Raw genomic sequence first — 72,089 nt, 5'->3', positions numbered from 1 at the left:
ATTTCTTAGGAGATGCCCACATCACGGACTACCCATATGGATGCAGGTACAAACTTTTTATAATGGCTCTAGTGCAAATCTTCGTTCTATGATTGATGCAGCTGCGGGGGGACTTTAAATAATAAAACACCAGAAGAAGCCTACAATTTATTAGAAGAGATGTCATCCAATAGTTATCAAGTGGCCTGCGAGAGATTACCAATGCGAAAAGTTAGCGGAGTTCATGAAGTGGATGCTTTTGCTGCAATTGCTGCACAATTTGAAACACTCAACAAAAAGCTTGATAATATGAGTGTTTCAGCCATGAAAATTCACAATTTGACATGTGATTTTTGTGGTGGAGGACATGTTAGCACAGAGTGTCGGGTAGGTAATATTTTAAACAATCTCATGAAAATTCTAACTTTGTTGGGAATTTTAACAGGTCACTGAGAATAATCCCTACTCCAACACATACAATCCGGGATGGCGCAATCATCCAAATTTTTCATGGAATAATCAGAATGTGACAAGACCATCTAGATTCAAACAATCATAAGAGACAAAGTCAAATTTGGAAGACATAGTCACCAAACTTGCTAGTACGACTCATGACTTCATCAAAAGCATGGATGTGAGATTTCAAAATCAAGAGGCTTCAATCAGAAATCTGGAGATGCAAGTGGGTCGGTTAGCAAGCATGATGTCGGGGAAGGCAACGGGGTTCTTTGCCGAGCAACATAGAGAAAAATCCAATTGAAAACATAAAGGCTATTACCCTGAGAAGTGGTAAACAAGTAGGAGAAGAAGAGATTTCCAGAGACAAAGAAGAGGTGATCAATAAACAATCAAAGGAGACAAGCAAGAGTAAACTTTTTCCAGATAATCCCAAGCCATATGTACCGCCAATTCCATTCCCTCAGCGACTCCAGCAGCACAAAATAGATAAGCAATTTTCTAAATTTCTTGATGTATTTAAAAAATTGCACATTAACATTCCTTTTGCAGATGCTTTAGCGCAAATGCCTAGTTATGCAAAATTTTTGAAGGAGATTTTGGCAAACAAAAGGAAACTGGAGGATTATGAGACTGTGAAGTTAAACGAGGAGTGTTCAGCCATCCTACAAAACAAATTGCCTCCGAAATTAAAAGATCCAGGGAGTTTTACTATTCCTTGCACTATTGGGGATTCTTACTTTGAAAAAGCATTGTGTGATTTAGGTGCAAGTATTAATTTGATGCCTTATTCAATTTTCAAGAAATTAGGATTGGGTGAGGTAAAAGCAACCACAGTGTCACTTCAACTGGCTGATCGATCAATTAAATATCCGAGAGGTATTGTGGAAGATATTTTGGTAAAAGTTGACAAATTTATCTTTCCTGCAGATTTCATAGTTCTTGACATGGAGGAAGATTTTGAGGTACCACTTATCTTAGGTCGACCTTTTCTAGCAACAGGAAGAGCTCTTATTGATGTACAACGGGAAGTTGATCCTTAGAGTTCAAGATGATCTTGTTTCATTTAATGTTTTTAAAGCAATGAAATATCCATCTGATGATAATTCTTGTTTTAGAGTTGAGACAGTTGACAAGTTGGTGAATAAGGTTTTTCAGGAAAATATTTTTGAAGATCCACTTGAAGCATGTCTGATTCAACTAAGGGACAAAGATATTCAGAACGATGAGATAAAGGAGTATGCAAATTTCATGGAGGCAATTCCATCATATTCAAGGCAAAAGGCAATTAAATTCGAAGAGTTGGGGCAACACATTACAAAGCCTAAACCATCAATTGAAGAGCCTCCAATTCTTGAACTCAAACCCTTACCTTCTCATTTGAAATATGCTTATTTAGATGGAGCTTCTTCTTTACCGGTAATTATATCTTCTTCTTTGACAGATTTGATGGAGGAGAAATTGCTCGAGTATTAAGAGAGCATAAAGGTGCAATTGGATGGAAAATAGCTGATATCAAGGGAATTAGTCCTTCAATTTGCATGCACAAAATTTTGATGGATGAGCAATATAAACCCACTATCCAACCTCAGAGGTGTTTGAACCCGAAGATGCAAGAAGTAGTGAAAATTGTCACTTTATGGTGCATGAAGGAATAGTGCTCAAGCATAAAATTTCTCAAAGCGGAATAGAAGTTGATTGAGCCAAAGTGGAAGTCATTGCAAAATTACCTCCGCCAACATCTGTGAAACTTGTCAGAGGATTTTTGGGGCATGCAGGATTTTACAGGAGATTTATAAAAGATTTTTCAAAAATTGCTAAACCTCTTTCTAATCTTTTGGAAAAAGATGCTCCTTTTAATTTTTTAGTTGAATGCATGCAGGCTTTTAACACTTTAAAGGAGAAGTTAATATCAGCACCAATTATGGCAACACCAAATTGGGATTTACCTTTGAGCTGATGTGTGATGCTAGCGATTCTGCGGTAGGAGCTGTTTTGGGACAAAGGAAGAATAAAATTTTTCAAACCATATATTATGCCGTCGAACCTTGTCGGGTGCACAATTGAATTATTCAACAACAGAAAATGAACTTTTGGCGGTAGTATTTGCTTTTGATAAATTTCGTTCTTATTTAATTGGCTCAAAAGTTATAGTTTATTCGACCACTCTGCTCTTAAGTATCCGCTTGAAAAGAAAGAATCAAAACCCGGGTTGATCGAGTGGATTCTATTGCTGCAAGAATTTGATTTGGAAATCAAAGATAAGAAGGGGACTGAAAATCTAATTGCAGATCACTTATCAAGAATTCCAAATTCAAAGGAAGAGGTAAGACCAATTTTGGAAGAGTTCCCTGATGAGAAAATTTTTTCCATCATGTCCACAAAAATTCCTTGGTACGCCGACTTTGTAAATTATTTGGTAAGTAATGTTCTTCCTCCTGAATTATCATATTAACAGAAGAAAAAATTCTTTTCTGATGTTAAAAATTATTTTTGGGAAGAACATTTCTTGTTTAAAGTATGTGCAGATCGGATCATAAGGAGATGTGTTCCGGATGAAGAGAAGGCAAACATTCTTCATCATTGTCATGATGGAGAGACAGGTGGCCATTTTGGTGCCACAAAAACTGCAGCTAAGATTTTACAATTTGGATTTTATTGGCCTACACTTTTTAAAGATGCATACTCCTATGTAGTTTCATGTGATAGGTGTCAAAGAACTGGAAATATTTCAAGAAAAAATAAGATGCCTTTAAACAACATTATTGTGTGTGAATTATTTGATGTTTGTGGTATTGATTTCATGGGACCCTTTACACCTTCTTATGGAAATTTATACATTTTAGTGGCTATGGAGTATGTGTCTAAGTGGGTAGAAGCTGTAGCATTACCAACAAATAATGCTAAAGTTGTGGTGAAATTTTTGAAGAAAAATATTTTTACCCGATTTGGCACTCCTAAGGCAATCATAAGTGATAGGGGAACACATTTTTACAACAAGCAATTTGAAGCACTTTTGAGTAAGTATGGAGTCACACATAAGGTTGCAACCCCTTATCATCCTCAGACTAGTGGTCAAGTAGAGATTTCAAATAGAGAAATCAAGAGAATTTTAGAAAAAACAGTGAATGCCTCTAGGAAAGATTGGTCAATAAAACTTGATGATGCACTTTGGGCCTATAGGACAGCGTTCAAAACTCCAATTGGGATGTCTCCTTTTAGGCTAGTGTTTGGAAAGGCTTGTCACTTACCAGTGGAATTAGAGCATAAAGCATATTGGGCATTGAAATTTCTAAATTTTGATATGCAGTCTGCAGGTGAAGAAAGATTATTGCAACTGAATGAATTGGAGGAATTTCGCAATGAGGCCTATGAAAATTCTAAGTTGTACAAGGAGCGTACAAAAGATGGCATGACAAGCACATATTTAGAAGAGAGTTTAAAATTGGTCAAAAAGTCTTACTTTATAACTCTCGTCTTAAACTTTTCCCAGGAAAGTTGCGATCTAGATGGTTTGGTCCTTTTATAGTTACACAGGTGTTCCCATATGGAACAATTGAAGTTGTGCATGACACTGAGGGCACATTCAAAGTGAACGGTCAACGTTTGAAGCCCTACTTTGAAGGTGGTTACAATAAGCAGAAGACCACCATTGAACTTCATCCTTTAGAATAGCGACATTTGAGATAGTTTGGCTGAAAACTATAAAGCAAATGCTTCTTGGGAGGCAACCCAAGCATTTTAATTATGTTTTTTATTTTTATTTTTAAGTTTATGTTTTGTTAAAAAAAAAAAAGATTAACTTTTCTCTGTTTTATCCGGGTTAATTTTTAGGGAGCACCTTTCAAGAGTTTAATCATCAAGATCATCTATGGACTTATCCTACAACTAGGGAAGTTTTCTTCTTCCTATTCTATTTTTCGCATTGAGGACACTGCTTCATTCAAGTTTGGGGGGAAGACAAATTTTTGGATAATTTTTTTATCATGATTGCTTTCCTGGTTGTGAATTTTTGTGATTCTTAGGAAAATTTAAATTTTATTTAAACTTGTAGTTGAGGTGTGAGTTAATCTTAATTCTGATTATGTTGATCCACTTACTGAGCACTAAAAGTCATTACTTTTTGAATTATGTGTAAATCTAGAGAACATTCATGTGAAATATGTGATTTTCTTAAATTTCACCCAAATCTTAGAATTTGTTTGATTTTCTCTTGAGGCGAAATCCTAAGCTAAATCTAGTTGAGAAAATGATATAGGCAGTTTTTGGATCGATTGAGCCTTTCAAGCCAACCTTATTTATTTATCCCTAGTCACCTCGTTGAGCCTTAATTATTACCCAATTTTTCATTGGCACCCATATATTTTTAGCCTAGCCATGATCAAATTATATCATTATCCCATGCCCTATGAACACGTTGATTTTCTTTTGGGATAAAAAAAAAATTATTTGAGCTTGATAGAAATTTGGGAGGAATGATGGAGTAAAAAGAAGAAAAAAGAAGTGATTACAATGGTTGTTTGGGGTGTATTGTCAAAAAAAAAAAATTGCTTTTATGATTCCCTATCCAACTTTCAATTGAGTGAGCCTTTTGGATACTCAATGGGTTGGAAATTTTTATGTTATATTTGGAGGGACTTTGGGAGAAACTCCACCATAAAGCAATTCAAAAAAAAAAAAAAAAAGAGAGAGAGAAAAATGAAAGAAAAAAAAAAGAATGATGATATATGGCGGCAAAAAAATTATCTTGAAGGAGTGAAATTGGACAGTGACATTGGCTCTAATTAGATCCTAGAAATCAACGTGTTGATGGGTGATTTGAGCTTAAAATTGTCATTATCTCACCTTTAGCCCAGCCTTACATTACAACCCGAGAAAAGTCCTATTGATTTTTGGTTGGATAATTAGCTTACATTAGTGGAGAGAGGAATGAAAAGCAAACCTATGAGATTTGGTCATAATTATTGAGAATTTTTGAGAGGTTGCATGTTAATATGAATTTATGTGGATTGCATATAATTTGAAAAAGATGAGGACTCTCACACACACACTTGGATCATATAGTTAGAATTGGTCTTAACTTATAAATCGATTTCAATGTTTGGATGAAATTTGTGTTTTTCTTTGAATTGTGAATTTGAGCAATTATGGAAAGATGTCATGGAGAAGGTTGTTAGGTTGAGTATGTGTTATGTCTTACTTTTGCTCGAGGACTAGCAAAATGTTAAGTTTGGGGGTTTGATAACTCTATAAAAATAGGGTTATTTTACCTATTTTAGGCAGTAATTAATGCATTATCTGTGAGAAAATATTTGGATTTCCTTCTGATTATTTAAATTTTCCTTGTTTATGCAGAATAATGAGATATGAAGAGGATAAGGAAAATAATAGTAATTATCAGGAATTCAAATAAAAGCAGCAGTGGAAGATGGATATCAAATCAGGAAATTCTTGATTTTGTTCCCTAATGTTATCTGCAAACATTGAGAGATAGATATTTTAGATTTCTTATAAATAGGAAGAGAGAGCAGCTAGGGTTTTTTAGAGAGAGAGAGGGGGGAGAGTTAGATCGTTTTCCATTGTTCTGAGAGTTTTTCAAGTATTTTGAAGAGAAGACAAAAGTGGTGATAGAATTTTTGTTCTTTGATTCAAGATGCTGGGTTTGATTTATATTTATATTTTTTATTCTACTATATTCTAATTTTCTTTTGTTAGGGCTACGATGTAACCTAACTATGATGATGTGAATTTCATGATTTTTATGTTCTACAATTGATTTCATTCATGTGAGTTATATATTATTGCGTTTAATGCTTTTGAGTGACTGGCCACCACTTGAATGATTTGATATGCATGTTTGAGACTGAGAGGTGATAATATGCAATTACTCATTATAATATATAACCATGAATTAAACGTGGATAGAAATATACTGCGTTATTTGTGTAGTTTTCGCTGATAAGGTGATCCAAAAGACTCATTGTAAACCGGGAATATTCATAGTTTTTAATGCACTCATGTTTATTTTAATTCACATAGAGATATAGTGGATTAATAAGCTGAGTAGGTTTGCTATACCTAGAGATAGGATAGTAAATAGGTTAGGAAATTCCCCTATCACATGTTTGATATCGTTCTTGTATTCACAACAATCTGAAATTCATATCTAGTGGTTATGGTGAAATCGGATGCTCTAACATATTTATCTGATTGATTTTACTGCATTTAGTCTTCAAAGTCTTCAAGTTTCGTTTTTAATTTATTCTTAATTATATTTTGATATGTTAGATAAATTTTAGAATTAATCTATTTTAGTATTTAATTAGTTTATTAATCATCGATCTCCGTGGGACGATACTTTATCTCATCATTATATTACTTGTTCGATACATGCACTTGCGTTTAGAATTTTACGAACAAGCATAGATCACGATGAGCCAAAAGCCTTTTATCCTTGGCTGGTGGAATCTTTAGGCCTTGGTGGTGAGCTTCTCCTATTCCAAAGTCCTTTATCCTTGGTTGGTGGAAGCTTTAGGCCTTGGTGGTGAACTTCGTAGATCTTGATCCTCATCCTCAGTTGGTGGCATGGCCTTTATACCTTGGAAGGAGATTGTTCTATCTTTTCTTATTCATTTTCGTTTCTTCCCCGAATACATTACTCCATACGCTTAACCAGAAAAATCGCCTCTGAAAAAATTTCCGTTCTGAATCACTCACCCCATCATGCATCAACTAGTCTTCATTCATCGATGATGCCTAAGGTCAGTGGTCATTCTTCTAATTTCTTTTTCTGACCAGCATGGTTGTTCCTATTTCACTTTCAAATGACAAGCTCTAAATCACTAAGTCACTTATGGTATCTCAAAGTGTCGTTAAGGAGCACAACATTTGACTTGCACGTGTTAAGCGTATAGCCAAGTCCTCTTTCTAAGTTAGGATCAAACTCTTCTTTTGACTAGGGGTGGAGGAAGTGCTATTTATTAGACTCATTATTTTAATAAAGCCTAAACTAAGCCCGTGTAATCAAGGTTAATTCTAGCTCAAAACTTATTAATAAATGTTGTATTTTATTAGTACGTCCATGATGGGGTGCGATTAGAATGCACCGTTTCATCTTGATAAGTTATGATGGAAAGACACCATTTGAAAAGATATGAGGGAGTCATATAAAAATCTTCTGAAGAAAACTGTTGGTACTGTTGGCAGAACGTATGCTTAAAAAGAAATTGTTCTCATTTTGTTATCCCATTTCCATCAAAGAAAAAGAAAGCGTTCTATTTCTCATTTACAAAAACAATTGGCATTTACGTTGTGGAAATTGAATATTTTCCTCGTGACTGCGTTCATAGAATTTTCTTGTTTACTATTTGATATTGAGATCAAGATAATGAAATTTACACCGTCTGGATGTTTATTGCTCGGAATTAAAATCTAAATCGTCGAAAACGAACTGAAATGTATAATGAGTTTGGGGTCGCGTACACCCGTACTGTTTTGGCCATTTTTCTGAATATTTTTCGAGCCAAAAATAAATCTTCAAATATACAGAGTGAAAGTAGTCATCGAGACGAGTCCAACGGTGGGTCGAGCATCACCGGAGGATAACGGATGCGCCCACACGCAAGGTCAGAAGCCACGGCGCGTGGGTGACGCGTCAAATGCACTGAGCATGCCCAGTGCATGAGCGTAATGCACATGTCAGCAAATCAACGAGTGCTATTGTCAATCCAATGGTTAGTAACCGCCGAATGACTTCATTGACGACGTCACTGCTGGCGACAGTTGGTCGGCCAGGCAACTAGTCGATGATCCATCCCAAATCGACCTGACTTGTTGATCGGTCAACTGGTCTAGCGATCAAACCGGTCGAATTGGTCGCCAATTGGACAAATCGGATCGGCCAGGAGCCTTTTGGCTCGCTGGCACGTACACCACATGTGCCGCACACTTAGGTAGCACGTGTGGCCACGTGCGGTGTTCGATTGAAGCGTGGTCGATGGCATTCGGTTTGTATGGATGTTCTCTATACTCTAATATAATTATTACATGCTTGTGTTTTTCAAAGGTATAAAAATGTGTACAGAACCCTAAGTACGTCTATTTTTGGAGTGTAAATGTATTGTTTATTCCTATTTAGCCTGTATTTTCTCATGTTTTTGGAAATACAGTAGCTAACTTATATGAAAATGGTATTATATATGTTGTGTGGAGCTTGGTTCAATGATAACATGTATATAGTTTAATATACTTGCAATTTTCTAGTTTTAAGAGAATTCGAATAATGGTAGGAAATCCTTGATTTTTCATTACATGTTGAATTACGGTTATATATTTGTTGCATGATTATTTTTTGTACGTTGGTTCACATCATGCTATACCTTTTGTGTTAATAGAAAAATGTAGAAAGTACATAAGGTCATGTAATCATTTTTTCTAGTGGGAGTTCATAGGTCGGTACAATTCAAATGAGTTCTCACCTAAAACTTAAAATTTGCGCAAATTAAACTAATTAATGATAATAGAACAATCGAACATATGAGGTAATTATTTACCGAAAAAAAAAACAAAACATAGGAGCTAATTGGGAACATAGTGACCTTTCGTTTCTATGTCATTTGTTGAATTATCATTGATATAGTTTATCTTTGCTGCAAATTAAATATATGTGTTACTCTGAAAGTATGCTAGTATTTATTCTGCATTTACTATGTTAGTGTATTATTGCAATTGATTATGGCTTTGGAATCCAAGACCATTGTGGCTGACCTTAATAAGGGTGTAAAGCTAAACGGTGACAATTATGATATTTAGTATCGAAAGGTTCAATACATTCTTGAGAAGCAAGAGGTTTTGGAAACTCTCAACCACATCATGGATGAACCTGAGCATGGAATTTCAGCTCAACACATGAGAGATCTAGAAGCTTATCAAGCTTGGAAGAAGAAAAATAGCATTGCTCACATTACGTTGCTGAGTTATATACAAGATAATCTCATGTGTAAGTTTGAAAGTTATGATAAAGCTCAAGTAATGTGGATTGCCGTGAAAGATAAGTTTGGGAGTACATTTGCCACTAAGTTGAGGAGATTCACCATCAAGTTTGATACATATTGAAAGCACCCAAATGTAACAATGAGGCAGCATTTTCGGGAGATGTCAAACATGATTCGTGAGCTGAAGTCGACAAATCACTCCCTTACTGATGAACGGTAAGTTCAAGTTGTTATAAGGTTTATTCCTAACAATTTGGAGTATACGAAAATCAACATGACACAATGAGAATATCGTCACTTTTGATGATATAACGCGTCATTTGGAATTCAAGGATGAGTGTCTAGAGGCTGCGAAATTCTCTACTCGTGCTTATGTTACTAAATCGAGTTCGCACAAAGCTTCAGGCTTCAAGTACAAAAGGAATCATCAATTCAACAATAAAGGGAAAAAGCATCAAGCACATAATAGGGCACCTTCCGACGCAAGAAGTGTGGTGGGAATAAGGACAAGGCCAAGATGAAGTGCTACAATTGTGACAAGATGAGTCATTTTGCTTGTGAATACATTGACTCAAAAGAGATACCCTATTACTCATTTACTTTAAATAATGCTTTTGTTTCTAGCGTTGTATGCAATTTTTTAAATATAAATTTGACAATAATACTAAAAAAAATTGAATACATATATATGAGTATCTATCTGAGCAATTAAAGCCATTTGTGATGAAAATGGAATTGTACGACAATTGACTATTCCCGGTACTCCACAACAAAATAGGGTAGCTGAAAGAAGGAATAGAACTCTTTTGGAAATGGTTAGGTCTATGATGGCGCAAGCAAATTTACCTATCTCCTTAACCGAATGCCCTCAAAATTAATCACTTCCAACCCTTATGAATTGTGGACTAATAGGAAACCAGACTTAGATAATCTACATTCATGGGGATGTGCAACTTATGTTCATGATTCTTCTCATAAATATGGCAAATTAGGTTCTAGAGAGAAGACATGTATCTTTATAAGATATTATGAACACTTCAAAGGGTATGTGTTCATAGGTGAACAAGCTAATGGAAGTATGACCGAAATGGAGTTACGAGATGTCACGTTTTTGGAGAACGATTTTCCTAATAGAGATGAGATTAATAAGAACTTCCAATTATATGAGATGGAAGATCTCAATAACACACCCACTAATAGTGTAGAGAGAAATGAAGATTTACCTCAACATACAAGACCTAGTAAAAGTGTTGTATCGTCCGGCAAACTGAATTCAAGAGAAATTCAGTTATGTAAAAGTAATCGTAAAAGCATTCATCGCCATCATTTTGAGATTGAAGGGGAAGCATTTATGATTGCTCAGAAAGACGATGTCGAGCCTAGGGGCTTGTTTGGTAACAACTCTGTTCCTAGGAACAGATTTTGACCAGAAATGATTATTTTTTATTTTGTTATCATGAACAATTTCTAAGCATTTTAAGCCGTTTGGTAACTATCCAAAATTTATGATTCTGGAATAGAATTGTGTTTGGTACTATGCTGATTGATTGTATTCCAAATTCAATTTATTTTAATTTTTAAATAATTTTTTCCTTTTTTTCTTTTCTTTTTCCTTTCTCTCTCATGTTCTTCTTCTTCCAGTGGCCGATGACCTCATTGGAGCATCGCTGGCCCTCGTTAGCCGAACTTCGCTAGCAGCTAGGCAAGGCTCACCCTTGCTAGGGCTAGGCGAGGCTTGCCCAGCCTTGCCAAGGCTCGACTTTGCACGCCGGTGGCCAGGACGGCCTCACCGGGGCTTGGCAAGGCTTGCCTAGCCACCGTTGAGGTTGGGCAAGCCTTGCCGGGGCTAGGCAAGGCCCGCCTGGCCACTAGAGAGAGCCTCGCCAATCACGAGGCTTGCCCAGCCTCGGCGAGGCCGAGCCTCGTCGGTGGCCAAGCAAGGGTGGGCGAGCCTCGCCGAGGCTAAGCGGGCTTGCGGGTGGCCAGGCGGGCCTCCGACGAGCTTGCAAGTGGCTCGGCAGGCTTTCGGCGAGCTAGGCTTACCTCCGGCGAGCTCGCTGGTGGCTGGGCTTGCTTTCGAGAAGTTTGTCGAACCGGTTGCCAGTGACTGGCGGTGGATGGCGGTGATCAGCAGTGGACGGCAGCGACGGACGACAACCACGGGATGGCGATCGATGAAGAAGAAGAAAATAGAAGAAGAAGAAGAAGAATTGGTTTTAATTATTAGATTTGTTCTTGAATAAGAATCAACTTTTTTTTTATTCTTAATTTTGTTCCAAATCTACTTCCGTAAACAAAAAAAAAATATATATATAAATTTGTTTCCAAGAACAAAAATTTTACTAAACGTGATTTTGTTCCCAAACCGATCCCAGGAATAAAAAATCAGAATTAGGCACCGTTTGGATGGTTACCAAACGGTTCCCGAGACTGTTCAAGATACTCTCATCCTCTGATAAGGAAGAATTAAGAAAAGTTTTGGAACATGTAATAGAGTCAATGAGGACAAATCATGTCTGTGATTTAGTTGATCTACCCCCAATTACAAGGCTATGGGAAACAAATGGTTTTTAAAATTAAGCGAAGGGCGGATGGATCCATTAAAAAGTATAAGACTCGTCTTGTGGTGAAAGCTTATACTCAACAAGAGGGTATATATTATGAGGAAACATTTTCATTAGTTGTAAGGTTTGCCTCAATATGCCTTATCCTAGTCATCATTGCACATTTGGACCTTAAATTACATCAAATGGATGTAAAGACGACATTTATCAATGGATAACTAAATGAGGAAATCTATATAAAACAGTCAATAGGTTTCATACGTAAAAGTCAAGAGAATAAAGTTTGCAAGCTTCATTATTCTATATATGGCCTTAAGCAATCATCTAGATAGTGATACCTTCGTTTTTATTGAGTCATAAAGACTTTTGATTTCACGATGATCGAAGAAGATCACTGTGTATATGTTAAGCAGTGCAAATATAAATTTGTGATTTTATCATTTTATGTGGACGATATTTTATTGGCTGGAAATAACAAGGTTTTTGTTATCACCATAAAGAATGGTTGTCATCTAATTTTGAAATGAATGACATGGGAGAAGTTGTTTATATATTAGGAGTTAAGATCAAAAGAGATTGATCAATGAAACTCCTTGCTTTATCACAAGAATTTTATACAATGAAAATTCTTGAACGTATCAATATTCAGCACTGTAATTCTATTGATACTCCTATCATGTAAGGTGAAGGCCTAAGTACTAAGATGTGTCCTAAGACTTCAGAAGAAAATAAAGTAATGAAAACAGTTTCTTACGCTAGTGCGGTTGAAAGTTTGATATATGCTATGATGTGTACTCGACCCAACATATGTTATGCTGAGGGATTGGTGAGTCAATATTAATCAAATCATGGTCAAGCACACTGAAAAATAGTGAAAAGGATCCTAAAATACTTAAAAGATACCATGCACTATCAACTTTGTTATCAAGGGAATGATTTACGCCTATTAAGTTATTCAGATGCTGATTGGGGTAAAGACTTAGATAGATGTAAATCGACTTCTGGATATGTGTTATTGCTCAATGGAGGTGCAATTTCTTAGAATAGCAAAAAATAGACATGCACGGCCTTTTCTATAATGGAGGAAGAATTTATTGCATGCTCTGTCACAGTGCAAGAAGCGGTATGGCTAAAACGTTTCTTGGAAAATTTAGCCATTGTCACTGAGGTTCCAAGATTGGTGATAGTTCATTGCAATAGTCAAGCAATCATTGCCTGTGTGAAAGATCCCAAGTATCATGGAAGGACAAAGCATATTGACATAAAGAACAACTTTATCGAAGATATAATAGCGCAGAAAGAAGTGATCCTACAATACATTTCAACTAATAGAATGGCTGTTGATCCATTTACGAAAGCTATTCTTAGAGACATATTCTTGACCCATAGGATGTCATTAGGATTATGTAGAGTGTGATATGTGTTATTGTAAAAAATCATTGGTTTATGTATATGTGGATATATGTATTGTACTTGTTTATTCATTAGTGACTTGATGTTTTATCAATAAGTACAAATTTATTATGAGACTAGCACAAACACACATATATTATTGAAAAGTATGTCAGCAAGTAATGATTGGCTCACTCACACGAGCAATCATCTCAAGTGTTATAGTTAGTGCGTTGAGATGAGACTTTATCTACAAATAAATGCTAAAGAGCAAGTATAGTACATAAAATAATGTGTTGCCTTGATTGGAGTCAAGATAAAATCCGTGATTTGTTTTTAATAAGATCGTACATTATAATCCAACAATCATGTATACCTGAAAGATACTGGATGCAAATACTTAATTAGGTACTATAGAAAGCGAGTTAATATAGCACTTGAGCTAAACTTAAGTACGTGAGAAGCACGTGACTATGTTTAAGGAAAGATTCGTATAGTGGATATATTTAGTAAATGACATACGCTCTTATAGAAAGAAAAGTCCACTATATCATGTAATTCATATTACATGTGCATTGTACGATAGACAATGGAAGGTGGGTGAAATTATCTCTATTTACTCATCGTGTGAGCCATTGAGGTAATTCATAATTTACTTCATTTTGTGTCATATGTTACTTCTGACTATATTCTCAAAGTGAAAGATTAATGTTGCTATTTTAGCATGTTACCGGAGGTCATAAATAGATATGATTTTATGGGATGTATCTAGGAAAGCAATTGTTCTAAAATGGAGAGGGACATGAGTGCAAAGGAAGACTATTGTTGTTTTATATCCGTCACATGTATTTACTGGTCGACCAATTATATCACTTTCTGTGGTTTTGAATATAATTGTAAATACACGATGTTATAAAAATGGTCAAGTATAGCCTTTAAGAGATATTTATACTTGGATTAATGTAACAAAATATGTCTGAGGCACTGTGAAACATCGATTGTTTGTTTCTTTTTAGAATTGTAGCCATTATGTCATCCCTAACATGTGTATAATTTGAGCTCTAAAGTGCAGATGTACTCACTGATTGTAGGGCTTTGTTGTCAATATTAATTGTTTCTAAAGTTGATGAATGTTGAATGCCTTATATTTTTGATAGAGCACTATCAAGCCCATCATGTCCGAGTGGGAGATGTTGTACTTTATTAGTATGTCCATGATGGGGTGCAATTAGAACGCATTGTTTCATCTTGATAAGTTATGATGAAAAGACACAATTTGAAAGAGTATGAGGGAGTTGTATAAAAATATTCTGAAGATAACGACAGTACAGCCCAAGTGCCATAACTTGGCACCGAGGACACTTAAGTGCCATAACTTTAAAATGGTACACTTGAGTGCCAGTTTTGAAGTTAAATGGGACACTTAAGTGCCACTCCGTGAAGATCCGGCCAAATGGCTTACGTGGCGACTTTCCGGCGAGCTTGGTCCAAAACGGCGTCGTTTTGCACGCTGACGTGGCGGAGAAAATGCAAAAACGACGCCATTTCGTGTAAATAATAATATAAAAATTAATTAAAATTAAAATATTCAAAAAAATTTTAAAAATAAGAAAAATTAAAAAAATTAAAAAATTAAGAAAAAAAAAAAAAGGGGGGGGAGGTCGAACGGAGCGGCTCCCTCGCCGCCGCCGCCTCCCGCCGTCGTCGGGAAGGGCCGGCAACGGAGGGGGAGGGTTGGCCGGGGTCGCCGGCCCCGCCGACCGACGGCGAGGGGCCGTGAGCCCTCGCCGGATCGCGGCGAGGCCGCGACCCTCGCCCCAGGATCTGGGCGAGGCTCGTGGGCCACGGCCGGGGGCCGACGAGGCCAGCCGACCGGCGGCGAGGGCCGTGAGCCCTCGCCGTCGGTCGGCCGGGGGCGGCGACCCCGCCGACCCTCCCCCTCCGTCGCCGGCCTTCCCGGCGACGGTGGGGAGGCGGCGGCAGCGAGGGAGCCGCCCCGTTCGACCTCCCCCCCCTTTTAAATTTTAAATTTTAAATTTTTCTTAATTTTTAAATTTTTTTAAATTTTTCTTAATTTTTTAATTTTTTAAAATTTTAAAATTTTTCTTAATTTTTTAAATTTTCTTAATTTTTTTTTTAAATTTTTGAATATTTTAAATCTAATTTAATTAATTTATATGTTATTATTTACACGTAGATACGAAACGGCGTCGTTTTTGCGTTTTCTCCGCCACGTCAGCGTGCAAAACGACTCCGTTTTAGACCAAACTCACCGAAAAATTGCCACGTCAGCCATTTGGCCGGATTTTCGCCGGAGTGGCACTTAAGTGTATCATTTTAAAGTTATGGCACTTAAGTGTCCCTTCATGCCAAGTTATGACACTCCAGATGTCCCAACCTCGAAGATAACCATTTGTACAATTAGTAGAATGTACGCTTAGAAAGAAATTATTCTCATTTTCTTGTCCCATTTCCATCAAAGAAAAAAGACGTTTTATTTCTCCTTTACGAAAACAATTGGCATTTATGCTGTGGAAATTAGATGTTTTCCTTATGATTGCATTCAAACCAATGTGAAGTAATATTGTTTGTTATTCATCCACAATTCAATGATCGTTCTTGAGTAAATTGTTCATTGCGCATCAAAAAGAGGTAAGTCGTCTTCCGCCGACTTTCTTCCTACAATAAACAATACGCCTCGTTACTCAAGAGGTTGCCAATTAGAAGTTTAAGAGCACACAGAGAGAAAACATGGAAGAGAAAGAAAGAGAGAAGAAGGACGTCTAGTAAAGATGTAAACCGTAGTGATTGGAATCGTGAGGGAAATTTATGGAGTGAGATGAGGACAACATAAATTAGAGGATAGAAAGATGAAAGGTGGAATCTCCAAATCAATGGTGTCGTCTCAATCTCCAAACTGGACAAAGCTATTTCATATTGTTTGAGTGTAGTGAATTTCAACTTAAGTGTTCAAGCTTAGAAGTAAAAAATGATGCATCGATGTTGAGGATGTCCAGTATCAAATGAGGGTTAATTTTCCCAATAGTCTCAGAAGTTGTCACTGCTTTTGGAAGACATGCTCGGGTGCTCGACAGAGATGTTGGCCCTACTTGCAATTAGAATAGTAACTATTTGTACTCAGGTAGTGCTAGTGGGTTAGTCGCATTTGTGAAACTCTCTCTCCCTCGATTCATACACAATATGACCTTTTCCTGCAAATTTAAGGTTCTTTCATCTTTAATTCCAGTAAATATATAAGTATACATAGAGTAATTGATTGTATATAAAAAGTTCAGAGAAACCATTTGCAGAAAATGTTAAGGTAGAGGACTTAAAGCGGAGATAATACCAAAACAACCATTCGAATTTCAAAATAATAATGATAATAATAATCTAAGGATTCAGAACAAGGAGTAGTCGAGGAAGTCAACAAAGTTAAGAAACACTTGCCCCACAAAATAAAGCAAAGAACGATATCATTGATCTATACCCGATAAAGTGGAGTCCTGAAACTCTGAATGAAGGTCCCACATGTGGCAATTCAAATTATACAACTTCAATTGATTCCCATTTATACCGGGATCATCTTAAAACCAGCAGATATCGGCATTCCTAGAAATCCGATGATTATACTAAGAAGCCACTGAGAGAAGGTGAGAGGCGACGTGCTTGCAAATGTGCCCAAGAACTCGATGATAATGACTTGGAAGATTGCAGTGCAGCTCAAAACAGCCACAAACACATAATTATCTAATATTCCTTTGAAAACATCTATTTCTTCCATGTCCCTCGAGCTTATTTCATTGAAGATCTGCAAAACAAAACCAGACAGCTTTTCTTGTAAGCTAGATAGATATCTTTTTACTGGCGTAAAGATGAGGAAACTTCTTTATGACGCATTTAATCAGATGAAGCATCAATCGGGCAGGATTTTATCTTTTTGAAGAAAAACTATACTCATTGAAAACTATGAAGCCGAAAAAGGAAGCAACTCACCTGACAGAAAACAAATGAGTTGAATATGAGTGTATTCAGAATAAGGTCTGCATCTGGGCCATCGAGACCAAACATAGCTTTCCCTTTTGCCTGGAGATTCCAAATAACCAGGAACTGATATAGAGATTGTCCTAAAATGTTCCTCCACATGACATTGCTTATGAAATTCCCCTTTCTTCCAACTGGTCGACGTTTCATTAATTCATTGTTAGGTGGCTCCGTCGCGAGCGCAAGTGCCCCTAATGTATCCATAATCATGTTCACCCAGAGAAGCTGAACAGCAGTGAGTGGAGCACTCCCTGAACAAAAATGAGATGTCAACCATCAAAAGGTAGAGAGAAGAGAAACATAATCTCTTTCTTAAAGAAAAGTACGTAAGCGTTCTCACCCATCAAGCAAGCCGAAGAAAAGTTGACAACTAGAGCAACCACATTAACTGTCAATTGGAACTGCACGAACTTTTGAATGTTGATATATACAGAACGCCCCCATTTAGCTACTGTCACTATTGTGGAAAAATTGTCATCCAGGATTACAACGTCAGCACTTTCTTTAGCGACCTGAAATCAGAAAATGGTAATATGTCATTCCCATTAATATAACAGAATGAAGATGCCACCTACTATGTCGAATATGTAGATACCGAAGCCCTGTAACAACAAACGGAGAAAACGAAAGTCATTCGTTGTCAACATCTCTATATACCATTCATTTCTCACCCTTCTGACAAAGACTCATTCTTAGAAAATTAAAGCCCTTTGCTTTCTTTTTTTTTTTTTTTATTTTTAACTTCACAGGATTTTTTTTTTTTAACAAAACCAATGCTATGTAGGGGTGATTGGGTCATGAGTGGGTTGGTTCCTGGCTTAGAACGTGGAACCAAACTTGTGATTTCCTGTTCCAATTGAAACTGAAAACCAGACTAGGCAGTTCTCGAACCAGCTCTCGATCCTGGTCTAGTACTTGGGGACTAGGCAAAATACAAGTATTGGCAACTATATTTTCTCTTCTATTTTATATAGTTTGTTAATTCAATTAAAAAATTGAAAACAGAGGTATGTCATTTCTTTTATGAGTTTTCGTGGAACCGAAGAAACATTTCCTTAGACAAGTGTGAAGAGATGGAACTAACGCTATTAGGGATTTTTTTTTTTTTGGTGTCTTCCTTTTCCTTTTTATTAAAACACCCACACTTCTCTCTCTACTTTCTCTCTCCTCTCTCTTATTTCTGTCAAGCACCTAATGGTTCCTTCATTGACGAACCTCTATCATCTCTCTCTTTTACCCTTAATTTCCACATGATGAGCTTTACTTTCATCTAGCTTCACAATGATGGTCACATTACTTTCGTCTAGCTTTGTTGTGATGGTGACCATGGCAGTGGCTGCGCGATAGAGGGAGGTGAGAACATCAAGCGCAAGAAAGGGAGTTGAGAAGCTGAGGTCTAAATGAGAGGGAAAGGGCTCTAATCTTAATATAGAGTTACCTTGGGCTAGTTTTGTTGATTTGATTTGCCGGGGTCCGGTTTCACACAAGGAATTAGGAACCAAACAGTTATTCTCAATTCCACATTTTTTGAACCAGAATTGGATTGGACCAATACACACCCCTAATATATGTGTACAAGGATTTTGTGCAGATGTAAGATTGTGCATAAGAGATGTTGCCTAAATGTAGTGAGAATCAACGAACCTCAGTTCCTGCTATGCCCATTGCAAGTCCAATATCTGCCTCATGTAGAGCTGGGGCATCATTCGTTCCATCACCAGTTACCGCTACGACTTCTTCAAATGTGGTCCGCAAGTGCTTTACTAGAGTGTGCTTGTCTAGCGGGGAAGATCGAGCCATCACCTAGAGGAAAAAGAAAGGTCAACGGTGCATTCATTAGTGATATTGCAACTACATGGTAAATCAGATATGTACTTGGATCTTAGGTATTAGTTCGAGTAATTCCTCCTGACTCTTCTCTCGAAAATCTGGACCTTCTATTGCTAGACCATCCTCAGTAAGTATACCGCATTCCCTTGCAATTGCCTTGGCAGTGTTAATGTTGTCTCCGGTGACCATTCTCACCGTGATACCAGCAGCACGACAGATTGCGACAGACTCTTTTACACCCGGGCGAACAGGATCTTTAATGCCAACAATTCCAATGCAAGTATACCCTGAAGTTGGAATTGGATCTTCACCTGAGAACCCACTATCTAATTCCATAAAGGTAAGACATAAAGTACGCAGCGCTTCACTGGCAAATTGGTTAATCGTAACATTGAGATGGTTAATTGATTCTTCATCAAGAGGAACGACTTCGCCTTTCGTATTAAGGAATTTGTCGCAAGCAGCCAATACGATTTCCGAGGCGCCTTTCGTATGTGCTCGTAGACCTCCCTCAGGGAGCTGGAGCACCACTCCCATTCTTTTCTTGGTGGAGTTGAAGGGCTCCACCTTGATGAGCTTCGTGGCTTCTCGCTCCGCTAGGAAGTCTCCACCCAAAGATAAGCCGAACTCCAACAATGCAGTATCGGTGGGAGTTCCGAGTATCTCGGTTTTACCATCTTTGTTCACTACTACTTCTCCTCCTGTATTATTGAATATGGACTGCAACAGAAGCTTCAAGACGTTGTCTGGAATCTCAGAGCGCAGGCTGGATGCTTTATTTGGCTTAGTTATCTCTTTTACATTTGTGCATATGCACGACTTCACGACCGTCATGTGGTTAGTGGTGAGCGTACCAGTTTTATCACTGCAAATGCTCGTGGCGGAGCCCATGGTCTCGCAAGCTGCCAAGTGGCGAACGAGCGCTTTGTCATTCATCATCTTCTTCATGGCAAAAGCCAGGCTCAATGTCACGGCCAATGGCAATCCCTCAGGAACGGCAACCACCACGATTGTCACAGCAACAGCAAAATATTCTAGCATTCCCAATGCATCATCCCCAGACCACCACAAATAAGTCCCCGCCTGCCACTTTCGACTCAACAATCCCTGCATCAAAACTGCAAAAGTCACCACGGCAAAGAAGAGTCCAATTTTCCCGATAATTGTCGCGACTCCATTCAGCTTTACTTGTAATGGAGTTTCATCATCTCCTCCTTCAGTAAGAGTCTCCATTAGCTTGCCCCACTGCGTTCTCATTCCAGTGGTGGTCACTAGCATCTTGCAGGTGCCATCTCTAATCTTTGTTCCAGAAAGCATAAAAGGATTCTCTGCACTCACCATAACAGGCTCACTTTCACCGGTCAAACTTGATTCATCAATTAATACAGAAAAACCGGAAACGAAAAGCCCGTCAGTCGGAACTTGATCTCCTATGGAGAGGTGCACAATATCACCAGTGAGTAGATCATAAATAGACATTTTCTGCCTATACCCATTCCGAGTGACTTGGATAGTTATTTTCTTTTTCTCATTGTCCAAATCCCTAAACTGCAAGGATTGACGATAATCGCTCGTAGCGGTGACGAAAACAACCAATAAAATGCTTGCCACAATTCCCAGTCCATCATGCGCTCCATGTGGCCACCCCTCCATTGCAAGACCAACTATCAAAGATACAAACGCACAGACTCCTAATATCATTAGAGTCATGTCTTGTAGAGCTTCCCAAACAAAAACCCAGAAACTCTTAGGTTCGCTCTCAGCAAACACGTTGATTCCGAAGATTTCTTGTCTTCGGTTGAGCAACTCACTATCAGTTGTAAGTCCATTGGTGGTCGAAGTTGAGATCTTTTCAACAATACCATCTACTCCGCCGTGGAATTTCAACTTCTTTATATCATGACCCTCCACTATTGATCCTAACTCATCGGCACAAATCTGAAAGCCGGCACCTTTCACTTCCCCAGGGACAACGTAGTCACTCGGCGAAACACCTATGGATGAATCACGCACCATCATTGTAGCGTTACATCATTCACAAAAATAAAAATACACCAAAATATTGAATGCTTATTCACCTTGTATGAATTGAATTGCGGCCTTTGAGACTAGCACTGCGATCCTCAGTTTCTCCTGCAAAATTCAGTTAGTGGAAAGGAAAAGTTAGCTTGGGACTTGCCAGAATTCTAAATACAACTGCCATCATGTTGAACAAGTACCATACAAGAAAATGAAGCTAGATCTAGAAGTGGGATCTACCCTTTGTAGTCCCTCATAAAAGTTCCTGAATGATACATTGCACTCTGGATTGTTATGCTTTCCTGAAGCTTGAGAGCTATTACAACGCTTAATTAAGAGTTGCCGAAAACGAAGCTCTCTTTTTTATGCGAGTTAACTTCTTGTTGGGGAATAATTATTGTCAATAATGGAATCACAGGCTAAAGTGGCTAGAGCTTTTCTTTGTTCGTTTTTGGGGCTCGAGCTGAGATCGTTTCAACTTTGTTTAGAAAATGCAAATCAGCATTCTTAGACGAAACTAATTTTTGTTTGCTTTTTCTCGCATGTCCATTTCGTTCAAATATTGAGTTAATAGCCCATATTTATCTTTAAGTAAACGATAAACAATGTTCCTCTTAGCTTTTCTCATCGGTGATTAAAACTAGCCCTCGTGGTATTATTAAAAAAAAAAAAAAAAAAAAACAGATGCTCCTTCATTTTAATGAGAAAAAGAACAATGACATGCCATGTTCAAATTATAAGTTGACTAATAGACGTCTATAGACATAAGACACCATCCAATAGCCTACTTTTGAATAGACCGAAGATTTAGTGCGTAAAAGCTGGCTTGGATCATAATACTACATGATCGTTATATCCGAACATATAAGAGAAAATGTAAGTAAAAGAAAAAAAGTGTAGCAATTCTGTGACCTGATTGGTGCGACGCATCGCAGCAGCCTCGTAGCGCTTTGATAGATTTGCAGTGAACCGGAATCGGCGCTTTGGGTTCTTCACTACACCGCACAGTTTCCGCCATCTCTCCAACACCTCCTCCGACGAATGCTTTGGCTTCACCTCAAAGTTCTCATTCAAATAGCTCTCCATTTTCCCTCCTTTTACTCTTCTTTCTTCATAAATATATTTTGTATATATAGGTTTTCAGATTCTAAGAGCCTAAATATCGAATCTCATACACTAACAATTTCTGGGGACGTTCGGGGGCACTATGTTTGAAGAAACCATTGATTAATCTGAACTGAAAGCGGAAGAGGATGAATTTGAGGAGGCAAGAAAAACGGAGGAAGATGAGAAATTATGTGGAAAGAACGAGAGAGATGAGAAATTGTCTCTGGCAGATCCGAAAATGTGTGCATGAGTTGTATGCAAACTAGTGGTGTTCTTTTCTTCCTCCCCTGATATGTAGGCAAAAGAGTTGACCCTTAGAGAGTCGAAGTCTCTTGGGGCGCCTCACGCTATATAAGAAAAGATGAAATTTTCTTTTCTTTTGCTTTTTTTTCTTTTTTGGAAATTATAAGTTTGCATGAGTACATTATATTTATCGTGACAATATCTTCCATGATTTTTTAATCTGCCAGCCATCAAAGATTTGGATTTCATAATTATTTAACCTTTTACCTCGCTTTTAATTGTTAATTCCCATTGTATACATAGATTGTACATACATGCATAAATAAATTATCAAACATAATGAGAATATACACCTTAAAATGATTATTGTGAAGATAAACTGAAGCTCCATTTGTTTTAAGAAAATGAATAATTTTGAAAATATTTTGAAAATATTTTTCAAAAACGATCACTTATATCGCTTACAAAAATGTATAAATGAAAAATATTTTTGTCATTTATGAAAATATTTAAATATAAATGTTGTCAAATGAAAAGATTTTTCATTGATTAATTATACCAAGCAAGATAAGTGATCAATTTTTATACAATATTTTCAAATTATTTATTTTTTGTCAAATAAAAGAAGCCCAATTGAAATGTAGAAAGCAAAAATTTATACAAAATGAATAGGATGTGTAGAAAATTTGATACTTCAAAGTCTTTCCACTCATTTAATATTATGTCAAAGATCACCATGGATAATTTAGAAATTAAAAAGAAAAAAAGGAAACCATCTGCTTAAACATACGCATAATTAAGGGTTAATACTCACGAAAAACCCCAAACTGGTATACTTGTGACAAATTTACCCTAAACTATTTTTTTGACCATGAAAAACTCTAAACTGGTAAACTTGTGACAAATTTACCTCGATTGACTATAAAAAACCCTAAATTGGTACATTTATGACAAATTTACCCCCAAACTAATTTATCCAACTGCAAAAAACCCTAAACTGGTAAATTTGTAACAAATATACCCTATGCTAAATTGGATTAATACCACAAAAAAATCATAAAAATTGTAAACTGTGATAAACGGAGCGTAAAATCTTAAATTGGTATACCGGTTAACTGTCACGTGTTATTTAACTTAATAATTTGAGAATAAAATTTAACAAAAACTAGCATAGGGTAAATTTGTCACAAGTATACCAGTTTGGGATAAATTTGTCAAAAGTATACCAGTTTGGGGTTTTTGGTGGTAAAAAAAATAGTTTGGGGTAAATTTGTCACAAGTGTACCAGTTTAGGGTTTTTCAGGGTATTAACCCCATAATTAAAGCCTTCGGGTTTTAATTAGTCTCTACGACTGCAGATTAAGAAGGGTCCCATCCTAAACATAGGGTAAGAATCTACCCACAGTACGGCCACCATTGGGTCTCCCATCCCAGAGCATATCTTCCTCTCGTTTCTTCTCCTTTAAGTTTTTATAGAACCTGCTAAGGTTCAGTGTTAATTATTTTGAGCATAAATTGACGCGGAATCTATAAAGTATTAAAACCAAATGATTAGCCACTCAATCAGTTCTTTATGTTTATTAAAATTTATAAGAGCGTCAGGTTTTAAAAGAGCTGCTCTTCGTAAATTTTGCTTTTGTCCAATAATTATGAACACAACATACACCACTAAAAAAATTATGAACTTTGTGGTATCATTTGAGGTAGGAAGTTGGTTCCAACCGTTTGGTTTATAAAAATATATAAAGGTTTACCAATTTAAATCCTCTTTTTGTGCTTCATTTAGGAGTGTATGATGCGGTTATTCCTCTTCTTCGCACATGAGCTTTATTAGCATTATATAGTATAATCTAAAGAAAACTCCAAAGAGGGGCTTGAAATGCCATTATTTTCTTAAAATAATGTAGACATTGTTTTAAATAATGACTTGAACTGATCTACTTAATTTCAAAAAAGGGTCTTACTCATCGATTGGCTAAATCTTTGTCGGCTAGCGAACGCATGCATTTCACATATTCCGACGGTACAATCAGGGCCATTTCCATCCAAAAGCATTTCCTTCCTTATCTTTTCATTTTACCATTCATCATCTTCTTCGTTCTTCTCCTTCTTTTGCATCATGCCGAGCATGCTCAAGTCGCAAGTGCATTTATAGTCATGGGTGGATGTAGTTTGCGAAAATTGCCAAGGAATGTAAGGTAAGGATGGGGCAAAAACTATGGGAGGCTTGGGGCAAGGCAGGGAGTGAGTCGTCTTCGCGCTGCATTTGGTCCTTGATGAGGTTGAGCGGATGGGTAATGTTAATACTTGATTTTTAGCCCATGTATTATATAAAATGAAAACTTGAGAAGAGGGATTCCTTATTGTGGCAGGAACCATTTCTCATCAAAAAGAGTCATTTGACATTCGAACTAGCATTGGCCTTTCATTTACAAGTCATTTGTACTTTAATTTTGAAAAATTAAAAAGTTGATTTTTGAGTTGACTTTTTAGTCAAATTTTGACTGAAAAGTCAACCTTTGATCAAAATTTGATTTTTTGTATAAAAATCCTTAGAATAGTTTCAATTTCACTTTTGGAATTTTTAATTTTCTAAAAAAATTAAAATTTGGCCCATTAATTGACTTTTGAGATCAAATCAATAAAAAGTTGACTTTTAGTCAAAATTTTGCAAAAGTAAAAAAAGAAAAAAAGTTACAAATAAACTCATTTTTTTCCACATCATCAATTTTACAAAAATCCATTAGGAATCGATTTTTCCTCAATTGGCCAAAATCAAAATTAGAGTTTTTTTTTTTTGTCTTTTGATATAGTAGTTTTTTTGGGGGACAAAGACACAAAAAAAAAACCTAAATCTTACCTATTATGACACATTTATCCTAAACTATTTTTTGTAACACAAAAGAATCCCTAATTTATATTCATGTAACATATTTACCTCAAACTTTTTTTGTGGAACAAAAAAAAAACCTAAACTTATAATCATATAACACATTTGTTCCAAACTTTTTTTATAATATTAAAAACCCCAAACTTTTATCCTTGACACTAATTTTTGGGCAAAATAACATTAAAAGTATCAAAAATTGTGTACAGCGCTAACTAAAGAGCCAAAGGTTTTCACCATATCACTTAAGTGCCAAATTGGAGAAAAAATGTTACTTAAGTACCAACAACGAGAAACTAAGAAGCACCGACACTCTCCAGAAACTTCCATGTCATATCCGACACTCCGACATGTGTCCGACATGTTCTGACACGCGATAAACAAGTATCAGGAAATCCGACACGTGGTTAACTCTTCCCGACACGTAAGTCTGAAATTCCGACATGCGATTCTGACACGCACGAGGTCAATTTTAAAAATTTTCAATACTTGAGGGGTCAAAATATAAAAGGAAAAAACCACCAAAAATCCCAATATTTGCCCAAAGTGACAAATTTACCATAAACTTTTTTTTTATATGAAAAACTCTGAAGTTTACTAATCATGACACATTTACCCCAAACTTTTTTTTGTGACACAAAAAACCTTGAACTTTCATTTATGTGACACATCTATCCTAAATCATAGGGGCATTTTGGTCTTTTTTACTTTTAAAAATATTTTTTTTTCTTCTTCTTCTTTCTTCCCTCCGTCGGCCATGGCGGAGCCGCGAGAGGAAGGCGGTGTATGGCGAGGGCCTCCTCGCATCTCGCACTCCTCACTCGGCGCCGGCGAGGGTGACCCTTGCCCAACGCAAGTGAGGGCACCCCTCGCTTGAGTCCGGCGAGGGCAACCCTCGTCGGCATCGAGCAAGGGCCTCCTCGCCGGATCTCGGGCAAGGGCCACGTTGGGCCCCCAACCAACCCGGGCGGGCAACCCTCCCCGACACCGGCGGGCGCCCTCGCCGCACATGCGACTTCCCTTCACCAGCTCCGCCATGGCCGAGCTTGCGAAGGAAGAGAGAGAAGAAAAAAAAAAATAAAAAAAACATAAAGAATAAGATGAAAATGCCCTTAATGGGGGTAAATGTGTCACAATTTGCAAAGTTTGGGGTTTTTCATGTCACAAAAATTTTTTTTTGGTAAATTTGTCACTTTCAGCAAAATTTGGGGTTTTTGGTAGTCTTTTTCCAAATATAAATATATGAAAAAATAATGAAAATAACAAAAATAAAGGGAAAGAATAAAATTCTAACTCTCGAAGTTTCTCACTTATCCCGTGAGTGACGATGGAACGCCCCTCTTCTCAATGGCGTCGTTCCGCCACCCTCGCAGACTTAAAGTTGTTATTATTATTTGTTTTTTTGCTTCTTTCTACCTCTCACAAGCGTCGCTTGTAAATTATCTCTTTTGGTCTATGTCATTAGCTTGTAAGTTATTTCTTACATTTTCCATGGCGAATTTAGTTATTTCCTTTTCTTTTAGTTATACTTCGAGAGTTCTTGTCCTAGATTTTCATTTTTCTTGAACCTTGTTTTGCAGAGGAGCTCGAAGCTAGTCTATATCATGAACTCCGAACTCTGTTTTGAACTATAAGAAATCTCACTAATTCCCAACAAGTGTAAGAAAATATGACATGTTCCTTCAAATTTACTCTTTTGTGTTTGCAATTTTTGAATTTCTTATTCAATCTTTGTCAAATTAAAACCATGAATGATATTAACAAATGTTGAATTAATATTTTTAGTATAAATTAATTCTATGCTCTTTTTATTATTTATTTTTGCATTTATCTATAAAAATATATATTTAATATATAACGTGTCGAAACGTGTCGGAATTCTCTATTTTTTTTAGAAATAACATGTTGGTGTGTCGTATCATGTCGTGTGTCGCATGTTGTGTGTCCATGTCACTACATAGGCGAGTAATCTCAACAAAAAATAATAAGTGGCTTTTATAATTAAAAATTTTATGCGACTTGGCATACTATGTAAAAAAATCCAATTCACATAACATGCTTGACACTATAGTGATTATTTTTAATAACGACTAGTACCGAAGTGATTACTTTAAACAAAATTTGGTACTGAAATGATCACCAGTTACTAGGGGTGTGCATGGTCCGGCCGGGCGGTTCCCGACCTAGAACCAAGAACCGCCTACTAAGGACCGATTCCGAAAAATTGGAACTAGGATCCACCCGTTTGTTGCATGGATCCACCCGAGAATCGGACCGCCGGTCTAGTCCGGTTCCCGGGTGGATCCATGGAACCGATCTTGACGCAAAACAATTTTGGTTTTTAACATAGAACGACTACATGACATCAAAGCAAGCCAAAGAAAAAAAAACCAAATTTAAGTACGTGAAGATGTGGACGGCGGAAGAAGTAAACACAATGAATTTATAAATAAAGTTCGGGCGGTTCTCAGGTATTTTGCATACCCCTAGAAGGAAGTGAGATGAGATATAGGGTTTCTTTTAGTAATTTTTTTTAATATTAAAAAGGTTTCGGTCCGGTCTGGGTGGGCGAGCGGACGGATCCGCCCATGGAACTGGGAACTAGACCAATACCCATTGATTCCCATAAATTGGAATTGAGAACCCGGACCAGTTTCCTCAAGAACCGCCGGTTCCAGGCGGTCCAAGCGGTTCCCGAGTATTTTGCACACCCCTACTAGTTACAACATTTAGACAACGTTATTCGGGATTACATATTGACTAGGCATGTCGGAGAGCCATGTAGAACTGATAAATTAATAAAATATGGCAACGTCAGATTTCCGATGACTTAAATCGAAGTAGGTACTTTAGTAATCATTTTTTATTTTTTTAAAGTGACACAAGAGTAATCCGAAAATAACTTTTGACGATAAAGTGAGTATCGCAAATTACTTTTGACACTTCTAGTGTTCTTTTTAAATTTTTGGGATACATGTGTCATACGGATATAAGTTTAGAGTTTTTGATATAACAAGAAGAAATTTGTGGTAAATATGTCACATTATATGAGTTTGGGATAAATGTATTGCATAGATAAAAGTTTGAGATTTTTAATTTCACAAAAAAAAGTTTGAGGGGCGATTTTGGTCCTATTCACCGCTACTGGTTTGCGCTCGGCCCAGGAGCTATAGCTGTCCATTTGCTCCAAATTTTGGAGGGCTTCCTCCTATTCCATTACTCTTGTATCTCACCAAACGGATCAGCCCACTTCTTCTTCTTGGTGGAGACTAGCTCACCCTACCTACAACTAGTTCACTCGATTCGTCACTGGGGTCGATTGCTCGCGAGCCTACTCGAGTGGCTTCTGGGGCGAATCCTTGGCCTTAAGGTGGGGGTGGGGGTCGTCCATCATCCTCCTTCCCTACAGTTGGGCTCTAGTATGGATTCTTTCCTCTCGATTATACTGTAGAAGGTAGATTGATTGTTTTCTGCTTGCTGGTGTTATGGCATCTTCTTCGATTGAAACGGCCTTAGGCTTTGGTAACGGGAAAGGCCGCAGCTCCCCCTCCTCTCAATGTTGTAGACCACTTGGCTGGGAAGATGGCCCAAGTTCCCTATAGACTAGGGGGGAGTGCATCGAAGGGTGAGAGGGCCGAGGGGGGTCATTCCTCTAGGCCTCCTCAGGTTTATAGATCCAAGGGTAGGAGTCGATCAAGGGCCCCTTCCAAACGGGCTCCAAGCAAGCATGATCGATCCTCTAAGCCACCCCAAACCCAATCATGGGCCAATGTTGCGCGGTTGGCAGCAAAGGGCTATGAGCTCTCTTATGTTCCACCGACTCTTGTGGATGGGAAACCGATTGTCAATTTGATGAAAGAGGTCCTCCAGGTTGCAGATCCTAAATGGAACAAGTTCCTAGTTGGATACTTTGTTGGGAAAATGCTCCCATTTTAGCTCACGAAGCAGACTTTAAAGAACACTTAGAGATCGAAGCCGGTTGATGTGATGGCTGATGACCAAGGCTTCTATTATTTTCATGTTCCGGACCTATTGTTTCACAAGAAAATTCTGGAATAGGGTCCCCTCACTGTTGCTAGGATTTCACTTTTTTTTAAGCAATGGAAGCCATTAATGGAATTGAAGAAGGACATACAATTTGTTATCCTAGTTTGGGTAAGGCTCAAGAACTTGCCCCTTGACCTTTGTTTCGCACCTGCGATTGGTGCTATTGCTAGCTCTGTGGGAAAACCCATTTTTGTGGATCAACACACCGAGGGGAAGATGATGCTTTCTTTTGCTCGTGTATGTGTGGAGATTCAAGTAAACCGGCCAAGGGTTTCTTCTGTGGAAGTAAATGTCAATGGTGTTCCTAGGGCCATTGCAATTGAATTCTAGTGGAGGCTAGTGGAGTGCTAAAAGTGTGGGGTTTTTGGGCACAAGTGTGCTGCCCCTGCCCCTGCTCGACCCTCTTCGTCCCTGACGAAACACCACCTCGCCCCTCCTGCTTTGGAGATGTCCCGACCTTTCGCCTCTAACTCGATAACACCTGATACCATTGATCAGGGCTGGAAAAAGGTTAAGAGCAAGAAGAAGATTGTTCCTTCGCTTTTTGGTACCTCGTCCGCCCCGATTGATGATGGGAGGTCCTTGAAGTTGAAGATAGTAGCGGTTGAGAAGAGACTGCTTGTCTCCTACTCTCGGAAGGGCCATATAGGCCAATTGATAATCTTCGAGCCGAATGAAGATGCCCTTTCTTTAGACGGTGATGTCCTTCTATCGGAGCATGTTGTTCTTGCTTTGGTTAGTCGGACCCTCCCTCATCTCCTCTCGGATGACAAGATATTTTCTCCCTGCCCCTCTCCGCCTTAGCTCCGATCCCCCTTCGACAAGACCCGGGATCCCCTTCCACCTCTTTCGGCTAAGCTTCTTCTCTAAAAGGAGGTAATCCTTCTTCCATTTCCTTTGTAAATATGTACATATGGTGTTGGAATACTATGGGACTTATTGGCCCTCTTAAACAAGCGGAAGTGAGGAACTTTATTTTGACAAACCGGTTATCCTTGATTGGGTTAGTCGAGACTAAAGTACCTCATAATCTCTTTAATGCTATTACTAGTAAGTTGATGGTGAACTGGTGCTGGCAAGTCACTTGGAGTTCTCTGATAGAGGCAGGATTTGGATAGGCTGAGATCCTGCTGTGGTTTCTTCAGAGCCTCTTTTGGTCTCGGATCAGGCATTTCATGGGAAAATTTGTTAGTTGGATTCTGGTGCGACCTATGTTGTCTCTATTGGTGACTAGGAGCTCTTCCCTTCAAGATGTGCCTTGGATTATTATGGGAAACTTTAATGTGATTGTGGCACTGACCTTTTGTTGCCGTCCTTTGACGAGTTTCGGCAGTGTCTTGATCAAGCAGAGCTGGAGGATCTCAGGTATGTGGGTTTTCGGTTCACCTGGTCCACTTCTTAAGGTCCCACATGCAAGATGAGGAAGATCAATAGAGTATTGGTGAACTTGTGCTGGAGCCAGGTCTCCTCCTACTCGGAGGCTTCCTTTCTTGCTCCTGGGATCTCAGATCATTCACCTATGCTAATTAAGGTGGAGAACCTAGTTCTTAGAAAAATGCCGTTTAAGTTCTTTGATTTTTAGATGCAACACCCGAACTTTGATTCAATCGTGAAACAAGTGTGGGAGGCTCCGATGTCGAGGGTCCTTATGTTTAGGCTTGTGCGCAAATTAAAGGCCCTCAAAGGTCGTCTTAACCAGTTGAATAAGGATTCATTTGCCAACGTCTCTCTTAGGATGTCTAATGCGAGGGAAGCCTTAAAGTAGACTCAAGTGGACCTCCTTCAAGATCCTACTAGTGTAGTTCTTGCGGACTTGGAAAGGGTTCAACGCCAGGCCCTTTTGGAACTTTGATCCCAGGAGGAGGCAGAAAGCTCGTATCAGATGGCTCAAGGAGGGTGATCAAAATGCCAAGTTCTTTTACCATTATGTTAATAAAAGACAACTAAGGAATAGAATTCACTCGGTGGTGGATGCTTCAAGTAGCCAAATCACCGACCTTCATCTAGTCAAGTAGCATTTTATGGACTTCTTCCGTAACCTTCTTTCGCCTCAAATGGATCAAGTCACCCCGGCGGTCTCAGAGCTTCGGGACGTTATTAGGACCCAATTGAATGATGACCAAGTCCTCCTTCTTGATCGGCCGGTTACAGATCTTGAGGTACGAGACACCCTCTTCTCTTTTGCCTAAGGGAAAGCGCCTGGACCAAATGGCTTCACGGTGGAGTTCTTCAAGGAGAATTGAGATAAGGTGGGTCAACTGGTCACGGAAGCTGTAAAGGACTTTTTTATTTTAGGGAGGCTCCTTAAGGAAATCAATAACATCATCCTGGTGTTGGTTCCCAAGGTTCCCAATGCAACTACAGTTGATGATTATCGGCCCATCGCTTGTTGCAACACGGTATACAAGATCATTGCCAAAGTGTTGGCGAATAAAGTGTCCGCCGTGCTTAGAGATCTGATGAACCCCTACCAAAGTGCTTTCATCAAGGGGCGGCAAATCAGGGACAATATTTTCTTGGCAAAGGAACTTTTCGTTGGTTTTCATGTGGAATCTTATACCCCAAATGTGCTATCAGAGTCGACTTCATGAAGGTGTATGATACTGTGGATTGGCAATTCCTTGAGAATGCTCTACTTGCTTTCAAGTTTCCTAATCGGCCAGTTCACCTCATAATGACTTATGTCAAGACTCCTCGGTTTTCCATTGCGCTGAATGGAGAACTTCATGGATTCTTTCCTAGTGGGTAGGGCCTTCATCAAGGGGATCTCATATCTCCTTACTTGTTCACACTGGTGATGGAGGTGCTTTCTAGGGTTCTTGAGAGGTGCTCGCTACAATATGAGTTTAGATTCTTCTAGAGGTGTAAACCTACTACCCTTTCACATTTATTCTTCGCAGGTGATGCTTTTCTTTTTTGCGAGGGCCACATGCCTTCAATCAAGCTTCTTAAGGAGGGTTTGCAGCAATTTTCGGGTAGTGGCCTCCTCCCGAATTCAAGAAAAAGCAAAGTATTCCTATATGATGGCCTTCCGCCACTTCGAGACCATATCTTGAATGAGCTTGGTTTCTAGGAGGGGTCACTTCCAGTTCGGTACTTGGATGTTCCAATCATCACTTCAAAGCTTAGGAAAGTGGATTGTGCCATTCTGGTTAGGCGTATCACATCCATAGTGCAATCCTAGACTCTTCGATTCCGGTCCTTTGCTGGTCGTCTTCAACTGATTAGGTCAGTTCTCCACACCATTCGAGCCTATTAGGCTAGTGTTTTCATTCTCCCTACAGCAGTGCTGGATGAAATAGAGTGGATTCTTAGGCAATTCTTGTGGAAATGACCTTACTTGGGGAGAGGGGGTGCCAAAGTTTCCTAGGAGGACGTTTGCCTTTCTAAGTTGGAGGGGGCCTGGGCATCCGGAGATTGCGCGAGTGCAATAAGGCGGCTATGCTCAAGCACATCTAGATTCTATTTTTAGATAAAGAATCCTTACGGTGTAGATTGATCCACTCGACCTTCTTAAAAAGGAGGAATTTCTGGGTGGGAAAGAAGCCAACCTTTTGTTCTTGGGCATGGAAGATAATACTACAACTTTGGACAGAATTCCAACTCTCCTTCCACTGGAGGATAGGCGATGGTCTCGACACTTCGTTTTGGTTTGACAATTGGCACCCTAGGCGTCCTGTGAACTTAATATTCACATATTCACTTATCTATAGATCTGGTCTTCAAGATAGGCTTCGGTGGTTGACCTTCTTTCTAGGACGGCCACATTATACGGTCAATGATTGCAACTTGGGGTTCGCTGCTCCCTTCTTTGACTGATGCTAAGGTTCGATTTTGTTGGAGGGAGAATTCCTCGGGAGTGTTCTCGGTAGCCTCGGCTTAGGAGCTTATAAGGTGAAAAGAAGGATCGAGTTAGTTGGCATGGTTTCATTTGGAACAATGCCATCCTGCCTCAATATTAGCTTAACCTTTGGCTCATTACCAAATAAAGGCTACCTACTCAGTCCCTTCTCGATGCTACATTCTGCCATTTTTGTAATGAGGTATCCCGATTCAATTGATCATTTATTTTTTGGATGTCGCATTACATTGGTTATTGCCTTCTTTTGGGCGACCAAGTGCGGACTCCCTTGGAGGAACAAGCCTTGGGAGGAAACGCTGACTTGGGCCACTACCTTCCTTTCGAGCAAGGAGTTCCATAAATGTATTGACCGTTTTTCCTTTGGTGCTCTATGTCACATCATTTGGAAGATTATAAATGATATTCTTTTCAGGGGTGAGCCCGTTTCTACCTCGACCATGAAGAAGCACCTTCTCAAAGTCATTTAAGATAAGGCTCTCACCTTCAAGAATGTGGACGATTCCACTAGAAATAGAAGATTGCAATGATTATGGGAATTGGATCCTGCCATCTTCTCCTCAGTTGTTTGCACACCGGCTGGGTAGGCCCTTGGTGTTTTTTGGGTGTGCCTGTGTCTCTTGTGTTGGCTTTGGTCCTTTTGCTTGCCACTTGGCTTTTTGCTCAGCTTCCTTCCACTCTTTATGAGCATGTTCATTGTGAGTGTAAGTTTTTGAAGCCAAGGGTTGTATAGATTTTAACTTCCCCATTATATTTATTGTCTTCACCCAAAAAAAAAAAAAAAAGTTTGATGTAAATGTGTCATAGGAGACATAATCTAAGATTTTTGGTGGCTTTTTTAGTTTTTCTTACAACATTTGACCTATAGGTTGTAGCCTATCCATTTGTCAAGTCAATTTTGAAATTCCAATTAGACACCCCCTGGAACCCAAAAAAATTTGGCCCTAATTAGGTATTTTAATCGATTCTTCATGGCTTATGCAATTTAGCCAAAATTGAGTCCAATTCATCAGAGGTAACTCGATTCTAAAATCAGTTTTGATAAAATCACACCATTTCAACTCTATTTCATCATTTTAGCTAATCAATGATTGTTAAATCGTAAAGAATTGATCTGATTAACTCAATTCATTTTGATCCATTCTAGTCTAATGTCTAATTTGATTAATTGATGTTTTAATTTGACTATTAGACTTAAATTCCATTTCACCTTTTACTTCACATTGACATGGAAAAGTTAATTGGGCAAAATAAAGCATCGCAAGACCATTCAATTGAATCAATCACATACAATTTGAGCCAATTTAATTTAATTGAATATAATTTTGGCAATTGAGCCAATTAATTGAATCAAGCACTAATTCGAAACAATTGAATAAATTGGATTAAAATTGATATGCCCATGGTGCAATTGAGACAAATTGATTCAATTGGGGTGCCAATAAATGATTGGATTGAACTAAGTCATTTTGATTTGAATCCCATTGATTCAATTTGACCAATTCGGCCTCATTTGCCTAGCCAATGTTTAATAAAATTTGCACTTGGGTCCCAATTAATCAGTTAGGACAAATCATAGAATATATTTGGACTAAATTGCATAAAAGTTAGGTTAAATATGCATCAAGCAACCCAATCCAATTAGTCCATATTTTTTTTTTAGTCAAAATAAACATTCATATTTATATAACCGGAAACGTACACCCTGAAACTACTACATCCGCAGATAAGAGATCGAGAAATATAGCAGAAGGGTGAAGGAACCAGTTCTGGGCCGAGAAGGTAATACGGTGGGCCTTCGCAACCCAGTCTGCAACCCTGTTTGCTTCTCGCCTACAGTGGGTCAACGTTAGGTTAGAAAACTTGGAAACCAAAAAGGCGGCCTCCTTTATCAGCGGCTGAAGCTCCCATGTCGTCAATCGATCATCCCTCACAACTTCAATGAGAATGAGACAGTCGGATTCAAACACCAGTTTGCTATCTTGAAGTTCTCGACGTAGCAGGTGGTGAAGGGTAGAGGTGAGTGCTTTAGTCCATATTGGTATGACCAGATTTGACTCGATCAAATCATTTAGGCATTTTCCGACCAATTTTCCAATGGCCGGCGGTCCATTTCTTACTAGCCAAGCCCTGGCTAATCAACATACTCCTTCACATGTTGAAATTACAAAATTGCCCCATTACCATGCTATAATTCATGTCAATTAAAATTGGCCAACAAGTTATAAAACCTCAACCAACAATGATTCAATCCAAGCTATTTATCATCCTTATAGATCCTAGCCCATCCATCTTGACATGTTGAAATCCACTAATAGGGGACTTGCTTAATCAAGAAGCTAGCATTTTAAGCCATCGGATTGATCGAAAGGCTGATATTTAAAGTTGGGTCAACTATATATTAAATTTTTCCTCTAAAATCTAGAGGGTTCAGCCATTTTCAAGATTTTCTCTCTCTACACAAAACTCTCTCTCTTTTTGTGCGGCCCCTTTGTAAGCCATCTCACGGTTGGCCACCTGCTTGTCGATGTTCTTCAAGTTCCTCCCGGCCTCATCATACCTAGTGCTCCACCGAAATACCTTTGGAGCTTCCCAATCCGATTGATTTTCTCCCCCAGCGTAATCACCGTGCTCTACGCCGATGATTCCTCTACCGAGTTTCAGACCCTTTCTACCCGTCCTCAAAGTGTTGGTGGCCGGAGCTCAATAAAATGGCCACCAGAGTTCTCCAATTTACTTGATTTTTTTTCAGTTGCTCACTAAAGTTCAAACCAATTCTCACTTTGATTTTCATCTCATCAATTTAGATTTTGGCAAGCATCTTGGCTATTTCGTGGTTTCATCGAAGTGAACAGAGGTCGCATTGCTCAATTGAGCTTTGGTGAAGTCCAATATCGAGGTTGGTGCACCCTCAACTTAGCTTAGGATAATGGAGGATGAATGATGAGGCCAACAATATGTGAAGTAGTTTTGTTTTGTTTTTTTTTTTCCACAGAAAGTCGAGGCATTTAATATTACCTTCTACTCTCAATAGTTACTTTCACTAAAAGTACAATTATAGAATAGTTCTTTTCGAAAAGAAACCTAATTTGCAAAAGTGATTAGGACCAAAAGCTTTTTTTTTTTTTTTTTGGTCGAAGAGGCAAGTATATAGATTTAAGGATGAGTTACACCGTTTGCAATTAAGTCCGTACATATTATATCCAAAAGCGGAGGGGGAATAGAAGAGGGCCAACTTGGAGGAAGACTTCTTGACTGATGGGCCTTGGCAGCCCAGTTGGCTGCCTCATTCGCATCCCTGCTGCAATGGACAACACGCGGGTTTGGACAATATGTGAAGTAGTTGGGGGGCATTGTTTATTCTGTGATTGCTAATATCGGTTTAAATTGATATATGTTTAGCAAATCATGAGTAGAAATTGATAGGGAGTTGTTTGGTGGTGGATTGTTGCATTTTGAATATTTTATGGATTTTCAAAGCTCTTTGAGTCAGTGTACTTAATTGAACAATTCGACCTAGAAAATGTCGAAATCTAGAAAAGCGTTTAACTAGTGAATTATATTGACATCTTAAGCTTCGAATTATCGCATATTTAAATTTAAATTCATTTGCTATGTGAAACATGACTCAAAATCTAGAATCAGAATCTGGAAAAATTGGTTTACGCTATGTAATTGCAATTCTTTGATTTTTCTGATTTTTCAAGTTTGTTTTCTGGAAAAGTGTTCTCCATGAAAGTTGTAATTGAGATTTCAAGCATTTTAATGATATTAATTTCATTAAAATTGAAGCTCGTTAGTTTTTTCAAAGGTCTGAACAATGTGCCGAATTATTTCCGAGCTTAGATTTGGGAAATTGCTCCCTTGAACGCCCGAATGTATTTTGCAATGTTAATGAACTTGAGGTCCTTTTTATACAAAAGAAAAAAAAGTAAAATGTTGTTTATTTGAATCTTATTTAGTAGACCACAGAATTTGAGGACTAAATAGCAAAGTTTAGAGGCTTTTACATGAAATAAATCGGACAAGGTCGGTGTCAACCTATAAATATGTTTTTCAATTGAGTCCTTGGGAGATTTTGCAAACATCACATGGCTGAAAGGCTTTTCTCAAAATGTCAAAAATGTTGTAAAATATTGTGTTGCAAATATATAATAGAGAGAATAGATAGATTGAGTAGAGAAAAAAGATAAACACTAAAGATAGTAGAGAAAGGCAGAGAAGAAAATTAAATTTTCACTATCTTTTTTATTATAACAAAAACTAAGCTCCTATTTATAATAAAACAATGATACACTTATCATTAATGTTAATGTATTGAATGATACATAAAGAGATTAACATTCATTGAATAGAGAGATATACTTAGAATGTATGATACGATGTATCATAATAAGTAATATTAGATAAAATGAATGTAATGAATATCGATTCATGTATTTCATAACAACTTCCTATGACATCCTCAATTCAACCTCAATTTTCAGAACAGGATGACAATAGTGACAAATCTTTAGAGCAGGATTGCAATGGGATCGATAGGCCATGAAAATGTCGAGAATGCCACTTTGGGGCAAAAACTTGATTTTCATTGATGGGACCTAAAAATTAGGAAATGTGGAAATGGGCTACGGATAAGGACCCACGTGGGCTCAGGTCCACAAGTTAACCCAATGGTCCTTTGGACCCATGAAGGATGACCCAATGGGCCCAAGCCCAAGGGGTGCAGCCCATTGGCCACCCAAGCCCTTTTGGTCTTTTCAAGTCCCTCATCAATGCCCATGTGTGTGAACAGTACTCAAGGCTTGTGAAATTACCATTTTGCCCTTCTACCTAATAAAACAAGAAATGGGCGTCCAATAAGGAGAGGAGAGAGAAGATGATGGTATGCCTAGCCTACCTTACCTAGCAAAGCCTACCTATCCTATTTTATAGCCTAGGCATGATGAGTTCATTTAATGTACATACATTAAATGGCATTAATGGAACTTGAGGAGGAAGTAATAAGCAATATTGACCCTCCATTCTTGTCTTAGGGAGCAAGATGCATCTTGGCCATCCAATGGCCTAGACTTGTGTAGCAATCTTTCCCTCCCCTTTAGCTTGTCCAGCCACACTTTTTTTTTCTCTCATTCTCTCATTTCTCTCACTTTTTATCTCTTTCTAGCCCTTTGGAAATTTTCACTCACTCTCTCTCTCCATTTCCTTACACCAGCTAAACCCTCTCATCCTCCCCATCCCTCATCTCATGCCCATATCCCTCTCTTTTCCTCTTGGTTGGAGCCACCGTGAACCACCGGAAGTTGCACATCCTTACCATCACCGTGGTTGAACCATTGTCCTCACCACCTCACAACATTGTCCCTTGGCTGTTTTGGTCTTGTCATGGGTTGCCAAGCATTGACCAGCCACTGTCAAGCCTCATTGAGCCTCACCGTGAGCCATGCCATCGGCCCCGACCTTGCTATGATCTGTTTGGAAGGTGACCAGCCACCGCCGAGCACCACAACAGCCATCCTCCCCTTGTCACACCTTGTGACATCCGAAAATTTCAATTTTGTTTTCAATTAAATAAATCGGGCATTTCATCGACGCGCCATAGTGCTATTCTATGAGCTGATCACTTGTTAGATAACTAGGCTATCTGGGAAGTCATTAAGGGATTTCAATGCAATAGACTTGAGAATTCGACCAGGAATCGACTGCTCAACCATGCTCACTTGCAAAGATTATTACGGCACAATAAAGATCGATTAGAAATTAAAGATAGGTCGGTTCGACCGAGATGTGTGGCTAAACGTCGATGATTTCCGCCAAATTACAAAATTCTCATCGATCGACACTAGACTGATTGTTCTATCATTTTGGTACGTTGTGTCCATATTCGAAATCTCGAGATTTTCACGACCATCGAGTGTCGTCAATGTGTCGAAGAGGTTCATTGTTGATGCGGGAGCATCCAACATAGCTTCATCGACCAACTCAGAACCATTGATGCTTATCCAAGCTAAGAAAGAAATTGGGCATTATGTGCTTTGATGGATCATTTTGAATGAATAATGTTAATTACTTATTGGTACTTTGTGGTATATCGATAACTATCAATGGGATGTCATTTTAGACGTCTTACATTACCAATTGATGAAGTTTCAAGATGATTATTTTCTAGTCAAGGGAGGAGCACGAATTTTGGAAGGCTAAAGGTTCAAGAATGCGGTTCAAGAATACAAAACGCTAAAGGTTCAAGAATGCGGAAGGCCAATGGTTCAAGAATGCAAGTTCCCATACTAACAAATGCATCTCTTAAGTACCTAGGTCATTAAAGTCTATTTTTTATATTTCCTAAGTCTAAAATCCTCCTATAAACAAGGGAAAACTATCCAATGTATGGGGATACGAATTTGATAAATAAAAATTGTGAGAATTCCTCTGCTTGAGTGTACTCCTTCGGAGAGTGGATAACTCTTTTTGGTTTCTTTAGCCACTGTTGGAGCTAGCCAATCTTGCATCTTGTGAACTCACCGTATACCAATGCCATATACTAATTTCTCAAAAGTTGACGTTGACAATAATTTGATAAAAAGATCTGCAAGATTATTTATGAATTCAATATGTTTAATATTAATTTGTCAACTTTCTTAGAGTTCTTGAGTATAGAAAAATTTTGGTGAGATATGCTTGGTCCTTTCACCTTTGATATATCTTTCCCTAACTTGTGCAACACAAGCAGCATTATCTTTATAAATTATAGTGGAGAATTTGTAATCGGTATTAAACAATAAGAATTGTGAATATGCGTTATGACGGATCTTAACCAAACACACTCTCTTAAAGCTTCATATAAAGCAATAATCTCAAAGTGGTTAGAAGATATCGCTACAGTGATTACTTCGTAGAACGCCAAGAAATAACGGTGTCGTTTTAACAAAATAAATAACCGATTTAAAAATAAGCCTTATGTGGATCGGATCTATATCCAACATCAGCATATCCAACTAAACTAGAGGTAGTGGAATCCATAGAATAATATAATCCCAAATCTATGGTTCCTTGAAGATAATGAAAAATATGTTTAACTCCATTCTAGTATCTCCACGTTGGCTCAGAACTAAAACATGTCATAAATTTACCGCAAAAGAGATATATAGTCTTGTACATTATGCTAAGTACATCAAAGCCCCAATTGCATTGAGATAATGGTACTTCAGCACCAAGTATCTCTTCATCAGATTCTCTAAGACGAAACGGATCCTTTTGGGGATTTAGAGACCTTACAACCATATGTGTGCTCAATGGGTGAGCATTGTTCATGTTAAAGCGTTTAAGTAATATTTCAATGTATGTTGATTGATGGACGATTATTCCATTTGCTTTATGCTTAAGCTCTAAACCAAGACAAAATTTTGTTTTACCCAAATCTTTAACTTCAAACTCTCTTTTCAAATACTCAACAGTTTTAGCTAACTCTTATGGAATTCTAGTTAAATTTATATTATCAACATAAACTACTACAATAGCAAATCTGATTTCTAATTTCTTAATAAACATGCATGGGCAGATAGGATAATTCTTGTGCGTTTCCTTAATTGGGTACTCACATAGGCATTGATACCACATGCGACTGGATTTTTTAACTTGTACAAAGATCTTTGCAATTTTATTAAGAATAAGTTGCGGGAGTGCATGCATCAAGCATTTTGAATCCCTTAGGAATTTTTATATAAATATCAAAATCTATTGAGCCATATAGATATGGCGTCACAACGTCCATAAGACGCATTTCCAATCTTTCAGATAGTACCAGGCTAATAAGAAAACGAAATGTAATCATATCCATCATGGGTGAATATGTCTTATTATAATAAATCTTAGGTCTCTAGGAAAATCCTTAGGCAATGAGTCGGGCTTTATACCTGACAATCTTATTTTTCTCATTTCATTTCCAAACAAATATCTATTTATATCCAATGGGCTTTACATTATTAGGGATTCGAGTTACGGGTCCAAAAACCTCTTATTTAGCTAGGGAAGCTAATTTAGCCTTCATCGCTTCCTTCCACTTAGACAAATCTTCCCTTTGATGGATGACATTCAATAATAGATTGCAGCTCACAATTATCATCCATGATTTTACGAGCAACTGAAAAATGCAAAAATCATCAATGATAATTTCATTTCAATCACAAATCTCATTACAATAAGTAATAGAATTCTCAATATTCATAGGGTTGGTGTTCATTTCATGGGTTTGTGTCTTTTCAGGGACAATAAGCTTTTTGGAAGCAAGCACAACACTAGGCTCTTCTGAAGCAGATTCCATATTCTTTCCCCTGCATTTTCGAGGAACGATATTTTTGAATCCTTTTGGTCAACCACACTTCGAGTGTGGGGGATTTGGATCCACTTTAGCCTTCCCTTCATGAACAACTATCCTAATTGGAACATTTGCAACTAGAATATGAGACTTCGTTACTTTAGTAGCATCATTAAATGCGTTAGGAAGTCTATTTATCATAGCCTATAAATGGATTATGCGCTACACCTTTTTTTTTTTGCACCCAGGAGTCCTTGGGTCTAATTGAGATAATTTTTTCTCATTTCATGAGAAAACCTTAACTGATTTTTTCTTTGTAGTCATGGAAGTTGTTGGTGTGCCAATTGATGAAACATAGTCTCATCAAAATGATTATTTTCAAATCTAGCTATAAAAAAATCACCAATAGTTGGTTTCAAGAACCTAATGATGGATGGCAAATTAAACCCAACATAAATAACCAAATGGTGTTAGGGATCCATTTCATTCTTTTTGGTGGTGCTACAAGCACCTGTACTATACCATCAAAGGTGCGTAAATGTGAAATATCTCATAACTAAGAACCATTTCAAGGAGAGACTGTAAAAGATTAGTAGTGGGGCACAATCTTATTAGGGCCGCCTTCTGCAAAACTGCATGACTTCATGCTATATCGCTAAGATTTGTTCTCAAAAATAAAAGTGTGGGCAATGATTTGGATATGTTTAATCAAGGATTCTGACAATCCATTTAGAGTATAAACATATGTGACCGGGTGCTCAACCTCGATTATGAGTGAAGCACAATAGGCATCAAAACTCTTTGATGTAGATTCACCACACCCTTATACTTGTAATTGGATAATTAGGGAATTAAGCCCAAAGCCAAATAATCTGCACAAGTAAATGTGCAAATGTGACATTGCACATAGATAATAGGCAAACATGAGATTATCCACAGAATGCATCCACTAGTACCATAAAATATCGAAACGATTCACTTGGTGGCTGTATTGGTTCACAAATATCACTCTAAATTCTATGCATGAATTAAAGGGGATTCAAGATTAACCTTTGTTATAGAAGGTTTGGTACTGAGTTTTCCTTGTGAAAAAGCTTTGTAATTATAATCTTTGGACAACAATACTTTTGTATCCTTTAAATGGTGTCCTTTTGTATTCTGAATTATTCTACGCATTAGTGAAGTGCTAGGTGACCAAGGCGATCACGCCATAGTCCAAACTAACTAGGGTTTACCAATCTCCAGGATATTGTGGCATAAGTTTCAACAGCTTTAACAAAAACACGTTATAAACCCATAGAAGAAGCTATGGTCTCAATATGGTACCCATTATGATGGTGTAGGTTTCAACTGGATATGGTCTTCAGGCCTATTTTATAAGAGGTAATGCTAATATATTTCTTATTTTACTCATAAATAGTCTCAATATGGTACCTATAATGGCATACATCTTTGAAACTGAGTAGATTCAATTTTGATCTATTGCTTAGAAACACATCTTCAATATGCAGGATGGTAGCATTTGGCAAAACAATTGTGGCATTCCCAAAACCATCAATAATCGGAACATAACATAATATTGTGTGGATACATGTGCCTTACTTGTCATACTTGAGAAAAAAATGTCTACTACAAAATATGGTATGTGTTAATGCACTATCCGGCAAATAAGAATCTTCATTTTTCTCGGTATTTTCCATTTGCATTTATGTTGACAACTTCAGGTGTCAAATATTGTCAAATTTGCATATTAGTTATTGAGTCTAATAAAAATTCAAAATAATAAATATTATATCAGGTTTATAAGCATTTCATTACATAATCATATTAGAGAACAATAACGTATAATAATACATTTAAAGAAAAGCAACTACAAAAAAATTATTAGAATCATAACATTCGAAGCCCAAGTTGTTATCCATCAACCCGATGCTTCATCAAAGTAATCAGAGGTCCTCTAAGAAATCAGAGACATCTAGGGATGCATTTGCTACTTCAGAAGCAAGAGGAGCCCCACCGATAGAGATATTGTTGGCCTCAACAATGGTTGTGATAGTAGAATTAATTTTAATAGTATAAGATTCACCACACTTGCCCGTATTTTTTAAAGATGACTAGTATAGATTAACAAAGTGCTTTGGTGTACACAAGTACATGACCAATGTCTAGTCATGCCACAATGATGACAAATACTTTCATTATTATAACCATATCATTTCATATAAACTATTTCAAACAAGCTAAGCAACACAATATTAGCATCACCCACTATGCCACATCAAAAACAACCCAAAAGCACGACCACGATCACGACCATCTCTAAAAAGGGCCTTGAGCTAGCACCTTTAGTATTATGAGGGTGACTCTAAAAAGTGATGCCCCGCACTACCTCCATAGTACCTTACGGGCTCCATGTACTAAGGCTCTGGCTTGATGATCTTATTAGGATCAACCTTTGAATCAAACACTATCCCATCGGGCACATCTAGATCTATCACATCTCAACTAGTGTTCTCAGGTCCTACTCTTTCAAAATCTCATATTGGACCATATAGATCGTCCCATACCCAAAAATTCTAGGTTAAGATGCAGTGGGACACTAAATACTAAAGCCCCTCATCTATCCAGATTGTGGTTATGTAATGCTCGTAATGGACATTGGTCCCCCCAATAGGATATTTAATATAACCTCTTGACTCTGCTCAATAAGGATCCCGAACTTAACACGACAATAGAGCTCAAAAACATTCTTAGGCCTAAAAACATTTCCACAAACAACAATGAGACAAAACTCAGTGACTAAGCTCCCTAATCCTCACATAGGAAGGTAATTCACCTCAGAATCAACATATACGTGCAAGCTATCTATCGATGATAGATCAATAGTTTGTTTTGCCTTAACTATTAATAGGAATAGTCATCTCATTTTCTCAAGGCCATCACAATATAAGCACATAAGCAATTTTCACAATAAATCACATACTTAAAAGGCAAAATTAAGAATGTGCAATGTCTTGTGATCAATCATTAATGCCATAATCAGGTATCGTCCCTACCCATCAGACATGACATCATCCCGCATATGCATTTGCCTTAGGATGGAATTCTAGTTAAGGAGTTTTATTCCAAAATCCATCCATAAACGGCATCCCGTTGACATGGGCACATCAGAACTTAATTGGGCATCGTCCCACATAATCATAAGCATCAAGATGGTTACATCAACCGGCATAATCATACACATCAGGATATTTAAGTGATCACACGAGCATACCATCACTCAAGCTTATTCTTATCTTTCTCATTAATCGATGCAGGAGTGCGTGAAGCTCATACAATATGCAATAGCATTAATCGATGCACCCATGTCGTGCTACCATATTATGTGATCACACCCTTATAATGCATCCATCAAAGTAATCATGCTTTCCATTTCATAGCATAATGCATCATAGTAACACACAACACTTCGATAACCTTATCCTTCTACTTAATCTTGCACACATACTTATTAGTTACAATTATTGAATGCTATAAACACTCACCGTTTTCCCTTCCATCGCCCTTCAGGTTCTACTGTTTCAATTCCCTTCCATCATCCCTTAGGTTCTACCGTTTCAATTCCCTGGTGTTTTAATAATACAATTATGGGTGTTGATCTTCCCATCTTTTATCTCTTCCCATCTTCCCTCATTAAGTAATTCATGCCCACTTCTACGACCCACCACACCTCCCTACCGAGAGATCATTCCAATTACACTCACACCTCATCTTCCATCTTTCCTTTTATCCAATCCCTCAACTACTCTGCATGAATTCAATTGACCTACCTGGATGCCTCCCTCAACTCTCTAGGTTCTATCTTTTGTTGTCCCAGGTTGCTCTACATGTGGATATCTTCGCCCGGTCAGCCTCTCCTGCGAATTGACCTACTGCCTGACATTGATGGAACACAACAACAAGGAAGAAGATTCACGCCTCTCCATCCTCTGCAACAAGTTAAGTCGCCTATGGTCAAAACAAGAAATTAAGGTATTGGACGACACGGCCCCAATGGAGAAAATTGAGGAATGTAAACTGACTCTGGTGGGTAAGATCCTCTCTAACCCATCCATTAATTTCCAAGCCTTTCAGAATACAATGAAGCGAGCATGTTGAACAAACCAAGTAGAGACATCCCAACATGAAGCAAGTACAGATGTTGCTAAGTTTAATTTTGAAGGGGAAAAACAACGGATCTTGGATAGTAGCCCTTGGCTATTCTTGAGTCACCTAGTAATCTTAAAGCCTTGGACACCCAATATTCCCCTACATTGTTATGACTTCTCGACCTGCGCCTTCTAGGTACAAGTATTTGGACTCCCACTAGAATGGTATACTAAGAGCATGATCTACAAAGCTGTGAGACATGTTGTAAAGTACTAGATGTCAAAATTGAAACTAAAGAAGGAACAACGCTTAGGGCGAGGAGAGGAAGAGTAGAAATCAGATTACAGGAGCCGCTTAAAACAGGTAAGCTGATTCATATAGAAAGGAAAAACCTCTGGACTTTCGCTATGAACGGCTATCACACTATAGCTACTCATGCGGCAAGCTAGGCCATTATGCTATGTACTACAAGAATTTCCCTTTTGATGAAGAAAAAATGGAAGGAAAAGATAAGATGTATTATGGCCAATAGCTACATGTGAAAGTATGGGAACATAGCCCGTTTTGGCTAACCTTTTATGAGCCATAGGACAAATGGGAAGAGGCAGCAAAGACTATACCGAAAACCCCTCAGTCATCCACCCAACCGATACATGTGGAACCTCCCAGTAATAGTACAAACAAGGGACCCATGGAGAAAATAGCAGGGTCACCAATCATTACCAATGCAGAACCAATTCAGCAACATCATCAGGAGGTACACCAACAGGTACTGCAGCTACAAAGGCCATGATCACTACACCTAATAAGACTGAGGTATTACGGAACCAGCAGAAGGATCATCAAATACCAAGAAGCTAAAGAACACACTTTTCAATACCAAATCAGGCCCTACCAAAAAAGCTAAAAGGTATAACCATTATGAGCTATGAACTCATATTCAAGAGGGGCTAGGTGAAACTCACCTTATGGATACACCTATTTTTGAGGTGGAAGGGTCTGGAAAGTGGGTTGCAATGGCTAGCCCTAATAAGCCACCAAGCAACAAATGAGTTACTAAGTTGGAACTATCAGGGTCTAGGCAATCCCCTAACAATTCAAGCACTTAGGGCCCTTGTGGCCCAAGAAAAGCACAATGTAGTTTTTTTGATGGAAATTAAAAATCAGGAAGTAGTGCTTAGACAACTTTAGAAACGTTTGAAATTTCCAAGCTATCATGTGGTTAACCCTATTGGCTTGGCTGGAGGGTTAGCGGTGTTCTGGAATGATCAGGTTTCCCTATGTGTGGATCGTCATACTTCGGATTTCATTGATATGATATGCACGGATGTGAAGTGTGGCATACCTATGCGTCGCACATGCCTTCATACGCCAGCGGTGTATCAACGACAAAGTTTATGGGCAGACTTACGACAAATAAGCTATTCCAATACTTTACCGTGGGTGTGCGTTGGACATTTCAATGAAATTATCTATCATTGGGACTAAATGCATTCATTTCACGTGAAGTTTTACATGATTGCTCACTAATGGATGTGGAAAGCAATGGTTGTGCATTCACGTGGATGAATAATAAGGATGGCGAAGATTTTGTGAAAGAAAGGCTGGATCGGGTGCTATATACTATGGATTGGTAACTAACGTTCCCAAAAGCTGAAGTTTTTGCCTTACTTGCTCTAGGATCTTATCACAACCCCTTATTGTTAACCATTGAATATAGGATCAGGAGTGTCGTAAAGTCATTGCAAATTCATAGACCTCATTACAAGTGAAGCAAAAAGGTCTTTACGTACGAAGCCTTCTAGATATAGGATCAGGAGTGTCGTGAAGTCATTGCAAATTCATAGACCTCATTACAAGTGAAAGACTTAGGACTACCCAACAAGTTAAAGGCGGTCTCTTTGGCTCTCGCTAACTAGAGTCGCTTGAAGTTCTCTAAGGGCCATCACCAAATCACAGCATTGCAACAGCAACTTCAGAATCATATAAACCAACCTCATGGCCACTATGACAAAGCGACAGTTATTGTGGCACCCCCAAACAGCCCCCGATCCGTTAGGGTCGCCACAGTCACTTTCTCTTGGAGCATACTACTCTAAGACCAAAGAAATTTTAACATAACTTATAATACCTGGGGGTTTTCATTTGTTTTCTTTATCGGTCCCTGTGCAAATAATATGGCAGAAGCATAATCCGACTACCCCTCATCAAAATATAAAGTGATGCACACCAAACTAAAACTTTTGTAAATTAAGCTGAACACTTTTATTTATATAAGGGATGGACTATGATATTTGGTACAACAAAACGCCGAGGTCTTTTTTTGCCTAGCGATTACCCAAAAGAGGACCAACTTCTATCCTTAGATATCATCTGCATCCATTCATCACCCACGTGTCAGCGTCCAAAAAATGCATCTCTTGCTACCCTTGACTCTAGGTCATATCCAGTCAGGTCCGTTGGCCGGTGGTGGCGGCAACACCCTCGAAGGTGACCATCCATACGGACGAGAACCTGATGTGAACTCTGAATAGGCCCGGCAAAGAGGCCTACCTCAAAGTCAGCAAAATCCTCACACACTCGAATACCAACCCATGCACCCCAAGATGACGGTGCTCTGACCACTCCCACTATAGGTCAATCAGGAGCCCATAAAACATACCAAGAGTTGCAAGCAGCAGTGGCATTTTTCTTTTAGTCTGAAATGTTAGTCCCCAAGAGGGGTGAGTACAACCACTCAGCAGTAAAAGATCCATTAAACTATACTATGTAGAAACTCTAACTATCCAGATACATGCAAAACACATATGTCATTTATATATATGCATGCCATCAAGGACTAATTTACCTGCACCACATTCTTAAAAACAATTCAATGCCATAACAAACGCATTTTCAATACCGGATGAAACCAACTCAATTTCATAGACAACTCTCATCTCATGCCACATGCACACACATGCACTCGTTTAATGTACCAGATTTTAGCATTCAAAGAAAGGTTTCATTCCACAGGGACCAGTGTTTGCGTCCCTTTGGGCTTTCACACCCAACCTGGCATCGCAAGACCCTCCGACACAAACCTCTAGGCATCCAGAGCGTGTTCCGTCACTCCCCTGGGCATCTCGCAGCCCACCTGGCGTCACGAGGTATATCCAGGGCTCACCATGAAAATGTTGCCCCTTCCCTCCGGATTTATGTACAATCCTTACAACCGGGCATCCCGAAACTCCCGAGGACCCTCCGACACAAACCTCCGGGCATCCAACGGCGTCGACTCACTCGACCCTTAGGCATCCCGATACTCCCGAGGCATCGTCGGCTCACACCTCCAATGGTATCATCATCATCATCATAATATATATATATATATATATATATATATCTCATTACAAAAGTACATTTTGATGCAATGACGTCAAGAGTTTCATAGATCTATAAAAACTTATCAAATTTTTGATGTCATGTGATATGTTGAATGTTACTGCATCCATCAAGTGAATAACAATTCGAGATACAACAACTCTTAAACAAAATGAACAATTTGGAAATAAAATAGTGTAAAGGCCAGAATGCACACTTTCAATAGAGATTTCGAAATAACCAGCTAATGACCATGAAAAATTCTGAAATTTAACACGTTATAATTTAAATCTAGAGGAAAAAGTTTCATGAAGGACACTAAGCTAGATTAATTATGTACAAGTAGCAACATGCCGTATATCACAGCTACAAGCTCAAATCAGAGTTCACTTTTCAATCAAGAAGATACCGCATGTTAGAATAATTTTCTGCCACCATCAGAGTTCTGAAAAATCTAACAATAATCTATGTTATAGTTTAGGCAATTCTTTATAGCATTCATGAAGAAACCATAACCAAAATCCCATTAGAAATTTTTATAGACAAATCGGCAAAACTACTAGGTTTCTCAAGATAAAATGTCGAACCACACAGATTCAATGGGATCCGATACCTACGCCTTGGTCTACTTACTTTCAAAGGCTCATCTAGACCTATACCTCACAATGTAGTTCATGAGGATTACAAATACACATGGATAATCAGGGCATTTTCTCAATTTCTCAACCCATCACTACCGAAATCCAGCACACACCATCCATACTGGACAGTAACAACATCACATTATATAGATTAATGGACTTTCACTTGCCTTAATGTCCTACGGTTCAACGATGTGTGGTGAGATGGTGAGGAGTGTGCGGCTCAATGACAGCGGCAACGTGCACGCATGGCGGGGACTAATCTCCTTCCTTCCCTTGCCGACTCACCCTCTCGCTGCTCACTCGCAACCTTTCTCGCTCACTCTCTCTCGATTACTCCTGGTTTCGCTCACTCTCTCTCGATTACCCACTTTCACAAGCACAAGATCACCGGTTTTGCTAAAACCAGTCAACAAAAGAGAGACATGTTTCGGTGGCTGCAGGGGGAACGGACAGCTGGAATGGACGTGTCTTCAGCATGCCTCCCCATGCATTTCGCTGGCTGTCCATACGCTAGCAACGTGGCATCACCCAGCCAAGCTTTAAGTCAATGTCTTTTCTTCATGGTTGACCAATTATGTCGACAATTAGAGGTTAATGCGGTGTGGTTTTGGGCTGGTGGGCTACGGTCTCATTATTCTAATTACACAGCCCAATCTCTTCTCTAATTAGTTGCCTTAGTCTCCGCATATGGTGAATTAAGTGTAGTCTACTTATATGGCTGTGTGATGTCGCAACAATAATGAAGGGGGTCCGATTCAGAGGATACATGACTAGATGGCCAACTATCTTATATATTCTTCTCATGAAACAAATCTCGATTTTGCCAGTGATAGTACGCAAGGATAGGACTATGCCTTATGCAACAATCAAAATATTTCTAAACGTGGCCCATCGGTCCAACGATGGATTCATGCAAAATACTAATGATACCATTCAGCAATACTTTCATTGATCAGTCACTACCGTCGCACATCACGGTTTGCGAAATTCTCGAGTGCCACAGTTACTTAAATTGAAAGAGGAAATACAGCACTTATGGCAATAGGAGAAACAGTATTGGGTGATGCGATCCAAGATTAACTAGCTTAGATTGGGGGATAAGAACACCAAATTTTTCCATGCCATCACCATTCAAAGGCGGCAACGAAATCGAATAAGTATGCTACAGGATGAAAATCAACGGTGGGTGAGCGATCAAAAGCATTTGAAGGAGATGACAATGGACTTCTTTGCAAGCCTATATAGATCAGTGGGACATCGCGACTATGGGCTTATCTTGGCTCAATGCCCACGTGTTGTCACAAAGGAAATGAACAATATCTTAATAGCTACGGTCACTCGGGAGGAGGTACAGCAAGCAACTTTCCAGTTGGGGGCTACTAAAGTTCCTAGGAAAAATGGATTGAATGGACTATTTTACCAAAATCATTGGGATATACTACAAGATGACCTATTCCTCTCGGTGCAGGATTTCTTCCTCTCAGGAGTGATGTGTACAGATCTTAACAGAACAATAATTTCCCCGATCCCCAAAGTACCACACCCAGAAAGGCTGGATCAATGACATCCGATCAGCTTATGTAACTTTGCCTATAAAATTATAACCAAGGTGATAGCAAACCGTCTGAAACCATGGCTACCTAAGCTGATCTCCATGGAGTAATGTGCCTTTGTGAGTGGTACTCCATCAGCTCAAGATTCGGAAACGAAAACGGACTTTTCAAGCAGTACTAAAAATGGATATGCAAAAGGCTTACAACCGGGTGGAATGGGATTTCCTAAAAGACTGGATTTCCTAAAAGACTATCTCCTCAAGATGGGCTTCCATGCCACATGGGTACAATGGGTGATGCAATGCATTACAATAGTCTCCCTCAGCGTTAAATTTAATGGAGAATCCTTAAGCTATTTCCATCCAACAAGGGGACTCAGACAGGGAGATCCTCTCTCTCCTTCCATATTCATTATGCTAGCAAATGTCTTATCCACTCTTATAAACCAAGCTATTGGCATGGGAAACATCAAAGGAATCAAATTAAACAGGTGATGTCCTACCCTATCTCATTTATTTTTCGCAGATGATGCTATATTCTTCTTTGATGGCAAACTCCAGGAATGTCATAATCTTGCAAATGTATTGAATCAATATTGTTTAGCTACAGGACAAGCTGTAAACTGGAATAAATCAGGAATCTTCTTTACTAAAGCTTGCGCTATTAGGCTATAGGAAAACTTGGCGAGAGAATTCAAAATACTTGTGCTCAAAAGATAGGGAAATACCTAGGTATACCGTATAATTAGGGGGGATTAAAAAAGGAGATGTTTGCCAAGATTCTGAGTAAAGTAAACGCAAAATTGGAATGATAGAAAGAGCATTTAATATCTAAGGGAGGCAAAGAAATCTTGATTAAGACTGTTGTATAGGCACTATCGCAGTATGCCATGTTCATCTTTAAACTTCCTGTGTCTATTTGTAAATCCATTGAACAGAAAATTGCTAAATTCTGGTGGCAAAATGATTGCAGTAAATTAGGAATCCACTGGAAGCAATGGGACGTACTCAAAAGCAAAAAGGATAACGAAGGACTTGGCTTTCGAGATCTAATAACTTTCAACAAAGCCATGCTGGGCAAACAAGCGTGGCGACTAATCCAACAACCATCCTCCCTGTGGAGTACACTTTTCAAAGGCATTTACTTTCACTAAAAGGACTTCGGGTATGCGGACAAAGGAGCTAGACCATCCTGGGGTTGGCACAACTAATGCTAGGCAAGGATTCAATCTTGCCTCAACTTCAATGGTCAATTGGCGATGGGCAAAGGATCAGAATCCGCGAAGATAAATGGCTATCCAAAGGGATACTAGGAGGACCTGCTCCTAGAGGCGAACCTGTGATGGTGGTGGATTTTATTACCTTAGAACATAATATATGGAATATCCCCCTACTCCGCAAGCATTTCGATGATTAGACTATAGAGGAAATCCTTACCATTCCGGTACGACCCCACTACACAAGTAATAAACTTATTTGGAAAGGGACGCAAAATGGTATGTACACAATGAAGAGTGGATACAATTCTATCAAACAAGCAAACAACAACAACATGCACAGCCGCACTTCCTCATCCTATCACACCCCACGGATACTGTGGAGAAGGCTTTGGACCATGAAGATAGCCCTTAAAATTCGCACATTCATGTGGTCCTTATGTCACAATGCATTGTCCATGAAGGACAACATATACCACAGACGAATCATCCCAGATCCGGTATGTAAACTCTGCCCTCATCAAATCTCAGAAACAACGGAACATATTTTTCTCTATGCCCATGGACGCAAGGCATTTGGTCACACCTACAAGTTAGAATCACGCTACCAACACATGGTGTAAACAAAATAGACACCTAGCTTGCAGATAGGGTTGATCATAAAGAGATCTCACCTAATTTGGAGACTATTGCATCCATATTGTGGCAAATCTAGAAAGCGCACAATAACTTTATCTTCCGCTAGTTGCGTTTAGATCCAGCACAAGTGGTGGAGGTGGCTCTCGCAAATGTAAGGATCGCCCATAACTCTACACAGATGATGTCAAAACCAGGGCGGAACCCCCTAAACCCCAACCTGATGCGGCGGCCACCAAATCCTGGAATAGTGAAGATCAACATTGATGGGGCTTATCCAATGGCAAGAAATGGAGGCACTATGGTGTGTGTATGCCGTGATCACGCCGGCAAACCGATCGACGGCTTCACCAGCGAATTCTTGGCTTTTTCGACGCTGCAGGCAGAGGTCCAAGCACTCAACCTAACTCTCAACTATCTGCTGTAGAAAGGGAAAGCTCATGAGCCCCTTCTACTGGAATCCGACTGTCTTGTATTGGTTGAAGCCACGCAAAATCCCAACTTAACGCCATGGGAGACTCGTGCGTTGTTTGCCGAAAGCATTGCGCTGCTCCCCTATTTCCCTAACCTTTGAATTAAGCATTGCAGGAGAGAGGCTAATTTTGTTACTGACTAGGCTACAAAAGCCCATGGTCTTGGCATCATACCCCCAAACTAGGTTGTTTCCCCTCCGCAACCCCTTTTGGATCTTGTATGCTCTATGCTCTAGCCAAGGGTTGCTTTGTTTCCATAGCTTGAATGAAATCCTCTATTTTCTTACCCAAAAAAAAAAAAAAGTTAGCATCTAACAATGCACCAATCAATTTAGAATTCATGGCATAGGAAACACTCATCTAAGATAAGATAAAGTAGGTTGTTACATTTAGGTAAATACTATTACGATAACTTATCACATATTAGTATCACATATCATAATAACTTGTCAACAGATCATAACATGATAACTTATCACTTATCAACTTATCATATTGCAATAACTTATCAAATATTAAAGTGGCTTATTGCAATAACCTATTGCTATCTACGATAACCTATTATAATAACCTATCAGAAACCCACTATAACCTATCACGATTACCTATCGCTTGAACCTACTTATCACATAATCAAATTATTATTTAACCTTAATTTAACACTAATCTTAGTCCTAATTATAATCACAACCCTAAATAAGGACTAGAAAGCCACTTACTCCTAGTTCTAAGGTCGGTGAGCGACAACAAAGGAGCGGCAAGGGCTAGACAGCGTTTCTCGGGCGTGCGGCAATCTAAACCAAGAGCAAAGGAGGGAGAGGGAGATGGTGATGAGGGGCTAGATAGTCTCTACTTCACCTCCAAGGTTCGACACAACAATGAGGGTGGCGATGCGGGAACAGCGTCTCGACAATGGATGTGGCTAGTGATATCTAGGGAGGAAATGAGAGAAAATGGCTTGCAGAGAGGGAGGAAATGAAGAAGTGGGGGTTCGGCCAACTCAATGGAAATGAAGGAAATGAGAGCAAAGTGAGAGAAGAGAGAGAAGGAGAGAGTGTTGTGCAAATTAAAAGGGGAAGGGGAATGAGAGATCTTGCCATTAATTGCATTATACTTGAAACCCCTTCAATCCCTCACAACCTAGTATTTTGCTTGGAGGAGAATTCATGAAGAGAGAAAATCCAAGTATTTAATGCACTTGATATGCACACATGGAAAATTAGGGGATAGGTTAGACTAGGTTGATGTCATCTCCTCTCCCTCATCCATGTGGCCAGCCCCTTCCCTTGGCCTTTCCATCTATGCCCTTTTATCCATAGCTTAAAGAGAGGGCACATTGGTCATTGCATTCAGATTCGGTAGTATTTGAGCACATGGGTGCAAATTAATGCAAGATCTTACAAGAGGCCAAAGTGGGCCTGGAAGGCCCATGGTTCGTGGGCTGCCCCTCCCTTGGGCGTGAAGCCCATTAGGCTGCCCATCCATGGGCACAAGGCCCATTGGGCCCATGTGGGTCCTCATCCATAGGCCATTTCTACTTTTTTGAATATTTGCGCTCTACTAATGAAAAATCGAATATTTGTCCCAAAGTGGTCTTTTCAAAATTTTTGTGGCCAACCAATCCTCATTGTAGTCTGGCTCCGAAGATTGGCCACTGTTATAATCCCGTTTTGAAAATTAGGGTCGAATTGGAGATGTTACAATGTCCATCGAAATTCATCCTAAGGATTCCCAAAATCCTTGGCTATCTTTTGTTTTCATAACCACTTATGGGCTATGTCAATTTAAATTGCAACCCATATACACGCAAGGGTGATTTTAGAATTTTTCCTCTTGTGACCAGCACGTGTTTGTAAGGGTATTTTTGGGTGTTAATACATACTCATCTGAAGAAGGCCATCTTGCCCCCTCTCTCGTCCTCTAGGAAGCAGCGACATTCTCCGATACTCTCCAACACTCGATCAACACATGTCAGAAAATCCAACACTTTGTCAATTTTTTGAAACTTGAGTCGAAATTTTAACATGCGATGTCAATTTTAAAAATTTTCAATAAACAAATGGTCAAAATATATATGTGAAAAAAAATGAAAAGAAATAATAAAAATAACAAATTGAGAAGGAAGAAAAACATAATATTTTCTTCTCTTCTTTTTTGACTCTCACTTTCCGTAATACATAATTTACCTTCAAGTTTTTTTTCTTTTTTCTTTCGACATGTCTAACACGCAAGTCTACAATATGAATTACTTTTTTCTTTCCAAGTTTTATGGGTTTATTGAAATTGAGTTGAATTTGTCAAATTGAAACAATAAAATATATTAATAAATGGTGGATTAATGTTTTTAGTGTAAATTTATTATAGGATTTTTATTATTTATTTATTTCTGAATTTGAATCAAATTAATTTGATTGAAATAATCATAAAAATAATAATTTATTATTTATATATAAAATATACATATAATATACAATATGTTCCAAAGTATCGGAATTATCTATTTTTTAATAAACGACGTATTGACATGTCTTACCGTGTCGTATCGCGTGTCAACATTCAGTGTCAATATTACTTAGCTCGTCGTCACCACCCGACACAATGCTAAGCCCGCAAACATTAGAAAAATGAACAAAAAAAGTAATTGCATGGAAAGAAATAACTAAACATAGATGGATTAAAGGACTAGAAATTCCAGCAACTCATCAGTCCATATATAATCAAAGATAAAAAAGAATTACGTTTTATGAAATAAAATTATTCAGCTTCAAAAGAACAAATTATGTCCCATTTCTTTTTTTTTTTTTTGGAATAATTGAGTTTTCTCGTTACTATCCGAACAATATTTTCATGTGGAGAAATTTTCTTTTCAAAAGCGTAAAAAAACAGGTTACGGAGACCTAACAAAATTCGTAACTTATCCACCATGACTGTACCATAAAAATTGAGTCTTCCACGTGTCACGAGATCAGTGTTACATTTTGCGAAAAAATTATCTTTCGGTAATCATTCGGATGGGAAAACTCTGATAGATGGATCCTTCCTTCTTCCATGAATCTTTTCTTTGTTTCTTATTCCACTGGCCCATTTTGTATTTGCAACTCTCAAAATTTGGGCCGTAGTTAGTTTGTCATTTAAAACTGGACAATTTTAATGACTTGAAGCCCAAAATATGGTCGAGCCCAACATCATAAAACCCTAACTTCATTTCCTATATAAATATCCTCATCTGCCCAAATCTTGATCCTTTCAGTTGCCAGACTCCAGAAACCCTAGCAAGACAGAGAGCGAGGGAGAGAGCGAAGATGAAGTACAACCCTCGCGTCACCAGCTCCCGCCGCAAGAACCGGAAGGCCCACTTCACGGCGCCGTCGAGCGTCCGCCGCGTCCTGATGAGCGCGCCCGTGAGCTCCGACCTCCGGGCGAAGTACAGCGTGCGGTCGATGCCGGTGCGCAAGGACGACGAGGTCCAGGTGGTCCGCGGCACTTACAAGGGCCGCGAGGGGAAGGTCGTCCAGGTCTATCGCAAGAAGTGGGTCATCCACATCGAGCGCATCACTCGCGAGAAGGTCAATGGGTCGACCGTGAACGTGGGGATCCATCCCTCGAAGGTCTTGATCACGAAGCTCCGGCTCGACAAGGACCGCAAGTCCCTGCTCGATCGCAAGGCCCAGGGACGCGCTGCCGCTGACAAGGACAAGGGGACCAAGTTCACGGCCGAGGATGTCATGCAGAACATCGATTAAGGGAGAGAGATGGACAGTGAGGAAGGCCCTTTTTACTCATTTTGTTGTCCATTCGGCGATAATTTTCGTTGTGTTCTTACTTCAAAAGATTATTGGCTGTTATATCCAAGGATTTTGCTTTAGATGTCTGGAATACCCTGCTTTTTTTTTTTAAATCTACGAACCAGATGGGATATTCTGTCTCCTACGTTAGTATTTTGTGCCGATTCCGTGTGATTGCTTTGCTTCTTTCGTTATCATTCAAGTCTTGTTACATTGCGACTTTGGATTGGTAGTTCAAGATGATGGTTGTCTGGCGCAGTATTATGGTCCCGGAGACCAAGACCATGAACTGGCAGAAATAGACTCAATAATCAGTTGGGTAACCAATAATATTAGATAATGCGTTCTACATATTCTCTCGGTCGGTTCTGTTCATCTGACTGGATTGATCAGTCATCAGTGGACGATGGTTAGTGCAGCAATTTCCATGGATCTCCTCTGTAATCTCTGTGCGAGCTGGTTTGGTCTAATGTTGTCAGCTTTGGACTGAACTTGACCAGGCGGTGGTGTCTGTGTTTATCTGCAAATCACAACACTTTTAAGTGTTGCTTTAGATGCGATCGTTGTATCAATCAGCCTAGTATATGTGACACGCATATGTGATGCCATATCTTTGCAGTAACATTAATATGTCGATTATGCACATCCACCAAGCGATTGGTACGGATAATCTTGGACCCTTGCATGAGGTTGAAGTCTTTCCATGTTCACTTGTGGCTTATAAGTGGGGTTGCCAGGATTGTTAGTGGTGCAATATTTCTTAGAGCGCCCTCCTAGTTTTTCTTTTCAATTTTTGCCTTCTCTCGGGATAGTAATTGCTTCTGTTTATTCATATGAGCATATAAGACTTTTTACCATTGTTCATATAGAGAATGAGTTTAGTAAACGATGCATTGATCTGGATTTCTTTCTTCCTTTTTGATTAGTTGCATGGGTTTGCATTACTTGGTTGTGCTTGGCTTGCTTATTTGCCTGCAATAATATAGATTGTTTAAATGGTTGTTGACAATAATAGACAGACTTAGCCGTTAGGCGATGGAATGTTGCCTGATTACATGATTGTTAGCTTATGTAAGTGGAATCGCTGTCACAGAATCTAATCATGTCAGGTAAGATGTAGGAAGTTCCAAAAGTTGAGGCAAACTTGCAATACTTATTGGAGTTTCTCTGGAGCTTTTCTGTGTGCCTTTGGTTTTAGAGTTGAGGGCCTTCTTGCTATGAAAGGAACTTGTTATGAATCTTGTTTTGGAGTGCTTCTGCTGAGCGCTGGTATTGTGCTTTGGCAGTTTTTTGCCAAGTCGAATAGGTGCAGGGCTTGTGGGGACGAAGCATCTCAATATTTTTACCATTCTTAATCTGATGAGTCATTGTGATTTAGTACTAGATTATCAGGTGATTGCCGGTTCCTCTACAGGATTTTTTTATCAATTCAAATTAGATAAATATGCTTTTAAACAGGGAATGCATCTGATTGGCGTCCTTTACACATCTCCACTGCATCCTCTACGCTCTACGTAATTTTATAGTCAAGGCCTAATTCAGTGTGGAAAGTTATACTCACTGAGCAGGTTGTATTGGCAACTCTGCCATTCGTTCAATATGCTATTAGTCTGGTCATCATCCTACATGCTATTGGAGTTCTGCATCGCTCTATATGCTATATGTTGAGGGAGAAATAGTGAGGATCCGGTTCGCAAGTGGATCGCTTCAACTGGTTGGACCATCGGGTTAAAAAAAAAATAGGAACATTGCAGCAAAATTAAATTATTTACATGTTTATTGAAGCCAACGGACAAACAAAAGCGCTTAGCTCAGTTGGCTTTTGATTTAGGTGTACAAGATTGAGGTTAGGGATTGAACTCCCCTTGTTGGTAGGTTGGCTATTTGCGTTATGTCGATGTATGTCCTGTGGAGTTTATGGTGTCGTGTCAAAGGGGTATTGGGTATTAATACGAATCTTACAATCTTACAGTATTAACACGAATCTGACGAATCTGAATACCACATTTAAGAATAACGGTTTATTATGTCTCATAATAATTTATAATTATTTATAATTTGATTTTTTTTGTAAACTTGAATAGATTGTTATTCTTATGTTACATTAAAGATTACGTTAAAGACTGTCATGTATTGTCTCTCTTATATGTCTTTTAAAGCAAGGCAATAATATGCTTGAGGATAAGGTGCGATTTTTTTTTTTTTTTGGTCGGTAGATAAGGTGCGATTTGAAAGATCATGAAAATTTCTTCCAAGGCGGCCCTCTTGAGTGAAACAATTTCTCTCTGTCGCATGTTAATTCCTTCATCTCAAATTCCCATCTCAAATTCGGCATCAAATAGAATAGGAATGTTAATTCCTCGGAAATTCCTCAGAAGCTGTATATCTAAATCTCTTGATACAAGTGACGGTTAGCATGCCCTCCTCGGCATAGCGAGGTCGCCGGCTCAACTCTCGTCGGCAAAGCTGGGCCTGCGGCATTGCTCCTTCGACATCCCAACCGTGGGGCCATCTCATCGTTGGGTTCCATTCTTCTTTTTTCTTTAATCTAATTTTAGACTTTTCCATCTCGTTTCAAATCTCTTGGGCTTTTTTTCAGTTTTTATTTTGTTTTTAAATTTTTTGGCCCAACTTTTTATGTTGCCCCCACCGAGCATGACTTCATCAAAAGATAAGTGGAACTAACAATTAGAGGTGAGCATTGGTCTAGGTTCAACACTAAATCGACCCTAGACCGGTTCAACCCTACCGATTCTGATCCGATTTCCAAGAAGATCGGGTCGGTTTTTCCTAAGATTCCCTGGGCCAACACTATGAAGTTGGCTTCGCGGTTGGTTGAGTTGGTTCTTGAACCAACCCTAACTCTATAAATATATTCAAATAATTTTATATTATTTTTTAATAACCTTAGATTTTTAATTTCTTTTTTACGGTGTTTTAATAATTTAGTTTTAATATATTTTACGGTGTAATTTACAAATGAGGAAAATATTTTTGTGAGGAGTCACCACGGCGTCCAAAATGACATAAACAGCTCCTTATGACATCTTCTTCTAGTACTTGTTCTCTTATGTCTTATTTATTATCTTAGTCTTTAATTTGCCAAAATCGAAAGAAACAACTTCTCCGCTCACCACTCGACACTCGCCTCACTCACTTTGGATCACTCATGTCACTCGTCGTTCGATACTGCTTCCTGCTCGACACTCGATGCTCACTATGTTCAACGTTCACCCCACTGGACATTCACTGCTTACCTTTCTTAGGTGACTTCACTCGTCATTGAATCCATTAGGTTGGTTCAGTCCTCAGTTGCCATTTCAAGGAGTACAAAAAATGAAATAAAAAATTATTGATTAGTCCTAGGTTGATCCTTAAATCGGACCGAACTCATTAGATCGATTTGATCCTCAATTGTTGTTTCAAGAAGTACAAAAAATGAAATATAAAAATTATTAATTGATCCCGAGTTGACCTTAGAATCAGATCGAACCCATTGGGTCAATCCAATCCTCAATCACTTTTTCAATGAGTACAAAAAATGAAACAAAAAATTGTTGGTCGGTCTCGAGTTGACCTGGGATTCGAACTAAATCAATTGGGTTAGTCCGGTCCTCAATCATTTTTTCAATGAATACAAAAAATAAAATAAAAATTATCGATTGGTCCCAAGTTGATCTTGGAATCGGACCGAACCCATTGGGTCGATCTGATCCTTAGTCCCAAATTCAATAGGATTGGTCCTTGATCCCAAAAATTAAGGACTAACACTATGCGGGTTGATCTTAAGATTAGGGGGTGGATCGACCTAACCCAAACCATACTCACCCCTACTAACAATAATCCTCTAATTGCATTAATATGACAAGTTTAATGATCAGATTTTAGTTTTTGAAAATTGCAATACTTGATTACACTTGCATTACGAATTTTAGTACTTCCGATGCACTTATTCTTTTTGTGTTTATATTACTGAATAGTTTACTTTAAGTTAAAAGAAATGTCAATGAGACTAACCCGTAAGTATACATGAATTTAGTTTGGGAGGAAAATATTGGCTAGGACACAATTAAGCCAAATTAACGCTTTAGATGATCGATTCGAAAACAAGGAATCTAAATTGGTGCTTAATTTCTCTGGGTAGCACACAATTTCGTGGAGCCCAACATCATAGACTATTTAATAGCTTACGGTAAACACACTAAGTTATAGTTGAACTCAAATTTAACTCAAGTCAGATGTTTATAGAAGGAGTAAAGGGCAAAGACACCGATAATTTTTGAACTTTTTGAATTTGTTTATTGTGATATTATATTTTTTTTGGCTAGTTGGGTCCTTAAACTCCATACTCCTTTTCTTTTACATTAGTCTTTCCGTTAAACAGGCGAATGGAGATAGCCACATCAACGTCGCGCCGACATTGATTAGACAAACAAGTAATGACAATGATTTTTCTTATGCTAATTAGACGGAAATATTAGAAAAATAAGAAAAGAGAATGACAAAAGTAGTCTCCAAATTTTAGTCATACATGTGATGTTGTCATTGAACTTTTAATTCGTTTAATATTATTATTGAATTGTTCTTAATTGTTATCTAATCCATAAACTTCTACTTTATTCAATCCAGTCTCTCACATTCCACAAAAGATTCAAAAAAACTTTCATAACTATACTATTATTCAATTTTTAAAATACCTTTTCATGTCAATTTATTTACTAAATCAACAATATATATAGCCATCATTTTATTTGCCTTTTTGGTCTTTGTAAATATTTCATCTTAGGGGTGAGCATGTTTTATTTATAATAGTAAAAGGTAGAACTTTAGGTAAATTTGTATCAAGTTAAAATATCTATTAAATATTTCTTAGGGGTGAGCATGTTTTAGGGTGAACTTGGAAACCTAATCAATGCTCTAGGTTCCAAGGTATATAATGTAGATTCCAGCTTCCAAAAATTAGAGAACCTGTTTCAACAGATAAATTTTAGGTTCTAGGTCAATAGAACTTGGAACCTCGAACCTAAGATTTGGAATATTTTTTTTTTTTTTTTTTCTAGATCTTTGTCTTTGCACAATCTTGTGATAATCTATGGCATTCGATGGTAAGTGTATAATTTGAAATCCACTTGTACAAGTTTTCATTTTATGATTAAGATTTTTACTTTATTAATGTTTTATATTTTTAATGTGTCTAAATATAAGTTATGATTAATGAATTATAGTAACAAGTGGTGGTTATTAAAGATAGTTCACTACAATCTTTCAATTAACAATAAATGTGGAACTTGGGTAGACCTTGGAACGTGTGATAGCGTAGTTTCCAATGTTTGCAGGGTAAGTTACAAATTCTTAAAAAAGAGGAACTTATTCTAACGGGATTCCACTTGAAATTTATATAGAACTTGAAATCACTCACCCCTAAAATTTCTTATGCAACTTATACAAAACTCTGTGGAGACATGTCAAAAAAATTCTTGAAACTAACATTGTGACCTTTTTACCTTATAAATGGAGGATTGAAATGGAAGAAACCGAATGAGATATAATCTGATTAATTTGTTTGGTCTATGCAGGAATGAATAGAAAAAAGTGTAATGTTAATGCAAAGGAGTTGACATATTAAGATATTCAATTTTGGTTTTGCTAAGCAATAGTAGTAGTCTACACTTATAGTTCTATTAAAGTCATTTATAAAGATAAGTCATTTATAAAGATAAGTTTATCAAATAATTTACAAAACATTATTGCGAAATCAAGAAGAATAAATTAAATATTAACTATAAAAATACTAACTCTTTGTTAAAAGAGTTTAGAACATTTTTTAAAAGTAATTATCATAAGTTAATAAAGAAAAAATTAATAGTATCCATAATCGTGAGTATAATTAATTATAGTGTGATATGTACCGTTGCCTTAATTTAATTAGTCATAATTAAATATAATTAATTAACTCTTTTGTAATTACTAGTCATAATTAATTGAGTATTGTTGCCTTAATCTAAATTAGTAAGTCTATGAGATGGGATCATTGACAAAGCAACATAATGGGAAAATGAGCAAATCAATCATAAACCTATTATATGGATTTATATTCAATTTTAAATTTTCTAATTTTGTCAATTTAGTTCTTAACTTTTATACAAAATTCCAATGTAACTCTTCAAGACAATTGTCATCCACGATCATTGAAGTTGCATCTAGTTGTTGTAAATCGTCCTATGTATCATGGTTGTTAATCTGATGTGACAATTCTACTCATCATTGTTTTGCTTATTTTCCTATGTATTTTTTCTCATTTTCTTTGATAAAATTTAAATATTTAGGACTGAATTATTGGTGTAATAAGTTTAAAACTTATTTGGTAATTTTTCTCAATGAAATGGAAAAAAAAAAATTCTTCTAGCTTTTCTTTTACCAAAAGAAGGAATTTCAAAATCAGACATGGAATGGGAATCCTTTTAGCAGATTCCCTTCAACTCCGACATTCTATTATAGCTAGAACATTTTTGGCTAGCTTAACAGTCTTACAAATTCTAGAACAATAATAATAGGGCTTGGCTAGCATAACAGTCATTTGAATATTATGAGAATAACACTTTATTATGAACTACAAATTCTTAAAAAATGGGTCCCGCAACAATTTATAATTATTTGTGATTTGATTTTTTATGATTCAAAATAAATTATTATTTTCACAATACATTAAAGACCATTGCACAATCATTTCTCTAATAAAAAATGGAGGGAAGCTAAAACTATGTTGAAAATAGTATGGCTCGTTGTGAAAGTCTATTGGAGCCCATAAACTTCATTTGACAAAATGCAATACCATGCACACCGCCATGCCATTTGATCATGAGATACTAAGTTCGAACAATACTTTTTCATAAAATCCTCAATAATATAGTCAAGACATCTAATAATCGATATTTATTCCAAATTTGTAACTTTACAAAACAAGATTGCTTCTTTTCTATTGCAATGTAGGTGGGTGGATCCCTCCAATAAATGGGTGATTCAAGGAAAGCCAGTGGCCATCTAATCCTATGATAGTAGAGAATGATTATCGAGGCTATGATGGCTCAGACAAGATGTAACTCTCATCAAACTTCTAGGATGATAATGGAGGAACAGGAATGAACCAGCAATGCTCTTGGATCAATAAATGAATCTCAAGAGGAAGTCCATTATTGTGTTACCAATAAGGTGAAAAAGCTCCATTAGTCTACTGAGATTAGGAGAAGAATACTAGGCAAAAAAAGTATTGCTGAGAAGGCACAATTGGTTCGGGATGCCACACTTAATAGAAAAAGTATAACTTACTAGAGATTTGTTAATAAGTTTGATGGGGGAAGCTACCAATGGAATGGAGTGGTTTGAATAGTAAACATAACCAAATAACCTCTTATATACAAGCTTTACTGTTTTTTCAGTTAATAAATATGATAAAAATTGAGTATTGTAGGTGTCATGAGATTAGTGGTACTTTTTTTGAGAAATAATCTTTGGATATTCATTCACATGGAAAATCATTAATAGACTTGTCCTTCTTTCTTCCCCGGATTCTTTTTCCCGACCCCTTTTTGTCTTTCAATACTCAAAATTTGGGGCATATTAGGTTGTCATTAGAAACTTAATAATTTAATAACTTGAACTTAATACCATGTTGATCCCGATATCATAAAACACTAATTTCATCTTCAAGAAATCATGATCCTTGCAAGCGAGATAGTTGAAAGGAATTATGATCAACTTGGTCATGAAGATGAAGAAAATTAAAGTTCTTAAGAGTTTATGGTCATTTGGCGTCTAAATTTCTATCCTTTAATATATTGTGAGAGATGAAAAGAACTACACTTCATGAAATGAAAATTTTCTGCTTTCAAGATAACAAATTACGTCTGCTTTTGTTTTTGAAATAATCGATTTTATCTAGATCCATCCAAACAATGTTTTCATGTGAAAAATTATATTTTTTTCAAAAGCATAAAAAAAAAATCCATGAGATTAGTGTTACATTTTTTCGAAAAATCGATAATAATCCACATGGGAAAATCTTATGGATGGATCCTTCTTTCTTCCGCCGGCCCATTTTATGTTGCAATACTCGAAATTTGGGCTTAACTCAAAGCCCGACCAAAATAGAGCCCACCATCACAGAACCCTAATTCCGTCTTCTCTTCCTCCTATATATGTAGCTCACCTTCACAAATTCTGTCCTTCAGCCGTCAAGACTCCGAAAACCCTAGCGCAGAGAGAGGGAGAGAGAGGGGGGAGAGAGAGCAGCGACGATGAAGTACAATCCTCGCGTCACCAGCTCCCGCCGCAAGAACCGGAAGGCGCACTTCACGGCGCCGTCGAGCGTCCGCCGCGTCTTGATGAGCGCCCCGGTGAGCTCCGATCTCCGGTCCAAGTACAACGTGCGGTCGATGCCGGTGCGCAAGGACGACGAGGTCCAGGTGGTCCGCGGCACGTACAAGGGCCGCGAGGGGAAGGTCGTCCAGGTCTACCGGAAGAAGTGGGTCATCCACATCGAGCGCATCACCCGCGAGAAGGTCAACGGCTCGACCGTGAACGTGGGGATTCATCCTTCGAAGGTTGTTGTCACGAAGCTGCGGCTCGACAAGGACCGCAAGTCCCTGCTCGATCGCAAGGCCCAGGGACGCGCTGCAGCTGACAAGGACAAGGGGACCAAGTTCACCGCCGAGGATGTCATGCAGAACATCGATTGAGCGGCAGACATTGAGATAGAGGTTGAGAGGAACCTTACTTATTCCATAGAGTCCTTGGCCCTGATTTTGGTGTTCCTGTTGTTAAATTTTCTAGGTTATGTCTATCTGCTGCAATTTTGTGTTTCCTTATTATTAAGAATGATGTTGAAATGTCTGGAACGCAGTTGAACGAATTGGATTTTGTTGGGGTCCTAATGATATTCCATCTCATGAAATTTCCTTTTGGGCTTCTGTCTTGTGGATTGTCTATCACCTTACGTTGTGTTTGTGACGTGCTGTGTCTGCCTGATAAGGGTTGTTCTAGTCTTGTTATTAGCGTGTATGGATGAGAAAGTTCACTGCGAGGATGTCATTCAGAACCTCGATTGAGTAAGAGAGGGATAAAGAGTGAGAGGAAGGTCTTTGTTGTCCGTTGGTTGTTTCCATACTCTAGAAGTTGACTTGCTGATATATTCAAGGATGTTGATTTAGATGTCGGCAATGCTCTGCATTATGATCTATGAACCAGATGGATCTTGTGTCTCCTTGTTTGTATTTTGTGATAGTGTCATGTCTTTTGAAGGTCTATAGCGAAAGTGTTGCAGTTCCACGTGATTGTTTCGTGCTTGGGTGATAACTTGGGTCTTGTCAAGACGATGGTTGTCTCATGGCGATTTTTCCCACCTTGGACCGTTACAACTGGCAATTGAATTTTCTGAATATTCAGTTGGTTGACAAACAATAATAGGTAATGCAGTTTACGAATGCTTGCTCAGTCGGTTCTTTTCATTCGACTGGACTGATGGATCAGGACCCTTTGCCTAGAATGGGTTGGAGAGTTTTGACTAGTGCATGATGTCCATGGATCTATGAGCAAGCTTTGTGCTAGCTATTTTCAGTCTTGTCGTGAGCTTTGGACTGACTTTGCATTCTGGTAGGTTTATCTGCACATTGTAACACACTAAACGCATTCAGGTTTGATTGTAATCTAGTTGAATTTTCTGTTGCGGGCAAATATTTTTCTCGGATTGCCGAGTCTTAGTCTGATACATTTTGAGATGGATAGAATGAAATTGAATATATTGGGTTAGTTCAGGCAAAGTTAGGTTGCGGGGTAGAGGAAGTACTTTATTTATTACAGTCAACTGGATAAGTGAAGCTAAGTGACTGCTTCCAATGGTGTGGATGGATGAATCCTATCATGTAGAGTTGCATGTCAACGCGATTGCGGATTTAATGTGGGAAATCACAGGATAGGTGGCTGGTAAATGTTTTTCTGGAATTTGCATAAAGAGATTGTTCATAGCCCGGGGTACGTTTGTGGTGAGTACTTTATAGTCATTTCTGTTTGGAATCCGACGGCAGTGTCAGATTTGATTTTTGTTGCACCAAATTTACAGTTGTGAAGGATGAAACTAGTGATTAATGTGGCATGTGTGAAGTCTGCACACGAAGTTTATCTGTATTTGATGGCCGAGGTTATGTTCAGTCATCGGCATTATGCTTTCTCATAAATCTGAAGGCCTATACGGTGCAGATGGCAGATTCGACTCTTGCCATTCGTTATGCACGCTAGTCGTGTTAATCCATGTGGATATATTTGGCCCGCCATTGTTGCCTCACGTTTGGTCGTGCTTTGAGGGCATGAGTTTCGATCATGCAGATTGTTCTTTCATGCGCGTGACAGTTGGTGGTATGAGTTGGTCCTGTTTTGAGGTTGCGCTTGGTTGCCAATGCTCTCCCATCCTGTCCACATTGATTCTGCTAACAAGGACCATAGGAAGTTTGCAACTTTTCAATGCAGTGTTCTATGAGTAATCAGTGTTTTGGAATCGAAACAATCCGAAAGAAGACAATATGTGATTGAAGTAACTAGCTCAGTTCACTTTAAAAAGGTACGGTTTAGGCTAGAAGGTCGTGGAAATAGCCTCACGCGATTTGGGTTAAGGTTGTATTTGGATCTCTAAAGACATTCATCGTTAATATCTTATAGTTTGAAGTCTTTTTTATTTCGAAAGGATAAAGTAAATGGTTGTTTGTCATGTTGCGTGTGTTGCTTAACAAATAGCAATAGACACTCCATCGACAAATCATAGAGCTATTGGTTAGATATTTATCGGAGAAATTGTCCAATCAATCGTATGAATGTCAATTCAATTCTAAATTTTTTAATTTTATCAATTTTGTCAATTTAGTTTTAGATCTTTATGCAAAATTTCAATTTAGTTTTTTTAACCAATTTTATAGGAAATCATTAAAGGTGTGCTATGTAGGACAATCGGTAATGATCGGATTGTTGATCAATTTTTGTTAGAATGATCAAATAAGAATTTCACGCAAAGATTTTTTACTAAATTAGTAAAATTAAAAAATCATAAAAAAGTTTGTGATATATTTGTTTGTCTATAATGAATATTGCTTTTTAATATGATTTGATGATTTTATTTTATTTTATTTTATTTTGCATGAGTTCACGATTATCGCTATCCCCACGGTCAAACTTTTGTTAACATAGCATGGGATCATTCGAAAAAGTAAATGGACTCTTGAAGATTTTAATTCTTACTTTGGCACTTGAAATGTTTAGCAACAAGCCTGTGTCACGATTGCCAAAATAATTAGACAAATCTCAATATAAATAGATAAGGAATTCATTCAAAGTGCATAAAATGTAGGGAAATTTCCAAATAAAAGCCTGAAATGTTCTTATTTTATTAAATAATAGCTTGGACTTAACCTTATTTTAAAAAAGGTATGGAGTACCATTATTTTCTTAATAAGGACTTGAAATGCCAATACCAATCTCAAAGAAGGGCCTCAACTCACCGACTGCGAAGGGCAATTTTGTCTTTTAAATTTTTAAATTTTTTTCTTTTTTTTTTGTTTTTTTTTAAATGTTTTTTCTTCAAAAAAAAAAGAAAATGGAAGCACAAGCAAGAGGGTGTGGCAAAGGCCGATAGGGTTGCCAGCGACCCTCGTTAATTAGAGGTGAGGGCTAGCAAGCCCTTGCTAGAAGCAAGAGAGGGCGACGACCCTCTCCCAAATTTAGGCGAGTTTGAAGGTGTTGGATGAGGGCTACCACGCTGGGGCAAGGGCGAGTGACCCTTGCTCAAATTTGAGAAAGGGTTGTTGCCCTCTCTTGTGTCTGGTGAGGGCTTGCAGCTCTTCACCTCTCTGGTTGGCAAGACTCGATAGCCCTTGCAACCTTTGCTAGCCTTCACAACCACCCCACTAGCGATCGGGTGCTAGTGTTTTCTTTTTTTTTTTCTTTTTTGAAATTTTTTATAAAGTATTTAACCTAATTTAATTTAAATTTAATTTTTGTTTGGACGAAAATATCATTAATTGGTGGAAATATTTTGCCGGCCGACGAGGTTAGACCCTTGTTTAAAATAAGATACACTTCAAACCCTAATTTGAGAAAATAAAAGCATTTTGGGCTCTTATTTATAATTTTTCCTAAATTTAATGCAGGCAATTCAAATGGAAACAAAATCTGTGATTTAAGTGGCTACATAAAATTGGAAGTAATATCACCAATAGAATTTTTGGGAATTATTTAAAACACCATCAATCGTGAGGGTAATGCACATTTGCCCTAAACTTGTACAAATTGCCTCCTTGAACTTTTTTTTTTTAACGGCCACATTATCCTCTATTATATTTTCCGTTAATATGTGGAACGCACATGACTTTTGAGGAATGTTTTCCCATCTCATCTTTTTTCTTTGGGATAAATGTTCCAAAATCCTAAAACTTGTTACGAAAAGTGCATTTCAGTCCTAAAACTTGCAAAAAGTGCATTTCAATCCTACAACTTGTCAAAATGTTTCAAACGAGTCCTAAAATAGATGCCGTCTAATTTCTTAACGAAAAAGCTGACGTGGCCCCGCGTGGCTTTTTTAATCGTTTCTCTCTCCTCCGTTGCGAATAGTTTTAAAAAAAAAGCCACGCATGCAGAACGACGTCGTCTCCTCCTTTCTCCTTCGCCATGACGCCGTCTCCTCCTTTCTCCTTCGCCACGATGCCGTCTCCTTCTCCTCCCTCTATCTCTACTTCTTCTTTCTCTATTTCGAGTGTCCCTTAAGCCCCAAATCGAATTCATCCAAACCCTAAGCCCCAAATCGATCTCGTCTGAACCCTAAACCCCAAATCGATCTCGTCCGAACCCTAAACCCCAAATCGAATTCGTTCGAACCCTAAGCCCCGAATCGATCTCATCCGAACCCTAAACCCCAAATCGATTTCGTCCTAACCCTAAGCCCCAAATCAAATTTGACAATTTGCGGTTATCTTGCGATTTGGGTCCTCATCAACCTCGAGTTTGACGCTCATCGTGAGTTCGTGTTCTTTCCTTCCTTTGACGATTGCGCGTTCGTGCGAAGATCTCACTTGCGGGAGTCTCGACATCTCAGCGGCGAAGCGATTGGCGTCGGGGACAACGACAGGGTCAACGACGGCAATGGCGACTCCTCCTCACGCAGGTATCGCTCTCTGCATTATAGCATTTTGTTGTTTTCCATTCTCCAATACTAGTGACAAATTAGAACATTAATGCATAAGTAAGTTATGGTTGTCTATTCATCCAGTGCATATGAAAAAAGATATGTTTTTTGGAGATTGAAAACATCTCCTAAATCTCTCAAGTAAATACATTGCATTATGCAGAAGTTATTAATATGAAGACGTTATGAAGGAATCATAATATAGCTAATATACTTCTGTTAGGTTCCTATAATACGAAGCCCGGAAGAATGAGGGTGGCAACATTTGCATCAAGTAGCGTAACTCCTAATGAGGTCAACTCAGAGCCAACATGTTATTGTGGCCTTCAATCGCCAATTCTTATGGCAAAGACAAAGAAAAACGCATGAAGAAGGTTCCATGGATGTGCTAAGTTTGATAGTCAAAGTTGCTGCAATTTCTTTATGTGGGTGGATCCAAAGATACCAAATCATGTGAGGGACATGATAGTTGACCTCCTTGAAAAAAATCAAACATTGTTTGAATCAAGCCAATCGAGGGGTGACGGAGTTGAGGTGAGCTCATTGCTAGCTGAAATGAAGACTCAAAAGGCAAAAAATAGACGTTTAAAGGAGGAGCTTGCACAAGTAAAGAAATGAAAGATGCTATATCAATCAGCATTCATTCTATGCATGTGTTATATCGCTGTATTGGTTATATATAATGTGAAAGTTGGTGGAAAATTTCTAAGTCTTCCATAGTACCTTCTATCTGAGTTTGTAAATTTGAACACTAGTTGTGGATAATTGAGATGGGAATGAAATCTTATGTGAGTTTGTAGTTTGCAAGACCGGTTTTGCCATGCGAGAAATTACTATCGCATTGCAAAATGTTGCTTGATTTGTGTGCTTGTCAATAGCACTACATGAGCTATTGCCACCAGAATAAATTTGGAACTTCAAAAATGTTGACAACTCCTTATTATGCAATCGAGATTGTTAATTGGTGATTTTTTCATGATTTTAATAACGAGCTTGCCTCAAATGGAATGTGTAAAAAATCAAGTGAAATCAAAGCAGTCGGCTACAATACCTAAGTTACCTAATCAAATCTTCCATGAATCATCCAATGCGGGCCATAGAGACCACGTAGAGCAAAACCCCATCATATAAAATGAAAAATTAGCAATAAGAGGTGGTGGTATCGGTTACCATTAATGCCCCCGAGGAACTCGAGAAAAATGTATGGGAAAGAAGATGACAAAAGTATTGGAAGAATGAAAATTTTGCATAGCCAATTTCAGTAATTACCTATTAACAATCCCGAAGAGTAATCACTTTCGTGCATTATCCAAACCA

The 72,089-nt window shown here is 38.3% G+C and overlaps 3 protein-coding genes and 1 non-coding gene across 5 annotated transcripts in view; 2 read left to right on the top strand and 2 right to left on the bottom strand.

Annotated features, from left to right (window-relative positions):
• LOC120288633 overlaps positions 1 to 30 on the bottom strand; it is a 106-nt gene extending 76 nt beyond the window's left edge. Inside the window, exon 1 of the small nucleolar RNA XR_005546736.1 lies at positions 1 to 30. This exon is cut by the window's left edge and continues 76 nt beyond it. This is a non-coding gene — a small nucleolar RNA (small nucleolar RNA R71).
• A 16,925-nt stretch (positions 31 to 16,955) lies between these two features.
• LOC104418446 (calcium-transporting ATPase 2, plasma membrane-type) lies at positions 16,956 to 22,363 on the bottom strand. Of its 2 annotated transcripts, XM_039301388.1 has the most exons (8): positions 22,190 to 22,363; positions 21,337 to 21,391; positions 19,582 to 21,252; positions 19,304 to 19,365; positions 19,073 to 19,231; positions 17,769 to 17,940; positions 17,381 to 17,679; positions 16,956 to 17,195 (listed from the first exon to the last, which is right to left on the bottom strand). In XM_039301388.1, the coding sequence occupies exons 1-8, from the start codon at positions 22,361 to 22,363 to the stop codon at positions 16,956 to 16,958; spliced, it is 2,832 nt and encodes a 943-aa protein (XP_039157322.1). The 2 variants fall into 2 exon arrangements, with proteins under 2 accessions (XP_039157322.1, XP_010028098.1); XM_010029796.3 differs by having other exon boundaries at positions 19,304 to 21,252.
• Positions 22,364 to 57,004: 34,641 nt separating this feature from the next.
• Positions 57,005 to 57,748, top strand: LOC104418445 (60S ribosomal protein L26-1). Its single transcript, XM_010029795.3, has one exon. The coding sequence runs from the start codon at positions 57,071 to 57,073 to the stop codon at positions 57,509 to 57,511; it is 441 nt and encodes a 146-aa protein (XP_010028097.1). The 5' UTR covers positions 57,005 to 57,070; the 3' UTR covers positions 57,512 to 57,748.
• Positions 57,749 to 65,777: 8,029 nt separating this feature from the next.
• On the top strand, positions 65,778 to 66,519 carry LOC104418444 (60S ribosomal protein L26-1). The gene has a single exon (XM_010029793.3). The coding sequence runs from the start codon at positions 65,848 to 65,850 to the stop codon at positions 66,286 to 66,288; it is 441 nt and encodes a 146-aa protein (XP_010028095.1). The 5' UTR covers positions 65,778 to 65,847; the 3' UTR covers positions 66,289 to 66,519.
• The last annotated feature ends 5,570 nt before the right edge of the window (positions 66,520 to 72,089 follow it).

The sequence above is a fragment of the Eucalyptus grandis genome, chromosome 9, assembly GCF_016545825.1.
Source record: "Eucalyptus grandis isolate ANBG69807.140 chromosome 9, ASM1654582v1, whole genome shotgun sequence".
Taxonomy (NCBI): Eukaryota; Viridiplantae; Streptophyta; class Magnoliopsida; order Myrtales; family Myrtaceae; genus Eucalyptus; species Eucalyptus grandis.
Note: the sequence above shows the minus strand (reverse complement) of the source record. Positions and strands in the feature narration are given on the sequence as shown.

What these genes read in the sequence shown, in the direction of transcription:
- LOC104418446 (XM_010029796.3), bottom strand. Translation starts at nt 22,363, where the DNA reads ATGGAGAGCTATTTGAATGAGAACTTTGAGGTGAAGCCAAAGCATTCG. An exon ending in AACTAATACCTAAGATCCAA is followed by an intron (nt 19,232 to 19,303) that starts GTACATATCTGA and finishes TTTTTCCTCTAG; the next exon opens with GTGATGGCTCGATCTTCCCC. An exon ending in TGGGCATAGCAGGAACTGAG is followed by an intron (nt 17,941 to 19,072) that starts GTTCGTTGATTC and finishes TTCTGATTTCAG; the next exon opens with GTCGCTAAAGAAAGTGCTGA.
- LOC104418445 (XM_010029795.3), top strand. Translation starts at nt 57,071, where the DNA reads ATGAAGTACAACCCTCGCGTCACCAGCTCCCGCCGCAAGAACCGGAAG.
- LOC104418444 (XM_010029793.3), top strand. Translation starts at nt 65,848, where the DNA reads ATGAAGTACAATCCTCGCGTCACCAGCTCCCGCCGCAAGAACCGGAAG.